Source organism: Centroberyx affinis, unplaced genomic scaffold (assembly GCF_046629955.1).
Source record: "Centroberyx affinis isolate AG114_WGS23_722 - 3 ecotype Tasmania unplaced genomic scaffold, CSIRO-AGI_Caff_v1 ptg000955l_1, whole genome shotgun sequence".
Lineage (NCBI taxonomy): Eukaryota > Metazoa > Chordata > Actinopteri > Beryciformes > Berycidae > Centroberyx > Centroberyx affinis.
The window spans coordinates 53079-117938 of record NW_027279529.1 but is presented as its reverse complement, the minus strand read 5'-3'; the positions used below and the strand labels follow the sequence as shown (position 1 = coordinate 117938).

Here is a 64860-nt window from a genome sequence, read left to right as displayed (position 1 = left end):
CCGCGTCTGGCTCCGTCCGCGTCTCTCCCCCCTCTCTCTCTCTCGCTTTCCCACCCTCCTTCACCCCTTCTTCTCCTCTCTCTCTCTCTCTAGGCGCACCCCTGGCTCGCTTTCGTCCTCGCTCCCTCTCTCTCTCTCCCCTTTATATTTCAGCCATTATATCATCCCCCCCCACCCCCCCCCACCCCCCGATCTCTCCCCTCTTTTTTTGGGTTTTTGAGCCGGCCAGCTTGCGTGTCGTGAGAAACTCTGTTCGCTTCCCCCCCCCCCCCACCGATAAGGCTGATTGGGTCCTGATAATAGACTGAATCACTCTCGGGGTTCTGTCTCTGTCTCGACTAATCCGGCCTCCCAACCTCGCATCACCCCGCCGACTTCCTACATTTGTGGACCCGAGAAAAAGGAAAAATGAGAATTGAAGAAAACATAGCTTCACGCTCGCTTCGACATCTATGCGAAATACATGAGAGAGAGAACAAGACTTTTCCAGGGAAGTGACGCCCTGTAGCCCTGTGTGCCCTTCTCAGACACTGATGGATGCTAGTTTAAATGGCAGTGTTTACCTGGACAGTGTTGGGTCTGCCCAGCATAGGGGACAGTAAGCAGAGGAGGAGGAGGAGGAGGAGGAGGAGGAGGAGGACATTAAAGCGCTGCTATCTGAGGCAGAGCAACGGCGACCGGCACTCAGGCTGATACGACCCAGCTGCTGCCGCTGCCCCCTCCACACACACACACACACACACACACACACCAGTGCCCTCCTTAGACCCCCCACCCATATCCTGTGCACTCCTGACCCGACAAACTCATCCCTTGTCGTCAAACAAACTCTTTTAGCCGCCCTCCGTCAACCCCCGCTCCTATCTCCCGTATCCTCCTCCTCCTCCTCCTCCTCTTCCACTGCACAACACACACACACACACACACACACCTCCCTACCAGCTCTCCAGTCTGTCCTTTCCTCCCTGTACTCTGCTGTCCTTATCCTCCCTCCTCCTCCTCCTTATCCTCCCTCTCTGAGCTCCTTCAGGGTGAGTGGGGAGGGAGAGATTGCTCGGTTTGCCCCTTTTTTGCGAGGACAATCTCTCTCTCCCCACGTAAAGGACTGGCAATCCAGACCGGGGACACAAAATGTGGTTTCAACAGGCCCGGAAACACAAACCTGAGACACTCGGGGATTTTTTTTTTTTTTCTCGTTGGGCAGGGGACACGCCAGTTGACAGGAGTCCATGCCCTCCACCCGCAGGATAGTTTCCCCCCTGGCACGCGGCACATGTTACATTCATGTCGCGTTAAGACGCCGCATGGGGGGGGGGGGCGGATTCCACAGATGGCACACGAGCGAGAGATATTTCAAACGCTTCCTGTCAGCGGGCTACATTCCAGCGGCCTTCGTTATTATTTAGAGAGACGGACGGGTCCCAAAAAGCCGATAATATAACCCGAATCTTAGAAATCGTGTTTTTTTTCGTGTCAAAAACTCCCCTCGATTTTTGCCGAGGTTTCGCCATCGGAGCCGCTCACATCTGCTGTATCTAAAACACCAGAAATCACGTAAACACTAACAGTCAGTCATGTCTTGATAGAGATGTCTGCGGGGTTGGCCAATAAACACACATGTTGTGAGTATGGAATGTGTGTCTTTAACATGGTCTGCAGGGCTGTGCTGCGTGTGATTTATTTCCTTAGGGTAGCATTGTTTTGAAATAGGCATTATAAAGCAGAGCCAAAACACACTGCACACAAATCACTATCCAGACATCATGGAGTCCACCTTATAGAAGGACGATGCACACATACTGTATATAATGCACAGATCACACACTCAAATCTTGTCTATTTGGCATATGAGCATGATTCCCTCCTCTCTGTCTCTCTTTGTCTCTTTCTCTCTCGATCTCACACCCACACACACACACACACACACACACAAACACACACATGTAAGGCTCCAGACAGTTCAGATGCGACTTGTCACGTCCGTTGACATAGGGCCCAATTAAAGGGGAGGATTAAGCCAGGACTGGGTGACCTCCCCAGGAATCTCTCTTGAGATGCTGTGTGTACACTGTCAAACCCTCTGACAGACCTTCCCTTTAAGCACTTTCACCTGCTAATTAAGGACTATTTTGTGTGTGTGTGTGTGTGTGTGTGTGCGTGTCTGAGTTTGTGTGCGCGCACGCATACACCTGTGTACCTCCGTGTGTGATTTGCGTGTGTGTGTGTGTGTGTGTGTGTGTGTGTGTTCACAGCGAGCACGTTCACAAGACGAATGCACCCGAGAAATGTCAGCGATAGATTTGCAGCCCGAGAAGCTCCTGTGTAAATATTTGACTTTAGCGTTGAACGGGTTTTGGCGTCCGAAAAGACACGGGCTGTCATTTATTACGTTAAATTATTAGATGTTTTGGTGTGTGTGTGTGTGTGTGTGTGTGTGTGTGTGTGTGTGTGCGCGTAGGCTCCCTCGGCAACGCAAAAGCCGAGCCGTGTTTATGGTCTGGAGAGATTAAAACGGATAGCGGCGAGGCAGGAGCGGTGAGCTGTTACCGGACAAAGTCTCTCAATGACTGATTAGTGCTCTGTCGCTCTGTCGTTTCCAGAACACGGAAAACGAAGCCAGCGGTAATTAGACGGTTCTCCCAGGTTTCCATTCTTATCTACGCTGAGCCGAAAGGGGCCGGCTAGGAGAAAGAGGAAGAGGAAGGAAATTTGTGGAAAAGATGTGGAACCGATGGACCAAAAGTCTCTCTCTTGGTTCTAAGTCAGGGAGGGGATCAAGGGGGGGGGGGGGGGGGATCAAAGGGACAAGGGAAGTGGATAGACAAAGGAGGAAGGAAAGAAGAGCGACATGAGGACAGGAGGAAGGGACGATGGGGACCGGAGGGCGGAGAGAGCGATAGGACAGTTTGGGACAGAGGAGACGAGGCCGTAACGGTTAGAGGGTCACGGGGACAGGAAGCCGGCCCGGTCCAGGGACGCATACTGTATTTCAACCGCTCAGGCCCCCCCCCCCCCCCCCCCTCAACATTCTCAGCTGTAGCCACTGAATCCTTTAATCTGGCTTTAGCGGGGCGGTAGCCTTCTGAAGCAACAGCCACCGCCGACTTTTGACACCTGCTGGACGCGTTACGAGGCAGGGACGATAGAGCCAAAAGGTTCTCGCGCTGTCCCATTCGAGATCCAAGACGACTTCCGCTTGTTTTATACATCTTATACGTCTTTATACATCATCGTGGCATTCTCTCTCTTCTTTCAAACGTGGTCAAAGCCGAGCCCCCCCGGGTGGAAAACAACTGCGGAGGAGGGCCCTCGGCGCGGTCCAGCTGACGCTTCGTGTTGACGGACGTTTAAGGGAATCTGCGATGTATAGGGGGGGGGGGGCCCGCAGTTGGCCGAATGCGAATGCCCCCCCCCCCCCCCGGAGGAGAGTGGGCCGCTCGGGGGGGGGGGGGGTTCAACCCTGACAAATGTCCGCGGCTGGTATGTGGGAGCCGGAGGAAGGGATGCCTTGTTGAACACAGGCCCGGAGAATCTGCTGTCAAGATAAGGCTTCTCAGTGTAGCGGGTGACAGACCGGGCTTAACTGGTCACTTCTCTGTACTGTATGTTGTCGAATGGAGCTGTTACAAGGCCTCAGCCGGCTGACAGAAGAATGTGTTCACTTTTCCCCAAACTGTCATTATCATAAGCCAGCCATCCTCTGACATAAACAAAACCTCAATTCGATTTTCAGAAAAACCTTTAATTTATGCCTTTTTCCCCCCTTAAAATGACCTATCCTCATATAATTTGCATCAATTTGATACGACTTGCTACGATGTGCACTATGAATTCACATCATAAAGATTAATATCAGCATAGAAAGGTGCTGCAAAGAGCAAGTTGGGCAAAATAAGTTACTACATCCATTTCCCCCAATTATTTCTGCCTAAAACACATCATAATATTGTTTTTTTCTCTCTCTTGTCTCTCTCTCGGTTGCCTTTGGTCATAAGCACAAAGCCTGCTTCAAAAATGGAGCCTTTCCACTAGTTGTTTGAAACTCATTTTGATGTCTTTAAAGGCACTTTGACAACAAAATCTTGCATTAGGCTACTGTTTTGCCCACACTATGCCGATGTGACTGGCTGCCCAAAGTTTGATCCAGAGCGTGTTGAAACAAAACAAACTCCACCTTTCACTAGATCCCTGCTTTTCCCACTTTCCACCCCCTGGCTGTACTGCTACTCCACTATCTCTCCCTGTCTCTGTATCTCGATCTCTCTCCCCTATCTCTCTCTCTCTCTCTCTCTCTCTCTCTCTCTCTCTCCCTCTCCTCTCTAATGACAGTCCATGGGGCAGATAGGCAGATATATTTACACTGGTGGGCAGGGGATGGAGGAAGGGAGTCATCAGCCAGCCAAGCCCCGTCCAGCCCTCCAGCTCCGGAGGGGCGGGGGTGGAGCCAGAGGAAAACCCTGGGTAGCTGGCCCCTCCCAGGAGCAGGGCATATCTCTCTGTGCTGTCCCCGGCCCCCGGCTCAGAGCTCTCAGCTTTTAGATGGGACCAAAAGCCTCGCCGGCCCCCTTCGCCGACTCACACACTCCCACATCAGCCCCTGGGGGGGAGAGAGAGAGAGAGAGAGCGCAGAAGAGGAAGGAAGGAAGAGAGAGAGCGGCAGACGGAGAGAGAGAGAGAGAGAGAGCGGGGGAGCCTGCTGCTAGCGCGCACACTGGCTGAAAGAGACACAGAAGAAGACAACCAGTGTGCTATTTATTTTTGTTTTTTTTCCCCCCCTCACACCAGTTTTTGATGAGGCGGGCTCGACCTCGTCTCAGCCTGGGGTCCAGAGAGGCGGCCGGGGGGGTCGGAGCGCGAGTGTGTGCCGCTTGTCAAGTGTGTGTGATTTTATTTTGCCCCGTTTGAACACTGGAACCGTACTGTAAGCATTATGACTCTTCTGGGCTCTGAACACTCCATACTGATACGAAGCAAGTTTAGATCAGGTAAGTCCTACAAAACTGTAATATGTATTCACTTGTCTTATATGTAGTGTCATGTTTATCATTGCATGTGAAGGCATTCTCGTGCACACTCCCTGCAGCCGTGCACTTTGAGTATACAGAGTTCTGCTGAATCCGAAGACGCATTCCTTGGTAACAGTTTGTCTGCCAACGCTTGACATTTATAGAGCGCTTCTTCTTCTTCTTCTTCCCGTTCCCCCCGAGGTCATCCCGTGCGCGCATTATGTCATTCATGTGTCCCCCGGGGGGGCGATGATTTGCGTTTGACGCCCCGCAATACGCTCCTCAGCAACACCGGTGCGGTGACAGGTGCGCGTAATTTACCGCGGGGGGGGCACGCCGGATGGTACGAGGAAGGCCTCTCGGCGTAAGAACCGAAAATCCTCCGTGTGCCAAGCCCCCCACCCCCCCCACCCCCGGACGACAGGGCGAGATGGATTCACTGACTGGGCGTGTTCTTTTGATGGTTCCTCTGCCCCCGCTCGTTAAAAAGAAAAAACAAGGGAGCAGAACATGTGAGGGCGATGTCCCGGGGCAGGTTGGATGCACTTGTTTTTTGCGTCCGGCTGCTGAGAGACCTCCTTCGCTCTGCGGTTCTGTAACGGGGCTGATAACGAGAGATTAGGCGGTGGATTGGGGGGGTGGGGGTGGGGGGGGTCAGGGGTTATCATAACGCGGCTGAGATCGAAGCTGAGGGTGTGTGTGTGTGTGTGTGTCTACCTGTGCATATCAAAAGAGGGGAGGAACGGTATGGACTACAGCACTGATTTAAACTCCCCTTAACACACAGCAGCTGTTGGGGCTTTGTGTGTCCATCTATCTTTCTCTCTCTCTCTCTCACTCTCTCTCTCTCTCACACACACAAACACCACACCACACACACACACTCCCATCTTTAATTCCATCACTCTATCTCTGTACGTCCACTTCTTACGCTGAAGTTTGCTGGGCACTTTTTAGGAGCCTGTGCATGTGTGCTACAGTAGTCTGACCAACACTGCCACCTCCCTGAGGAAAATGTAACTGATGGCGGCGATCAGAGCTCTCACATCCCACTCTCCTTGCTTTTAAAGCTCGATATACAACTCCAAAAGCAGTGTTTTCAACCTTTCAAACTGGGGCAAACAGGATCGACCGGGCCTCAACCCTTCCTCGCAATCTCCCTCCGAAGCTCTAATTGCTTTCCAGAAATGGGAGGGTAAATGATGCTTTTCCTTTGCGTTGTTTAGAGCAGACCGGCGGGGTGGGAAATGACCCCCGGTGCTCTGGGGAGGCAAAGGGGAAAGAGAGAGAGAGAGAGAGAGAGAGTGTAGTTCAAAAGTAGTGGGAGTCTTGGGCAAACGTTTGGCGGGGGCGGCTCAGGGTTCTGCTGCGTTCCCGTGTTGCTTTTGACCCACGTGCTTCAGCCCGGTTAATGTGGCGCAGATGTTGGAGATACGCCGCCTCTAATGCCGAAAAGGTCACCTCGCTCCGAGTCTGCTTGATGTTGCAGTCAAGCGGGATTAATGCCGGGGATGGAGGGGGGGGGGGGCGATGCGATGTGATGTTACAGCCCCGACAATGATTGGTCGGAGTGTATTTATGGGCGCATGAGTGAAATACAGTGCGTAAGCGAAGTAAAAACCGCCTCTAAATCTCCCCCTGATAACCGCCGATGACAGAGGGAGTCTTAGCCGATCTGCTCGCGCGAGATTTACGGTTTTCTTTAAGCTGCGGTCGGCCCGGGTTGCGTTCGGGCGGGCCTGTGAACATGTGAAGCTGTTGCTCCTCGCGCCGCGCCCGGGCCGCGTTATGAAAGCTATGGGAACTACTGCTGCACGGTTTTAGCTACAAGGGAAGATAGAGATCTCACTTAAGTGCTCCCAGCGGACCACATGGTGTGTGTGTGTGTGTGTGTGTGTGTGTGTTACTGACTGGTTCTCATGCCGATTTGATTAACAGCTCAAAGGGCTGTGGCCTGTTGCTCCGAAAGCTGGACTGCCATTACGTAATTGCATGACAGAGGCGTCAAATACGAGTTAAATCAATACAAGGAGGTGTCAACCACATGGTAAATGCTAAATCAGTACCACACACTGGCACTCTCTTCGCGAAAAGACCTGTTTTGTGTCAGTTACCTCACCCAATCTAGGGTTTCTTGAAAGATGTTTCATGTCATATACTACTAGTCTTTGTATGCAATGCTCTAATAATCAATTTGAGAATGAAAATTGATCCCAAGCCCATATTTTTTTATTTGGTGGCAGGTCTACCTTGGTGTGTTTGTCTTGGATTAGACCTTTAAAGAGAAAATACACCACAACACACATCTCACATATCTTGTTCCAGTGATCTTGGCTGGTTTAATCAGTATTTCTGGCCAAGATGCCATATCATCAAGAGAAAAAACCTTGATGTGCTCCATTGACAATGCATGGGGCACTGGCTTTAGCGGAATATAATGCTTTTTGAAGCTTTTACACTCAAATGAGCTTTTCTCATTGTAGTTCTGCAACCCAAAATGAGCCCACATCACCAGAAAATCACCCTGGAATCACACTGTCGACCATCATTCATTGTCAGTGGAGCAGCTCCAGAGAACTGTATCTTAATGGCAACACAGGTGGAGTGTTGGCTCTCCTGTGTCTGGCTCTGGTTCATGTTCACAAATCCAGCCTGAACTGTCCAAGACCATTGGAATAAAATATGTGAGTTCTGTTTTAAGGTGGATTTTCACTTTATGCAAGGGTATTAGACTAAAATAAACCTCATACGTCATTGAGGAATACCTGTTTATTAGAAGTTATACACTCACGCTCATTCATCTGTCCTGACTGCATTCCTGCTCGTGTTGAAGGAAAGTTCAGGAGGATTGATGTAATAAATGCAACCAGTCCCTTTAGCTCAGTAGTTAGAGTTTCAGTGTAAAAGTTGGTGAGGTGTTATTATTAGCCTGTTGCTCTGTTACTGGGTGACTGTGAGTGTGACTAGGACAATAAATCAGATTACCACCAGCCTGTGTTAGAATCGCCACCGCCACGGTGCCAACTGGGCCACACATTATTTGTACGGCATATTTCCGCTATAAATTTGAGATTTTGCAAATGCGGCGGTTCATATGAAATTCATATGCTCTTTGTTGTGCAGAAAGCCAAAGTCGGGGACGAATCTCTCCGATTTCAAAGCGAACGGCGAGAGAACCGGAGTATCATATGCTTCAATGATCTGTGATTACACCGTTTGGCGCAGGTCCTCTAATATAATGTGTATACTTTGCAACCAAGAGCGACAACCCTCCGTTTTTTAGCGAGGCTTTTTAGAAGAAAGCCCGGATTGTATGGCAGCTGCTGCGCTTTTGCCGACAGAATAATTGATAACCCTTTCAATAAGCATAACGCAGCGCAGCAACGATCCTTTCCTTGAGTTCATATCAGAGAGGCTGTGCAAGAATTAGCTAACACAATTACATTTCATTTGTCACCTCGGAGAGAGACGGATTAGGAGAGAGAGCGTGCATGTAAGCGTGCCTGTACGCACGGACGGGTGATCGTTATTGGGGGGGGGGTGGGGGAGGTGAGGCGATGTATTTTTATAAAAAATACTTTTCCTTTGACCGAGGCCGTATCAGTGACATGTTTTGGTCAGCTTTCAGTCACCGGCTAATGCCTGCGTTGGCTCTTGTGTGATGTTGCGAGCAGCAGGTCACGGCCCCTGCACTGTAAACTAAAGCAGATGTCAGATGAAGGGAAGGGCCCGGTGTTACATAATGGAGGTGCTCTCCCAAGAGAGACCTTTCCGCGCTCTAATGTGGCACCCGAGTCCACTGACATTTGGTCAAACTGTTAAAGAGCTCAGAAGTTGTTACATCAACAAGCTTAACAAGCTTAGACTCGCGGACTCGGGTTTTTATGGCGCCTGCAAAAAGTGCAGCGCGAATACGAACCACCTGAGAGAGATAATTAACAATATGAAGACAAGCACAGCCTGATTAGGCCACGCAGAGAGGAGGAACACTTCATACTTGTGTGTCAGATCCAGGATTTCACCGAGAGACCTTCAGATAACAGTGGGGAGGCAAACACACACACACACACACGCATGCACACACACCGAGACAGAAATAAAGAGAGCAAAGAGCCACAGACACAAGGAGACGAACAGACATGGGGGAGGCTCTATGTTTATGACCCCACACTCCCACCTAGACCACTTGCACACGCACACACACACACACACACACAGCACACAGAAACGTGCACACCACGCCGTGCACACACACGGCGGACCACACACTGCTGAGCAGATCTGTTTAAAAGCCAGGAGCTGTGTTTATCATTCCCTACATCCTGCTCACAGAAATATTTGTGAGCAAGCAGCTTTGGGTTTTTTTCTGTTTTCTGCATGTATATGTATATATGTATGTGCGTGTTTGTGTGTGTGCGTGTGTGTGTGTGTCTGAGCTGCATGCTGTCTGTTGAATGAGTTCTAGAGATTGGCATGGGATGCTTGTTTCATTGCAACATGAAGTGAAATTACACTTGGTGGCCACATCTGCTCTCCAACTAAATCCAGCAAGTAGTCCGAGTCAAAACTATGAAACACAATCAGCAGTATGTATTACTTATCTAAAGTGGGTTGAATTCTCAGTCTCTCCCTGCCTCTTCTCTTTCCCTTACCTGTCTTTCCCATCCTCCCCTCTTTCTGTCTCCTCTTTCTCTTTCTTTTCATCCTCATCCCTCCCTCTCTCTCTCTCTCTCTCTCTCTCTCTGTCTTACCCTCCTCCTGCCCCAACTTTAGTGCTACAGTTAAGACTTCAGCAGAGGAGGACACGAGAGCAACTGGCAGACCAGGGCATCATGCCTCGTGAGTAACACCTTCCGACCGTGCACATACATGCCGAACGTACATGCGCACGCACACACACACACTTCCTTCCACTCACATCAACACATAGGCATGCACAAGTGCTTTTAGCCTGCAGCGGGACAGAAAAGACAGAGATAGAAAGAGTGAGAGAGAGAGACACAATGAGCAGAGGCAACAGCAAACATGTCGTCCCTCCACGAATGATGCGGTCACCCTGTCAGCCAATCAGTAACAAGATATGTAAATGTGACAAAGATCAAAAATTCAAATCTGTTATAATATATTTTATAGAGACATTTACATTGTCTACATTGGCATTTGTGCTGCCCCATATTGGTTGATTGTACAAATGATGGAGTCACCCCATGGGCCAATCAGTAAATGAATGAAAAAGAAATTGTTTCTCACAATTGTAAAAATCCAACATGAGGTACACTGATGATCCTGGAGGCAAATTTGTAGAGCAAGCTGGATAGATTTCAAGATCAGAACTTGCGGTGTGGTAGATATGACTATTAAAATCGCTGTACTTTTGAAAATGCTGCAACGCAGTCGTGAGATGCGTCATTTCCCAAAGGTTTGTCCAAATGGAAACACTGATACTGAGATATTGCACAACACGTGGATGAATGAACAAACGAACGAACAGGCAGAGGCCGATCCTGTTGCCAACCGCCTGAAGAAGAACACAAGAGGAGCGAGAGAGAGAGAGAGAGAAAGACAGAGAAACAGAAGGATAGTCTAGGTCAGGTATGAGCGACTATGTGCCTTGGAGGGCCGAGAGTCTGCAGGTTTTCATTCCAACCAAAGACTACCCCAGGTGGTTTATCTGATTAACACACCTTCAACCAGGGAGGAGGAACTAATCTGTGAAATCAGCTGCTGTAGTCTTTAGTTAGAGTGGAAACCTGCATACACTCTGCCCTCCATTGCACATTGTTGCCTCTCCCTGATCTAGCTAGTGTGTACAATTGTGCCATCTGACTTCGGCCTCCGAAACATGACACACCACGAGGCACTTACCTCACCATAAAACCGTGTAACCAGAGTCCCTGCAATCACCGCTGCCCCCATCACACCATGTTAGTGCTGAGGCCGGACCTATAAATTGTCTCTCTCTCTTTGAGGGACGGACCTACACCCTAGATTAAAGCATGGAAACAGACAGACGCAGCGAGAGCCAGGTAGAAGGAAAGGAAAACAGTTAAAAAATGACAGACAGCTCTACAGACAAGCAGATCCCAAACTCTAGGCTCTAGACTCTAGAGACGGATGAATCCACTGGTACTGACAGATCCAGCGGTGGATCTAGAGGAAGCAGGTGGATACATGCGCATAGCAGGCAGGCAGGCAGGCAGGCAGAGAGACAGGCAGATGTTGTAGCCAGGCGAGCAGGCAGACAGGTCGGTGAGTGACCGCCGAGGAATGCTCTTGTGCTGCAAGGGCTTTTGGACTCACAGCGACTGCTCAGCCAGCGGGCCAGATTTACATAGACAGTACCTGTTTACAGCACAGCACATCAAAACACGAGGCACGCCCAAACACGACCATCTTGCAACATAGAGCCCGAGCTGCGATGTCGCACTAAGACAGAGGCTTTGTGCTTCTTAGACATCAAAATAGTGATGAGAACATTTAGACCCATCTGCAGCGAGGGAGCTCTTAAACCCCAACTGCCACTAGGATTAATGGGCTCTCGTGTTCTTTAGGCCAGAGCGTCCGCTGTCATGTTTTGCGGCATGACTTACATTGGCGATGCCGCTTAAGTTTCAATGCCAGCACACGCCACAAACGTGACACACTGTTGAATATTTCTTCGGCGTTGTGCATCGTTGGCATGCGTCATACGGCACTTCTGGAAATCTGCATTTCAGATATTCACCCAAAGGAAACAAACACTCAGATTGTTTAGCGTCTGTTTTCCTGCAGCAGAAGACATTTACAGCCGCAGATAGCCACCTATAAAGATCTTATCAATGTCTGTATTTTTGTAAAGCAACGATGTGTCATCTTGGCAAACGTGGGAGCAGCGAGAGAGGCCGGTGTGTAGCATTGGTCCCACGGCTGTAGGCTAGATGTTTGAGCTCTGGAGTGCCTGCAGGGATAGGAGGGGACCGGGGACCGGGGACTGCAGGCCAGGGATTTGTTGAATGATATCTCTGGCACCGTTTGCCATTTCACAGAGGCTCCAGCCTTCCAGATAAACGCTGGTAAGTGTGCGGGGGAACGGAATCCAGAGGCCCGGCGAGGCCCTATCAGTTTCTAGGAGTCTGTCAGAGATAAGGCAGCAAGGAGAACTGCAATTGGCCAGCGGGCTCCGAGCGCTTTTTAAAAAGATTCTTCGATTGGTTGTTTATCTCTGGATGGCGGACGGCGGCGCAGATGGAAAGGGGGGTCGTGAACAGATTTGTACACACTCTCGAGAACTAGCTTATCACCCACGTCTATCTCCAAACCAGCAGCTTCATCTCCCCCCTCTGGGTCTTTATGTCTCGGGGGCAGCGCAGAGCCGTGAGTCCCTCCCTCCGTCCTCCGTCCTCCGTCCTCCCCGCTAGACGTGATACTTCAGATGCTGGCCCGCTCTGCCTGGCTGTGTTATTCCTGCTGGGGAGATGGACACGGCGCAGGGTCTGTGTATATATTACCCAGGGAACATCTGGTGTTTATTAGGCTATCCGAGAATCCGCCCCAGCCTCTCGGGGCTGGCTGGCGTGTGGCCCTGCAGAGGAGCGCGCTGTCTGACTGCTCGCCACAGGTCCGGCTACACACACACACACAATCTAATATTTCCTCATAACAGTAGTAGGGCTACAACTGCAGGTATACCTTTGCACATGTGCTGAACCACACTCTTTCTACAAGGCCCCATTTCCATTTCCATGGCAGCGGTGCCTTTTCTGTAATCCTCAGTGGATGGAAACACAAAAGGAAATGATTCTTGCCTAATGCACCATACGTCTTACCTCTTAGCGCAATGTTTACATTTGGCAGAAATAGTCAGCAGGTACATGTATCGCGCTAGGTTTAAAGTGCATCGTCTGTTTTAATACCACCGTAGAATGTTTAAACGTCCTGTAAGCCGGCTTCAGACTTCACCGTATCACGTTACACCGTGCCCGCGCCCTGGGACGTCCGTGGCGGAGTCTAGTGACGGTCTCGCTCGCCGTCGCGCCCGTCGCCCCGTTTGGTTACACAAGTTTAAACACACTTAAAGCCCCCGTGTGTCCCCGCGATGTCAAATCAGGTCTTAAATCAGGCCCGCGTGCCGAGTCCGTGTCAGGTGTGGCGAGAGGGTTTGAGACGGCAGGGGGGGGGGGGGCGACTCGGTGACGGGGCCGGGACAGCTGAATTGTAAACAGATGGTGATGTCACCCTGCTGGCGCACGGCGGACGGGCTCGCCAACGTGACGAGCACATAGCGAGGCCAGGCGGGACGGGACAGGACGGGACGGCAGCTGATCCTTCCACACACACCAATGAGAGGAAGGACAGTCGATCCATGTTGGCATACAGAATCGTCTGTCCTTCCTGGCTTACTTTACCTCCTTCCTTCCTTCCATCCACCCTCCCTCCCTCACTCCCTTTCTGCCTTCCTTCCTTCCTTAATTCCTTAATTCATTGCTTTATCCCCTCCCTCCACCCTTACTTCCTTTGCTTGATTTCTACCTTCTTTTCTACCTTTTTCTACCTTCGTTCTTCCTCCTATTCTCCCTGCCTTCCTTTCTCCTTTCCTACATCCCATCCTAAAATTGTTCCTTCCTTACTTTCTTTTCTTTCATTCCTACCTCGCACCCTAACTTTCTATGTACCTTCATAATATCCTGCCATCCTTTCTTTCTGCCTCCCATCTTTCCATCAATTCCTTCCTTGTGTCCTTCCTCCCATCCCTTTCTTCCTTACTTAATTCCTTTATTCTATCCTTCCATTCTTACTTTCTCCACTCCTACCTCCCTCACTAACATTCCTCCCATTCTCCCTACCTTCCTCCCTTCTTTTCTCCCATTCTCCCCACCTTCCTCCCTGCCCTCCTTCCTTTCTTCCTTCCATACTCCCTAATTCTCCTCCTTACGCTTTATAAAGAAGGATAGATGTCTATATTTGAGTGAGACATTGAGCCAAATACTTGCTGTATTTGGAAATAAAAAAATAATTAATATCGGAGATGAATCTGGCTTGATTTTGAAGTTATTTTTTCATGTTTCTTATGAAGCATTACCTGTCACATCTCCAGTTTCAACCCATTTTTCACCAGACAATAATACTTTTACCTGAGGTGGCCAACGAAGTGCTTTATATAATTCATTTCATTCTGGCATTGTATCTCATTTCATCCTCCAGATTTGGCCTCCGAAATATGTGACTACAATGATATTTGACCAAATAAGTGCTGTTGCTATTTCTTTCCCTGAGGTAATCGAACTAGATTTGGTCTCTTATCGTCACTGCTAGGTAATCAGTCTAGGGAGGTCAGGTCTGGCCCTGATTATTTATACTGGAATTAATAGAGAGAGATTGTGGAAGGTAGACAACTCTCACCCACTGCAGACCGTTCCCTTTAATTAGAGCTACTCCATTTATTTTTCCAGCACTGAAAGTGTCTGGCCGCACCGGGAGTAGAGCAACAGAGCGGATGAGATATTTGAACTGCTCCAAAGCAGAGGAGCAAGGCAAATACCAGCCTTATTGAAGTCTGAAGGAAGCATTGGCAGTGTGTAGTGCAGAATGGAAAACAACAGCAGAATGCAACGGGTCCATATTGGATAGCGCCACTGTGGGTTATAACACCATTTTGTAGATTTGGTTTGTTGAATTATAAACCCACAAAATATTACAGTTGTATTTACATGCATACCCGATAGATTAGAATAGATAAACTTTATTGATCTCCATGGGGAAACTGGGTCGAGAATGGGATACAACAAAAAACAAAATAGGATATAAATAAGAATAGAGCAGATGACGGTAAAAACCACAATTACGAAAAACACTGCAACCTATTAAGGAAAAATATTTAAAATGAAAAGTACGAAAACACTCAAAAATTATTTCAATTGCAGCATGCATGCATAGTTCAATTTTCAGGATTATTGTCATGTACATTATAAAAGTTCAGTTTGTACATTTCAGCGGAATGAAAAAATAGTGCAAATACACATAAAAAGTAGTGCTGGGTGCAGTACACCTGCATTAATAGTGCTATGTGCAAAGTAGTAGTAGTAGTAAAACACACGGAGACAAAGAAAAATGAATGAAAACTACAAAACAAATATGAAAATATATGCAGTATTGACAGCTCTGCAAAAGGCAGATTTATATATGTGGTTTTTACCAAGTGTGTGTGTGTGTGTACAGTATGTTGCTTATGGTGTGGTCCTGCTGTGTGTTGTGTAGACCCAGCCTCAGACGGCTCCTCTCTGGAGGCCCAGACGAGGCTAAAGCGAGCCCGGCTCGCCGACGACCTGAATGAGAAGCTGGCTCTCAGGCCTGGCCCCCTGGAGCTGGTCCAAAAGAATATCATTCCCCTAGACTCTGCCGTCAGAATGGCCACCATGACAGGTATCCGTGTAGAGACGTCACGCGGTTTCCCTAACACACGTTTATCACCTGCACCTCAACGTGTGTGACTCTAAATTTAGATGTGTGTGGTTTGATACTCACTCGCGTTTTGAGTGGAAAAGAAAACAGCACGTCCCCCCTCCTGGTTGTGTGTGTATATTAACCAACTATTGTTGAAGTCATTTACTAAGCATTACAAAGCAGTCTATTTGAGATTGTGATCTACTACTACTACTATTGTGATCATGCACTTTAATGAATGCACTGCAGCCCTCTCTGTAATGATCTCACAGCACAGTCTAACAAAATTTTGTGAAATGCGCACAAACATTCCTCCGCCATGAAAGGATTATGTGGCAATAGCACAGATTGGGTGATGTGGCAGTAGCATAAGCTGGACTCGCCACTTTTTACTTGTACATCATGTGAAAAGGTAAGCTAACAGTTACATTTAGGCAAGTAAAACAAGTTTGGTTAAGGTTACGGTTAGGTTTAGGCGACTGAAACTTTGGTCATGGTTAAAGAGGAACTAAACCCCAAACCCAAATGTGTGTAAAGCCTATCTAAATCTAATGGTAAAAAGCATGCTACTGAAAAGGCCATCTGTTATTGGCTGATCTGTGGTGCCAGGTGATGTCACCACCTGTTGTACTCTATAGAAGGTGACATCACCTGGCACCAAGGATCAGCCAATAGCAGATGGCAATTTCAGTAGCATGCTTTTTACCTTTAGATGTCAGGCTTTACACACATTTGGGTTTGGAGTTTACTTACTCTTTAAATATGTGAATATATAAAAATGTGAATTGAACCTGGAAAACATTATATTCCACTGTGCTATAGCTATGTGAAACTAATCCCTGTTTCTAGTTGCATCGCTTCGAGCATTGTAAGACACCGTGCTCATGTCCCAAAAATGTCTCGAGACCATGCTGGATCTCCAAAAACTGTTATTGTGGCGTTGAAAAGGCAAATCGCCTTTTGAAAAGAGGTGCTTTCCCAACAGCGGTGCTTTAAATGTATATTGCGGACTCAAGTGTTTGGGGAACCCTCTTGAGCTATCCACCCACAGCCATGTGTTTGATTTAAGGAGATCCAAAGCTTAGACGTTCCATTGATTTAGGGACGTCCAAAGCGTCAGGGCTTAGCCGCCCCGCCGTGCCGCTCTGACCTTGCGATGTTTGTCTTTAAAACCCCTGACATGTTAGTCACTCTCGCTATATCATTCTTGGCGGAGCGGCCAGTGTTTTTGATACTCTCCTATGTTTTTGTACGTGCCGGTTTTATGTTTGCCCCCTTGAGCTTCCAGTAAACATGTTGCGTAAAGGCTGCAGTCAGCTGGTTTACACTACCTCTGTAGGAGGAGTGCACCATGGTTTATTGAGATGAACAGCAGCTGTATTTGGATCCACCCTTTCCTTTAGAAGTGTGTGTGTGTGTGTGTGCGGGCACGTGTAGCTGTGTGAATGCATGCATACTTGCGTGTGTGTTTGTGCGAGCACTTGCTGTGTGTTTGCGTGCATCCTTGTGTGTGTGTGTGTGTGTGTGTGTGTGTGTGTGTGTGTATCTACCTCCCCCGTGTCTTTGCTTTAACTGGCAGACTTCTATGGCTCCAGTGAGCCACCTACAGAGCTTTGTGACAGGACCAGGCTGTTGTTCAGCCGTCACCCGAGGATCCCCCCTCCTGCAGCATTAACCCCTCACCTTAAAGCTCCACAACCCGGTACAGAACACTGTGAGACGATTGGCTGGTAATTTTGGAAACTATTTGACCCGCCGTAACTAACCCAAAGCGACCACTTGAAAAACGGAAGCGAGCGTGCGCCTCGCAGATTTCCTGTAATTCTGCCATCTCAATCTCCTGGTGACATCAAATTGACTTAAAGACTTGTTCATGGAAACAGCATGTTCCGTACTGTATGTAAAAGATAGAAAATGCACCAAGCACACACTAACAGCTCCATAAGTGTAAGTGTGTGAGTGTGTGTGTATCCTCTCTGTGACCGACTGTGAGTGGAGAGAAACAGCGATCAAGTCGTTAAACATGAACAGGTGGGAGGAAATGGCATCTAGGACAATGCTGTGTACTAAGCTATGTGTTAAGCTGTGTGTGTGTGTGTGTGTGTGTGTGTGAGTGAGTGTGTTTGTGCAAGTGTATGTGTGTGTTGGGAGGTCAGAGAGTTACACAGAACGGGACTGGTGCCGTGATTGAAACCAGGGTCTGTTCCTGGCAGGTCACATGTTTGGATACTAAAAGAGAGACTTATACCTCTGCGCACACACAACACACACACACACACACACACACACACACACCAGCCTTTACCACCTCCCTCCCCTGGCTCTGTCCCTTCACTAACCCTGGCTCTCTCAGATAGCGTAGCCGCTCTTAGCTCCGCCAATCAAAGCCCTGTTCACTATCAGGCCGGCCAATCAGGGCTGCCCTCATTGTAAAGTAGCCGTGTCAGTCTCTCACCAGCGCAGCGTAACACCTCTGGCCTGAGTGCTGGACTAGGTGCAAGTGACAGACAGGCAGTGTGTGAATACCAGTGTTCGCAGCTGAAAGGAGAGAATGTGTGTTGTATACAACTTGCGATGCACGTACAAAATCCGCCCACAAACACACTCACACAAACACACTTTGGCAACGCTGAGACACACAAACATTCCCCCCTTTTTCCCCCCCCTCTCTCGTGTCAAACAACATTTAAAGCATGGTCTTCTTTCCCTCACTGCTATCTCTGTCTCCCTCCCTTCTCCCCTCAGTAAACCATGGTAAGTTCCCAAAGCAAGAGGACTCGTACGCCTTCGAGGAGGACAGCAGCAGCGACAGCCTGTCCCCGGAGCAGCACCACAGCGACGAGTCGCAGGGCTCGGCCTGCCCTTCGTCCGAGGCCGTGGGCAGCACGCCCTCCTCCTCCTCCTCGCCCGCCCTCACCAGCCCGAGACAGGTACACAAACCTCTGTTCTCCAGGTCCCTTCTCTTCTTCTAAATCTCCTCCTCTTGTTTTCCCTCTCTGTCTTTTACTCCTACTTTGTTGTACCTCAAGCAGTTGTTGCCAGTTCTCTTCTGCTGCATCGAGGCTCGGCTGTGGTTGCCCTGCCCTCCAGTGGCGGCAAAGTGAACTACACCTTCCTCCTCGTGTCCTCATGGTTGCCAATGACCGTTGAACTAAGTTCAACCGGGCAGGTGTCACATTCCCGCATGCCGCTCAGTCCTGCCGGCCAATTCATCCTTAGCTTTCCCCCACTGCTTACCTTTCACTGGTGATCTCATTCCAACGGTCACTTGATTGAAATTCATGCCAGAACAGTGTTGTTTATACCCTTGAAATTTTTTTACCTCTGACATGTTCCCATTTAATCATCAACTCTGTGTCTAATATCTGATTGAACTGCCTTTGGAAAAGCTTTTTGGAATACTTTTGAGGATGAAACATCACTAAGCCTGCATTTTATCAGAATTTTATGGTAATAATTATTCCATTTTGATTACAAGATGTCTTGCAAGCAGTCTCCACACCTCTTCAATTCATCTTTATAATCCCCAAGGGGAATTCTTTTTGCTGCCAGGTGAATGAAACAGATGCATTACAAACGACAACACAAGTCCACAGCATACATAAAACCAAAGGCAACAGCAGCAAAAAACAATGACACAAACAATAGTTGACATATATTTGATTGACAATAGGGAGTCAAATAATCAGATGAAAACAACAGTGAACTGCTGACATGAAATGCTTCCTTGTGTCTCTTCACAAACTGCTTCTGCGTTCTTGGCGAAGATGAATTTGTTGTCAGTAACTGTGCCCAGGTATTCATGACTTTGTTTTAGCACTGTGCCAGGACAAAAGTTTGGCACAAGCCATGTGTCAGAAGGAGGGGATAAAAAAAATCTTGGATAAACCCGTTTGATTGAAACTCCACTTCTAAACGGACCGGTTTATCAAATGAGCATACTGAGCAGAAAAATATATTCTCAGTCAGTATATTCAATATTCTACAATCAATATTGATTGTGCAAACATAATTCCCCTGCAGCTCAAACTGAACACATTTGAAATGACAGCATTTTAGAATGTGGGCATAAACATTTCACATTTTATTAGCTTTGGTCTGGAATTACAAAACTTTTCTTGAACATTTAATTTGCATGAATGATTCCTCATTCCTCCTCAGAGCCTCCATTCCCAAGAGGTTCTGAAGATTTTCTGTAGTTGCTTTGGAGTTTGTACTTGTCCAACCAGTCACAGTAATCCAGAATGACGCTGGACCATGGGACGTCTACAGCTAGACCATGGGATTTCAGCATTTGATGACAAACAGCACACAAAGCAGTTTATTGAACCAAAGCTTTTGCAAGGTCTAGTCCTTTTTCATAAGTCTCCATGGTCAATTTGTAGATCTGTTACCTTCGGTTTACTATTTTGTTTGGGAGTTGTTGACAATGTTACAGATGCCACATGGGGCACAAAGAATAGAGAGTGCAAGAGGCAGCGGTGAAATGGAAGTAGAAACCACTGTTGCAATGAGGAAATTCCTGGTAGTCAGACTGGATCAAAAAGCAGCTTCAGCATCAGAGTTTTCAAAGTCTTTTCTCTTTATCTGTGAACAGGGGGGTGCGACCAGAGACCCACCTGATCAAAGCCAGGATGAAGGGCTGTCTGGTGCCAACAACAGCCAGGCTACTCCACCTATACCTGTTCCTGCTATTGTCAAGGTCAGCAAATCCTTAAAGGTTTTACTTTCACCTCTCTTTTACTTTTTTAACTTAGCTACTCTCTTTAAGATATTTTATTCTCTCTATAGACATTGAAAAATGTTGCAGAAGCTTGGAATAGAACATTAGTTCAGTTTGGTTCCAGTCGGGTGGATTCCATGTTCTCACCGTCCCATCCTCCTTACCCCGAACAGTCCAAGACATCAGACAAGAACCGACACAAGAAGCCCAAAGATGTGAAGCCCAAGGTGAAGAAGCTCAAGTACCACCAGTACATTCCTCCCGACCAGAAGGCCGAGAAGTCCCCGCCGCCCATGGACTCGGCCTACGCCCGGCTCCTCCAGCAGCAGCAGCTCTTCCTGCAGCTCCAGATCCTCAGCCAGCAGAAGCACGCCCACACGCACACGCACTCGCAGCAGCATGCGCACGGCCAGCAGACGCAGGCCCAGGTCCAGGCTCAGCAGCGGCAGCCCACGTTCAGCTACCAGCCGCTGCACCCGCCGGCCCAAACCCAGAAGTAAGTCAAACTGAACTGATGACGACTTAGAGTTTATGTATATAAGCCAATGTGCCGCATGTGACTAGTATCTCACCCGCTTCATTTCTTCCCCCTTCTAGAGGAGCCAGCGATCCGCTGTCGGTCTGTAGCTCCAGCGGTCCTGCCAGCACAGTCAACAGTAGCTCCTCCTCTCCGGTCAAGACCACATATCCTAATCAAACCAGCATCTCGCCAGTCAAACCTGGGCCTCTGCCAGCCAATCTGGATGACCTAAAAGTAGGTGTCACCCCATGGAATTCAGATAACAAAAACCAACAATGTAAATGCCACAACTGCCTGTCATGACTTAGGTCAAAGTTATTTGATCTCAAGCTCTTCCTCTTCTCTCTCTCTCTTTCTCTCTCTCTCTCTCTCTCTCCCGCTGTGCCAGGTGTCGGAGCTCAGGCAGCAGCTGCGCATCCGCGGCATGCCCGTCTCAGGCACCAAGACCGCCCTCATCGAGCGCCTGCGGCCCTTCAAGGACTCCAACGCTAGCTCCTCCCCGTCGGGCTCCAGCGACATCACCACCGTGACCTTCCCCGTCACCCCCACGGGCTCCCTGTCCTCCTACCAGTCGCCCTCCTCCTCCAGCGCCCTCTCCCAGGGGGGCTACTACCCGTACCCCAGCACTTCCTCCACCCCTCCCATCTCCCCGGCCTCGTCGGAGCTGTCGCTCAGCGGCTCGCTCCCCGACAGCTTCAGCGACGTGCCCATGTCCTCGCCGCCGCAGTTCGCCCTGCAGCCGTCCCCGGCCCAGCTCAGCGCCGAGGAGGGAGGCCTCGGGGGCGGCGGCCTGGGCAGCGGGGGAGGCCCGCGGGGAGGGGAGGGCGGAGGGATGGAGGGCCTGGAGGCGGAGAAGGACAAGATGCTGGTGGAGAAGCAGAAGGTGATCGAGGAGCTGACGTGGAAGCTGCACCAGGAACAGAGGCAGGTGGGTGGATTATCTGCTCTGATGTTATGTTTAAACATCAGTGTCATTCTACAGTAACCCTTTTTATAGGGTTATAACAAATAACCCTAAAATATCAAAACTAGGACAAAAAAATCAAAAGCAGAGTAAGCTGCACAGGGCAACTTCACACTTTGGCGGCCCCAAGTGGCAGTGGGCGATAACTGTTCGAATTTTGGAAAGTTTGAAGGACTTCATTACCCAAAAATCATGTAATGTGGCATCAGTAAACTGCTGTGAACTCCTTGGACCTACATTTTTTCTCCTTAGTGGCTGGTAGGGGTGGAGGGGGTGACGAGGTTCAGCCATCAGGCCAATACCAGAATTTCATTTGGGCAAATAGGGCGAATCTATGCCGGCATCTCAATTATCTTCTGCTGCAGCCCCAATTTGTGATATAACCTGATAGCACAGGTGTATTTTACATAATAACCTTTCCTAGTGCAGCTTTAGTGTTACATTGTTATTTCATACAGTATATAATGTACGACATTTACATAAATACCTTTGTGACCATGCTTGTTAGGTTGAAGAGCTTAAGCTGCAGCTCCACAAGAGGAAGCGTTGCTACGGAGCGACGCAGGATAACATCCCTCCTCCATCTCAGCCCCACCACCCCTCCATGCACCACCAGCAGAATCCAGCCATGATGGGCCAGCACTTCTTCGGCGTGACTATCAAGCAGGAGCCCATGTCCCTCTCCTCCAGCTGCCCTCTCTCCTCTCCCAAGCAGCTGAAGACTCCTCCCGGGAGCTGCATGGAGGACATGGGACACTGCGGCGCCCCCCTCCCCGGTATGGGGGGTCCCGGCGGGCCGCGGTGCATGGACGCGGCCCCTTCCTCCGGCAGCCCCTCCACCATGTCTGCCTTCCTCAGTCCGCAGTGCTCACCACAAGACTCTCCCATCGGAAAGCCCTCTAGTAGCCCCCAGCCCTCGTCTCCTAATAACCCCTACCTGCTATCACCTCCGCTGGGAAGGGATGGCTGCAGTCACCCCCTGCCCCAGGGCAACACCAGGGCACGCAACATGCAGGTATGATGCATTTACTGCTATGTGAAACTAGTTAACTAACGGATGTACCCTGTCCAACTAAAATAAAATAATCAGATGTAGTGGTAAATGAATAGGTGGGTAAACCTCCAGTTGGTGTTCATCATCATGCAAACAAACTGTCTTATGTCTTTCTGCTGTATTATGTTTTCTAACCAGCATGGTAACACTGTACCAAAACATTTTACCTCCCTAACTACAGATCCAGCAGAAGACTGGAGGCCAGACAGTGAATTGCTCTTATCCTTCTGACCAAAGAGGCCTTCAGGGAGTCTTTCCCAACTCAGCTGATTGTGGCCTCAACCACAGGGGCACAACCAAGGCCAATAACCCTAATATGCAACCAAAGGTAAGACTAAGTCAAGAATAAGAGTATTGATAGGTGCAATGCAGTGGTGTCATGTACGTATCTGAATCACCTCACATTCACTTAACCATTTTTCTCTTTTCCATTAATGTGTTGCCTTTCTCTGACCTTATACAATCATCTTCCATTATGAGGTTCATTGTCACTCTCATCATATCTCCCACCCTTTGAAACAGAGTTCACCCTGTTTCATCACATATTCTTTCATATGTCAGTGACTTTTTTTTTTGCCAAGAACTCTACAGTTCACAACGCCAACCCATTTTTTAAATTGACTTTTTAACGTTAGGAAGCAGCTTATCTCATCATCAGGGCCTAATTCACAGTTCATTCTGTACAGTACTCTCACATTTAGTAAGCTCCCCTTCTCTAATTGGTAGGCTAATGTTACTTTTCGCCTATTTTTCATGTAGATGTCTATATTGCCCTCTCCTCGGCAAGTTGGCCAAAAGTGCCAGGTCTCTACCCCTGCCTTCAGTAGCTCAGAATCAGCTGCATCTGACTTAAGACAGCCCCCATGCTATGAGGATGCAGTCAAGCAGGTAAACTCAAGTCCATGCTAAAACTCATTAGATAGTGGCTGGCCAAAGTATTTTTTTAACCCATTGGCGTTGCTCTAACTGCACTTTTCCCTCTATCTCCCTTCTATCTCTGAGTCCATCATCTATATTGCACCCCTTTTTTCATCCATCGCTTTGTTCACTGCACTTACTTTCCACCCTTGACCAAGTTTGAAGCAGATTGGTGTTTCAGTTGTATAAACATTCCTTGGAGAGAAATAGAAGAAGAAGTAGCAGAACTAGCTGTATTGGTTGAGTTAAACCTTAATGGGCGGAGCCAAAGAACCACACTTCAGAGTGCAAGTTAACTGGCAAAGGTGGTCAAAATGTAAATAAAAAGTATGAATGGCATTCACTTATTTTTTCATCCATTCATGACCATGGCATTCATGGTCTTGGAAGGTTAGTAGGCTAGCTAACTAGCTACCTAATTAGCTACCCATACTGATAGCTAGTATGGTAGCTAGGCTAGTATGGGTAGTTAGAACTAACTAGCTAACCTACATAATTTAGTATGGCTAGATTTCATTAACTTTTTCAGTTAGTAGCAAGGACGCTAGGCTTCATAATAACTACCTCCCCACTCCTCACCTCTGTGTAAATAAGAATTTGCTCTTAAGTGACCTGCCTGGTAAAATAAAGGTTAAACGTCTTTCTTCTGGCTCCAGCCAGAAAAACTTCTTTGGCTCCGACCTCCGGTTTAACTCAACCAATAAGATTATTTCTGCCTTCAGAGCAGCTCAGTCTTTGACAGATGTTTAACTAAAACTCCATTCTGCAAGTTTGAATGAATCGCTTGATAGCTTGCATCTTTGTGTTACGTGAAATCCATTTCAAACAGAATTAGCTTGAAATTTCAGCCATTAAATAACTAGGTTTAAAGATTAAGCCACTTTTCCATTTATTAAAAGTATTAACCACTGTTTTATTACCATTACAGCAACTGACCAGAAGTCAGCAGATGGATGAACTTTTGGATGTGCTCATAGAGAGTGGAGGTAAGGGAACAGATTGAGGGTCAGCTCTAAAATTCCACATCTAATGTAATTTCTCAAATAATGCTAGCATCCATGACTGAAGGTGTAGCTGGCATTGCACATACATAGGCAAGTTGGTATTAAATGAAACCATCTTACCTGTGCGTCGGTATTAAATCCTCCCTCCCTCTCCCCTTTCTCTTCAAGAGATGCCAGCTAACGCCAGGGAAGAGAGAGAGAGGTCCTCTGTAACCAAAGTTGTGCCTCACATTACTGTGTCCCCAGGGAGCGCCGGCCTCGTTGTCCCGAGGTTCCACCGCCACTATGAGCACCTGTCCCCTCCCCAGCTCCCTTACGACCACTCGGCCAATCACATCGCCGACAGCCACCTGGAGACTCTGCTGGGCAGTCCCATCGGCCGCGGAGGGGAGGCAGCCCTTCTTAAAATGGCCGCCGAGGAGGGAGGCCAGGAAGACGAAGGGAACGGAGACAGGGAAGGATACGGCAGCCCCCATAACCACCACCACCACCACCACCACCACAAACTCCTGGCCAACAGAGACCTGATGGACACTCCGACCCCTCTGTCGCCCATCAGCACCAAGGTGTCCCCCGTCCCCGAGGTGCAGGGGATGGTGGGCATGACCTTCAGCGAGACGCCGTGGGAGACGATGGAGTGGCTGGACCTGACACCGCCCAGCTCGGCCACGGCCTTCAGCGTCGCTCCGCCCAACGGGCCCAGTATCTTCAACACAGAGTTCCTGGATGTCACAGACATTAACTTGAACTCTGCCATGGACCTTCACCTGGAGCACTGGTGAAAGCAGCAACACTATCCGAGTGTTGACCAGTGTCATCAGATAGCCATCAAACACAAGACACCAGCTAGCAGGTAGCTACTAGCTACAGACCACTGAGATCAGCTACAATACCGACCATACCAAAGAATTATTGAGTGCTGCCCATAACAGATTCAGTGTGCCAGCGTTTGTTCCCTGTTGCACTGCAGCGGGATGAAATGTCATTAAGCGTAGACCATTAGCCTAGATCTAAAGATCAACGACTAAGTCAGAAATTGAACTACAGAATTATATTTTGCCATAGACTGTTGTTTATTTTTTCCAGTTTGCCTGAAATACAGTTTTCATGTTATTGTCATACCCAAAAACCAAAGACCAGGTGCTTTTTGACATGATCTTTGTCCTTTTGGACAACGATGCGCACAACTACCAAATCAGTATGACAGTGGACACATGAAGGATTTTTCTAGAAGTCACCGCAATGGAAAGACATGACTACAGTGCTTTATACCAGAACTTCCTGCAACATCAGTGTTACGCCATCTAGACTTGAAGACACATTTTGACAATCATTGTATACTTTCTGAGTCTATGTTTGTATTACTGGAAACAAGAAAGAAATGACAAAGCGAATTGGATTGCTTAGTATGGCCAATTTTGTAAATATCATAACTATCTGTACCGACAGAGACAAGTTGACGTCTGCATATTTTGTCAGCGGTGTGGGAGAAGACACAAACCACAAAACAAGTGTATTATGTATTCAGTTCATCATTTGATGTAAATATGAAAAAAATCTCACTTTGCACCTCTAGCTTAGTACACATTTGTCACAGTTTGCTTGAGCATAGATTATGTGTGCAGAAACGGTTGTCATTCCTTTCAAGGACCTTTTTTTATACAAGTTTCTTTTCACTATTTGGCATATTTATTCACAGAATGACATTAGGGAGAGGAAAAAATAATAATGTCTATGAAAAACCTTTGGTCTTAACACAGTTTTAATCGGCAAAAAAACTGTGCCGAATTTACAACTATTTCCCCTCACCATCCATTACCAATGTATTATTCCCATCAAAAGACATGGACAAATATTCATATAAAAAAGAAAGCCCCATAATAAATCAGATGACAATTTTCCTTTATATACTACATTCTTTAACACTATAAAGTGATTTCACTTAACGGAAAGTCAGAGGAATGTTAATGAAAAATAGATACAATTTCATCTCTATTATTTTTTCTTACTTCATACTTAATTCTTGATTCGTCCCTACAAATTTCACCCTTTGTATTTCCAAGACCATCACAGTTATTTATTTTTTTCTTTTATATTTATACATTATCATGTATTTATACTGACATTCCTTTATGATAGATTGGGATTCTTGATTTACCGGAAAACTCCAGTGCTACCATTCTGACCATGCACATTTCTTAGTACAAATTTCTCTTAAAAATGTGATGCAAAGTGAACCGACCACTTCAGAGAGAGAACGCATTTTCTTAAATCACTTTTCCTCAGAGAAAAATATGAAGCGGAAATGTCCATTATTAGCACTTGTGAATAGGAAAATGTAATATATTCAGATCTTTACTGTGAATACTGCACATAACACAGCACAAACTTGCACCCGAGCCTATAAGTAGTTGTCATAATGTGAGATTTTTTTTTTTTAATACTCTGATTCAATTTCCGGAAACCTCTAAAGGTTTCAGCCAGAAGTCGATGATTTTCTGTTTTCAACACAAACAACATGAAAGAAATGAAGTACCAGGGCCGAGACGTTTCTGATGAAATGGGAGAACCTTATAAAAACATTCTGCATTTACGATTATGTGCCTTTAAATCTGTAAACCATGCATCGGGTCTCACTTAGTATTCTGTTTTGACCAAATATTCCTTTTTCCTGTTACTTATGAAGTAAACTGTTGCACTTGTTAAATGGGTTCTATGGTTACATGTACGAATGCCCATCCTTAAATATATGCCAAATTTCCTTTACCTTCTGTCTAACCCTTGTTTTGTTAGATTAAGAATATCTACTGGCCTTTTTTTTTTATTTTATACCTGGCGGAGGTTGATTTTGCCGTCATTTTCCCTAATCAAGAGAAAAAAAATCACATCTGACAGAAGCTTCCATGTTGCTTGGCCACTGACTTGCTTTACTATTGTAAAAAAAAAAAAAAACAGTATTTGCCTGCACCCCTGTATACTACAGAAAGAAGAGCAATAAACTTATCACAGCAAAATCATTTCTGCAATGACCTTTAATTCATGTTCAAATCACAAGAAGCACACGGTACAGGTTTCAAATCTTTTTCAATGTGAACTTTATTTTTTTAACCCTCGATAAAGATACAATATAATACTCATTGCCCTTAATATTATCTTATAATCTAATATGAACATTCTAGTAAATTGCAATTTATACAACATGTACTCTTCCTGGAGATTCATATTCACCAGTGGTAAGTTAGCTTCCTGGATCCATATCCCATGAGAAAAAAACAGACGGGAGACTACTTGTAGTGAAACAGCTCCTTCTGTCGTGTCGAAAAGAAAAAGACTGTGGGCTTTCTCAGGGGTTGCATCGTTTGATAGCAATACAGATAGAAATGGAAAGGAAAGAGCCGACAGAATTCCCCAATCGGACCGCGTGAGAGAATCATGTCTGGTCTGCAATGCATCTCTACCAGCTTGTTGTAATGTCCCACCCTCCTGTGTAAAAGCCACAGGTATTCAACAATTCGGTTTATAACGAGTGACCCTGAACGCCCCCTGACAGCCCCACACACTGGTGGCCATTTTCAAACATGGCTGACATATGTAGAGACCGATAACATAATAACCTATGACATAACAAATGCCAGTAATGTAATAAAACTACATGTAATATACCCTATGGTGGAACACAAAGCTAAAAATGCAATAAAATCTTGAAGTGATACTGTAATATATTTTTGCCAATAACGTAATATTACATTCTTGACTGGTTATTACATCTGTGACTATTTTTTGCCTGGATATTGTAATAACCTGAACCGATAATGGGGAAAAAAAATCTGAAAAAATATACATTCTTTTCTTTTTATCTGTCAAGTTAGAAGAGTAGCAATAGCAGTAATATTCAACTAGACTAAATGTTTATATTTTGATCAAATAACCTGATATTTAATATAGAATTCTAAAATGGGCTGGGGTGGGATGGACAAGGTTGCATATTAAGCCCTTTTCTCTTTGCTAGGTAAACGTTTCTTTTAACTGTGAACAGACCATCATCCAATTGATCTTGTCAAAAATCATAATGGTTGACTTAAGTTATAAAAATGATTGCCTTTTTATTTCCTTATATTATGCTTTATTATGTTGAATTTCATGACATTATTGGCATGTGTTACGTTATAGGCAGTTACAGGCCTCTACTGCGTCCCCATTTTGAACAACTACCATCCTCCCCCTTTACACAGACCATACAGACAATTTGGTTAACTAGCTAACTCCAAGTTGTGTGATGATTTTGTTTTCCACTAAATTACATATTGAGGGTGAGTGACCCCGACTGGTAGACGTGGCTTTCTGAGAGAGAGAAAGATGCAGAGGGTGCATCTCAATAGTCTCGAGTCGCGACCTCTCCTCCGTCAGCGCAGATATGAGAATAGTGTCTCTGCGCCGATGAAGGAAAACAGGTCAGGGGGTTGCGTTTCAGACTATTGGAGACACATCGTCACAGAGTGTAATACATGGTTCGGCGTGGGAAAACATTCCATCATCAGTGCAAGCGAGAGAAACATGCCGAGTCACTGAGGAACATGCTGAGTCCGCGTTGGCCCCCCGGAGCCAAAGAGCAGTAACTGTGCGGAGTCGAATTCGTGTTTTCCCTCCTGGCCCGACAATTGCATTGTTGGTACAGAAGTGGATAGCGTATCATTTAGCAGCATTTATGAGTATAATGTTTGTTGATGGGGAAATCGAAACCCTCGTCAGGTCGTTTGACTTTTAAAAAAACACACACACACAAAGTAGTTACTGCTGTTTGCCTCTGTAGGGCAGCGCGGTGGATCTATGTGATCAGCGTGGATGAGCAGTTCGACTGTACAGTGCTATGACAGGCTGCAGAGGAGCGTTAAGGCTCATTCTCAACCTGTAATCTCCTGACACATCATCTGTAAATACTAGGGGATAGTTAGAGCATCGCTTTACAGCATGTCACCACACAAGACCATCTCTCTGTTTGGGAATGAGCCTTAACCGTCGAGCAGAACCTGCCAGGAACAGCAGATTAAAGATGTACTCTATATACATACACATTTACATCAGCGGACCGAGTGTCCTAGAGCGACTTCACATCAGGCAAATGTAGCATCGGATGTGAGAAATGTGAGAAATGTGTGTTGTCGCGATTCATGGATCAAGACATAAACTCTCACAGATTGCATATTTAAAAAAAAAAATCAAAATAAAAAAAAATAAAGTAAAGCCACGCAACCCCGTCTTTCAGCGTTCCGGAGAAAAACACGTTTGCATTCATTTACCGTGAGTGAAGGTGCCCACATCAAACTGCGTGATAAGAGTGTGTGTGTGTTTAGACAGTAGGTCTATCGGCATACATCTGTACATTATGTCAACAATTCAGAGGTGAACACACAAATGCATACATACAGTCCACAATGTACAATCCAATAGGTGGCTATTTTTGTTCACTTTTTCAACATTTTTATTTGGTAGATTCTGTATTTGTGTACATCGAGTTCAAGTATATATACCATATATGTATACTCTATTCCGTTTTCCTCACATAAAAAAAGATGAGCGTTGCATTTTTACTAAGACAAGGTTATGTCTTCAAGTTTTTGCTGTCTGAAGATGGGTGATGCTTTACATTTCACTGACGTTGAATGAAGTGATGGGAAGCGTAACGGTGTGTTTTAATAATTATAATAATAATAATCTCATTGCACCGGGCAATTTTGGACTTTGTTCCTTTGTTCTTTGGAACGTGTGAAGAAACAGGTGAACCTACGTAACTCTGCTTCTTGAGGGCTAAGATGTCATGCGTCGCGTCACGAAGCTTAGTGTTCCCACCCACTGCGTGTTGCCGTGGTGGGTGACCCCCACCCGCGCACCCACCCCACCTAACTCCATCAGTCCACGTACATAGGGGAGATGGGAGAGGCAGGGATCTGATCCAGGATGCGACACACATAGCTGGCAACGTCCACGAACCGCTCTTCATACATCAGGATGAATGGGTGTTTCTGAAGGAGACATGGGTGGTCAATATATTGTATGTGTAGCAACATTTTAAACACAATTCCTTCATTAAAATAATCTTATCAGGGCAACATCTGAGTTTGAATCTAACAATGGACATTATTCCAATGGCAGCCATTTTTAACAGTGAGAAACTACCCTAAAGAGCAAGAATAGCCCAGCTACTGTATGTCCTACTGTTGTGTACCAAGATGCACAACAATGTGTTAGAAACAAATGGATTTCAAAAATCCTGAGGCATTTAGGTTCACATTTTAAGGTAATATCTTTGGCACATGATAGCTAGCTACCGCTACTGGCCTAGGTAGCTAGCTAGAAATATATCACTGGTAAAAATGATACACTTATTTCATTGGGGAAATATCACATACATACTTTTAAATGTATTTCAATACTATCTGAAAGAAATATATTATTTAGAATTTTTTAACCCACAATGTCTAATTGTTTGTATTATGCTGTTTGCTAATTAAAAAAAGGCAGCTAGCTATAGTAACTAACTAGCTAGTAAGCTAGCTAACGTCCCTGCTAAATTCAAGCAGGCATAGTTGTTGTTCCTGTGATTGCTGGCTAATTGGATAACTGTTAGGTCCTCTGGGTAGAATTTCCCCCAGAGTGTGAAGTAAGTTCAAACTGGCCACTGTGGAAATAAGGTCAGTAGTACTGCATGTATTCAACAGAAATAGAAATTCGAGGTTGCTAAAAAGTAGAACGACTTAAGAGCTGAGGGGTTTTGTTAGGCACCACGTCCAGTGAATTTCTACAAAACAGCAGTAACTGACCATTGTAATAAAAAAAGAATGGAGAGGTGCAATAATGATTTTTATAGCAGCAGTAGTGGACTAGTAGTACTAGTAGCAGTTATTCTTCTACCAAGCAAAATAGTAGTGGTATGAATGGTGATTTTGGGTTAGCGCATTAATTAAATTAATTGTTAAGCGGTCAAAGGTGTGTTTATCTGATATTTCCAAAGTGAGCCAATCCAAACTGAGAGCTCGACATTCAGCTTTTAATATAACTACTACAAGAACTTACCAGGAGCTCCTTGTACTTTGGCCTTTTTGATTCATCCTTTGTAAGGCTGGATAGAAAAAGAAAGAAACAATTAGCTGCACAACAACAAAACACAATCCACCAGCAGAGGGGAGGAAAATCAATCATTCAATGGCAGACTTACTCTCCACTTTCAGTTAGTAGTTATTGAGCAATGGCATGTTCCTTGGAAACATAATACATAATAAAATGATGTACCCCTACTGATGGTATGTATGACTGTATAATACAACAGTGAGTGATGCTTACCATAGGTTAACAAAGTTGATGAATTTGGGGGAGAACTGCCTCTCCTCTGAGTTGCTGAGCTGAGGAGGTTCTCCTTTCACCACTTGTGTCAGCTGATCAAAAACACTATTCCACTTCGGGTAGGGAAACCTTCCTGTGGCCAGCTCATACTGAAACCAAGTGCAAATCAAGGACTAAGCTCATTTCCCATTTGTACATCCACGCAAAATTCCTCAGACATAACAAATTCAAGGTTTCATGTTGAGGGTGACAACATGATTTGTCTTACCAGGGTGATTCCCAAGCTCCATACGTCAGATCGGACATCGTAGCCTTGTCTGGAAGCACTGGGGTCTATCCTCTCCGGCTGAAACCACACAGAAGAACAGACCCTGTGAGACTGAGATACTTTACCGACCCCCAGAGGGCAGATTCTCTTTTCTCTTGCCTCTGTCCTCAGGGAGGTCAGAGGTCAGCTACGGAACAGCACCCTTGAATCTGGTAGGGATTCAACTTGCTTGCTCCCAGGTGAAGGAGATGTCCCAAGTGGAGAGAACTTTTGAGGACATTAACACTTTCAAAATATGAAATCCACTGTTGCAGACAATAGATATTCTCTAATAGAAGCCCGTCTTAGTTCTTGATACTTTCAGAGTTCCTACCATGGCCCTGATGAAATATCCAATGTCTTTTCTGTGACTTTCCATAACTAACTTGGTGCACTTCCAGCACCTAAAAACTTTCGTCCTTCCTGGTTTATTAATGTTGTTTTTCAGCTCAGAAAAGTTGCAAAGCGGTAAACAGTCTGGCTTCCACTATAGCTGAGTTTGTTGTGGAACAGCTGAACACCATCAGCTGATGCAATGAATGTGTGAAGCAAGTTGTAAAAAGTGACATTCCTGACTTCCCCTGTCTGGAATTTACCTCTGAGAATCACATGATGTTCCAGAAAGTCCATGACCAGTGGGAGTGGGCGGCATGTGTTCAGTGGCATTTTGCATTTCCCACAGTGACATCAGTGTGTATCTGATAGGTTTCCCATATGTACAGTATGTTTCAGTTGCGACTGCTGGTTGCTTACCGCCATGTACGGCCTGCAGCCTGCATCTCTGGTCTTGGCTATGGAGTCCACCAGCTGGCCGCTGATGCCGAAGTCACACAGCTTGATGTTGCCCTTTCGGTCCATTAGAATGTTGGAAGGTTTGATGTCTAAAATCATACGAAAGGACAATTTCATATATAAAGTGAAGCATTGTTCTGAGTAGGGTTGGACCAATATGGGTTTTTGAAGGCCTATAACAGTAACAATACTGTTGGATTGAAGCTGCTGATAGCCGATATTCAGCATCTTTAGATTATATTTTAGATATGGATTTTAAAATTACAAGTACTTTATACACTTCAACAAAATAACAAAACAAATCCTTACCTCTGTGAATTATTTTCAAGTTTTCTTTTAAGTGGTTCAGTGCTTTAACGGTCTGTTGGAGACAAAACACATCAACTGATCACCTCTATTCATGCTTCGATGATATGCATATTATGAAAGCATAGTGTATAAGGAGAAGGTCAAGCATCTACTCACTGCTAATGTTATTTTGCCTAATATTTCCTCTGGAATGACGTCATCTAATGCACAATATACATATTTGTAGAATTTGTCGAATGAGGTAGACATAAGTTCCATACATATCCAACAGTCACCCTGAAAGAAAGAGTTAAATGTTAGTCCGGTTTATTGCATTTTAGGTGATTACAAGAGACATTATTATTATTATTCTGATTATTAATGGAATATTAGACTCCAGAGTGTGTGCCAGACCTCTCTGAAGAGAGCGCCGTAGAACTGAACGATGTAGGGACAGTCGCTACTCCTCATCACCACGTCTAGATCCATCAGCAGCTGCTTCTGCTCCTTCTCATCCACAGTGGAGCGGATCCTCTGAGAGACACACATCACAAAAAAAAAACACATTTAGATTTTAGGCTTATTCACACCACACATCTAGACCCTCTAGACCAGCTCTGGATCATTCAAAACCATCCTTATGTTTTGTAGGGATGGGACGATATATCAAAATTCAATATATCGCAATACAAAAACGTGACAATACAGAAAAATACGGAAAAATTAATTGCGATAATGTTTTGTGCAATATGGGAAAGGGCAAATTTCATTTATTACAGAGGAACGCAAGTGAGTTTTGGTTTTCATCCATATTTTTCTATGGTCAATTTGAATGTCCTTGAGTTCTAATTCAAATTGGAGGACATTAACTACTTTCACTTTTCAACAGCCAGAAGAAAAGATGGAAACAGTGACAGTGAGAGCCTCTTAGATGATTGTCTAGGGATACACTGGATACATCATCAGAGCTACGATAAACTCAAGTTCACTTAGGTGTAAGCTCAAACAAGCATCCTTTGATACTACAAAATCAGCCTCCCTTTCATTGCGGAGAATTCCAGATTTGAGAGAGAGCCGATCGTAAACACGGACTGAGCTGTTTCAGGCCTCAAGAATAACACAAAGCAAACATTACACCGTGTGACCACCGAGCACCTCTTTTTAAGCCTGCAGCGCTCAGCAGAAACTTGGACAAGCCACTAGTTATAGCTCCTGCTGTTCCTATGAGAACACTGAAAACCTGTTTGAGGCATTGCACCCTTTTTTTTTTTTTTTTATAAATAAATTAGACATATTTTTAACTTTCAATGCCTGGTGTGCTGAGTACAAGAAACATGCTCAGCTCGCTCTCTCTCAGTGCTGGAACATGCAATGAGTGTCCTTTTCATTAAAATCAATGAGCAAACAATAAAATTTGTAATCAAATCTACCACCTATGGGCTCGTTCATAACATTCCTACTTTTTTTGCGGAAAAAGTTCTGCTTCAACCAAATTTCGTGCCGATAACATGCACTTTGTTTGTGTTTGTCATTTCAAACACTATTTGGTTGGTGACGATGTGCGGTTTTGTTTCAATGGTAAAACAGATATAGTTTACAAGAACGAACAATAGATACATGCGTGCATGTTGCATGTAGTGCTGGTTGGTTTGGGTTTCTGTGGGTTTTGTTTGACTGGCAAAGAGAAGACTGCATGCACTGGCTTTGGTGATGAACACAGAGGAGCCACTCAGCTGCCTACATCGTGTGAAACTCCACCTCTTCTTCATTGCGATTGGTCGGCTCGCAAAAAAATGCAGTTCACGTTATGTACAATCCTCCAAAAAGTTGAATTTTTGTCAAATTTAGAAAGCTGGATACAGCGTCTTTTCCCAAAGTGGCTGTCTTCCACCTGCCTTGCGGCTGCTCCCCATTAGCTTGATCGCAAAATTGCGGTGGCAGTTTGAAAAAAGAAGAATAGTATAGTATACAAAATACTATATTAGTATATAGTATTTTGGACTAAGGAACCACAACTGAATGTATCTTGAACATGGCCTTAGAGGAAGAAATAACCACTAGATTCTGTATTCTGGGCTAAGGAATCTCATATTTTGGATGAAGGGAACTCAAGCGAGGTGTGTCTACGAACTGTCAGACTCTGTCTAGCGGGTCACCTTGACAGCCATGATCTGGCCCGTGGGCTTGTGGACCATCTTGTTGACGGAGCCGTAGGCCCCGCGCCCGATCTCCCCCAGGTCTCGCAGATCCTCTGCTGTAAAGTCGCAATGCTGCTCCGGAGAGATCTTCAGCTTCCCCGACGACTCGATGCTGTGCGTCCGCAAACGCTCTCTGGAAGACGGGGAGGGAGGACAGGATCGGATGGGACAGGACGGGACAGGATAGCATATAGAATAGGATGGGATAGGATAGGATAGGATAGGATAGAATACGATAGGACAGGAGAACGAGGCCACAGGGAGGGAGGAGAGCAAGAGAGGACAGTTTGGGGCCGAGAGAGGAACATGCATTATACATTAATGTGGATGTGGTGAATAATTAATCCGTAATCCCTGAGCTTCTCTGATTCAGAAACATATAAACAACGCCCTCACTCCTTTCTTTACTATTCAGTTCCTTCAAGGAACCAAACAATGCAGAGAGTACAAATGCTCAGTCATCGCAGGCAGCAATAATTGCATTACTCTAGGATACATTGGCCCAAAAACTGCCAACAGAGTAGTAGTGAGATCCCATCCTCGACCGTCTCTACTTACATGTGTGGGTTCTGGAAGGGGGGAGCCGGCGGATTGATGGGAAGCCTAGAGGCCGGTTTCACGGGAGGGTTCGCGAAATTCAGCTTCAGAGCTTTGCGTTTACCTGGCAGGACAAAGACATCAACATATCCAAATTCCCACAACATGCACACCGTACTGTGGCTATCAACCAACTAGTGCAAAGAGATGATACTGTGTGAGGATATGCAGCAGACACAGTGTGATAAAATGTCTCGTCTTACCTCAGTAACTACAGTCCCTACACACTTGAAATAATGTGTGCATATGCAGTGAGCTATTTATGCCGCAAAACTTCCGTATGACCTGACAGCCACAGTATTATTGTGCTGTTGTACAATGGTATAATAGGTCAATGAAGACTGGTCTGGAGAATTGCTTTCTGGCATCACGATTCCACCTACTCATGCTAGGAGACATCCAGTCTATGAGCAGCAGTTTGGTTGACCCAAGGTACATTTGGGTTTTCTCAAGCAATTTCTCAAGATCAAAAGGAAGCACAAAATGCATTTGGAACACAAACAAAGTGCCCAGAAGTGCAGGGGTTCCCAATGCTCAGACAAGTCTGTGGCACCAATTCATTTGCCGTACTAGTTTCTTCCAAACTAATATCGTATTTGAGCAGGTTACTTGAATTGTTGGCTGTTGCGGTAAGGTAAACCTATACAGAATGCATCGGCAGGAGGCTGATATTGGGAATCCCTGTACGAGACAATTCCATTGATAAGGTTCGGAAATGTGCAGCTCAAACTTGAACAGTTCCCTCAGGATATCAAAGGGACCCAACACTTGGCTAACACTTCATTCACATGTCAGATAACTGATTCAAATGGAACTATAATCAAATCATGTGATAGCGTAAGTTAATTGCCAGTGAATTCCTCCAAGGTGTCACTTGTTGGAGCATATTTCGATATATGTCCAAATCATAATTAACAATTAGGCTTAGCTATTATGAAAAGTGTTGAGTGAAAGTGTTGAGTCTTCTTTGCCATGCCCTAGTTGACCAAATCTTGAGTGCAAACCAATCCCTTAACCTTTAAGCCCCGGTGCAAATGAATCTTCCTCGCCCATATCTGAGTTTACACTAGTTAATAGCAGTGAACAGTGGACAGACTCCCAACTACCAGAGCACCACACAGGCTGTTACAGTAGTATACAGTGGCTTCCTTTCCCCCGTTTCATCCCATTTAAATCAACATGATGAACACATCAAGAATCTGGACCTCCATAACAACGGAGAACGATCACCAGGCAGCGATTTGCCTCACCCTTACCCAATCATTTGATATCAGTGTGGCTGGATACAGGATACTAAGGAAAGGAAGCGACGTTAGACTACTGAGATGTACCCACAAAGAGTAGAGGTCGGTGTGCTATGTGTGCGAGTTCTATTGCTTACTTTGGGGCACTCCAGACAGGCTTATCTGAAACCCTGAAGTAAAGAAAAAACATTTTACTACATGTCCTTTGGGCTTGTTTGAGTATCGGTGGGTGTTTTAAACAAATGCCGTCCCAGCTAGTGTCGCTGCTGAAAGGGGAATGCATAGATTACAGTGAGACTGCTTTGATTGGTGACTAAAGCACCGTATTTTGCTGGGTGTGTGTGAGTGCACCACCATACAACCATGTGTGTAACTTGGTTTGGGGTCATACTTTCCAAATACATCCCAAAATTAGGTCTAGTATGCACAAGTCAATGGTGTGTTGTAGTAACAGGAAATTAGACCCATCAGAAGGCCTTTGGGGCAATATTGAAATTTGCATCAGGCAGTGGTTCCCAAAGTGGGGTCCTGGGACCAGAAGGGGCTCTTGAGGGGGATCCAAGGTGTCCCGAGCCAAATGAGGAATACTTTAATTTGATTATTATTTTATTCCCTAAATGCTAGCCCAATGAGAGAATGTATAAGAATGGCTGTTTTGATCAGAGGTTTTACTGTCTCTACTGTTACCTACCCACCTACACACTAAATCATATCTAACAAACATATTCTCATATTGGGTTACACAATCTTATCAAATGGGGGTGATGTGGATCTATTTAGGGGTCCTTGATGTAGAAACTTTGGGAACCCCTGCATTAGAGGATCAAGTAGGGTAGAGTAACATGCAGATAAGTGGATATAAATGCATGATGTACCTAATTTCAGGAAAAATAAAATAAAATAAAAGATGAAGGTGGATGGGAAACATTTCAAGGATTGCTTGTTTTTTTGTTTTTTTTGCCAAGATGTAAACAAACAACCTATTGTAGGATAAAAACAAATAACCTACAGCAGTAGACTAAAACCTAGAGCAATAAGTGTTGAATACCTGTTTCACTTTGACATCTCCAGCAGGTGTTGGTTTCTGCAAGGTTTAGATAAAACATTTGATGCTAGACATCTGCCACAGTTAGGAAATGCAACTCAGATCTGTTGACTATCATTGAAGACATTCCACACATTGTTTATGAGGCTACGGCTGCTACAAGCCCGTGTCAATCAACATAACCGTAAACGCGTCCGTTGTCGGACAGCTACCGCCTAGACATCCATTATCGGACACGTCCCTGTCTGGCGTGTTTCTTTCCTTTTTCTGGCAAAATTTGGACGAGACCCCCCGACAAACACGCAGCCCACAGTATGTCAATAGGTTAACCACTGTACGTGCCAGTTTTTGCAAGTATATATACATATTTAGGAGTACAAATTCAATGTGATCTATGCGTAGCGAAATCGGACAGGCGTATCCGCCTAGCTAGCGTTGGATGGTTTCTTGTGTTTTTTTCCACGCTTATAATAAGCCTTGCATTAGCAGACAATGCTGTAGCTCCGATCCCCATCTTACCAAGAAAGAAAAGTGGTTGAAAGCCGACGAAGAAGCCAAAACAATAATATGCTATTTGCTTTAGCAGCGACCATGCTTGGGTCCGATAATGGATCTAGGGTAGGACTCGGAAGCTTCATACGCTGCATTGCTAACCATCCATATCACAAAATATAGACGTAGGTTATATAAACGAACGATAGATTCATGTTTTATAACTACTTTGACGTTGTTAATCAGTGGGCTGTTTGGTTATACTGACAAATTAACGTGCTTATTAAAAAGGCTGAAATCTCGCCAGAACTAGTAAAAATTGTGTCCGATAATGGATCTCCGTGTCATTTTGATGCAATCAAAAGGCTTAAAGCTAATGCATCCAAAGTGTAAAACACATAGACTGACACGGTGACGTTAGCCACTGTAATTATTGAATTATAACGTTTCTTTTCCACAGCAATGCATGCAAACAGTAGCCTGGCCGAGTAGAGAGGGAAACACTTTTCAGTGTAGGCCTTGGTGGTGCTTGTAGCAGCCTGGTGCTAATATCGATGCATGGAAATTCATTGAGAGCATCGTTATAATGTCACAGTTATGGGGGGATGGCTCTTGTTTCTAATGAGAATCATTAGAGTAGCAGGAAAGAAAACAGTAGCACACTGTGGCACGACAGGCCTGGCGATTTATCAGCTAAAAAGAGGCTACTGCATCACTGCTAACTTGGTAGCCATGTACTTAGCTACAGGGAGCTACGTCAAGTTAGCCAGAGAAAGCTAGAACAACACCGGAAATTAGGCGATGTAGCCTTCAAAATAAAAGACGAGAAAGTTTGACATGTTGCAACATTTTGAGTAAGTGCCAAAGAGTACAGTGCCAAATGGAAAATAATTGATTCATTTAACGGGGCATTTGCATAAAATCATAATTAAATTCTTACTGTTTCTAAAAGATTATTGTTGCTGCATTTGGCACTGCTCCTGGTCCATTTGGCATAGCACTGTATTACTCAAAATGTTGCAACATGATCTGTGTGCAGCTTCTCAGTTTAATATTGTATTTCAAAATCAAAATAGAATTTCAAGCCTAAAACTTCAATTGGTTGACCCTATGATAAAAAACAAATTTGAGGTTTTCAGATGTTTCTTCTTTTTTTTATGAAGTTGTTTGTGATTTTTACATGTCAGTAAAATTAAAAACATCTTTCAATTAAAAACACAGAAAAAAGTATAAAATCTGAATTGTGCATTTATGAGGCTAATGCACTCAGATTTTCGAATATTACATTCAACTTTACATTTTTCTATTTCCGCTTCTTAATTCATTAAACTGTTAAGCAATACACAGATCGCAATAAGGGTTTTATTTTGAAAGTTCTGACCGGAAGACGTATTTCGTTATTCTGGCTAGCTTGACTGTGGTGTTTCAGTTTCTGGGGGAGCTACAAGCTACCTTTCCCCAGTAACTCAAGTGTCTCAAGTTGAAGTAGAAAATGTGAAGTGAAAGCCGTCGTCGCCTACCTTGCATGCTGCTGCTGACCGTGGTCAGGCTCTGTGTCTGCTGGTGATGCTGGTGCGACGCGGATCCTGCGATGTTGCTGCTGTTGTTGCTGGAGGTTGTGGAGTTGCTGTCAGGACTGGGAGTCGCCATTGTTGTGTTGGATTCCAGCAGTAGCGCTCGGGCTGCAATGCAGAGAGTAAAACTTCGCCCTCTCTGCCTCCAGACGGGACACTGCGCCACTTGAACGCAGCAGCTGCACCACGGCCACGTCTGTGCTGATGCTGCGTTCAAGCACTGTCGGAAATAGCGCAATTGACGGCGGCTTGAACGCCCATGCGACTGGCACATTGTCATTTTGCTCATGTTACTCTCACATATCCAAATCGCCACATTATGCATATATGCTATCTACATCTGTAAAATCAATATATTTATGAGGTGTATACGTTTTTACGATGCACGTGTACACACCCAGACGCCTTGTGTACATATGTATGCATTCTGTAGGCTTGTTAATGTGAATACACCACACAGTTCACCCATCATTTATATTTGCTGTAAATTCATATATCTGTGTTCTTTGTGCTTTTCATATTCCTGTGTGTGTATATGCTGCAGCGACCCAATTTCCCCATTGGGATCATTAAAGTTTCATCTTATTTTATCTTAGCTTATGAGTGACCAAACAGAATGGTAAAGGTAAACACTTGGATGTATTAAGTCTAGACCATATATTTTGTGGTGTGTATAGAGAATCTGAATCTGTTTTCACAAATACATAAAAAACTTTCACAAATTTGGCAAAGGGTCTTAAATAATCTTTAGGCTGCCATTTCTAATTTAGTCTAGGTTGGACCAGTATGTACAGTAGTTTTTGTGGTGTGTAGAGAAAAAACAGCCTTTACTCAAGCTACGAAATGGACAGGTAAACCTATATTTGACAACATTCACAATCATGCTATGTCAAGTACTTTCATACATTTATGTCAAAGGGTTTAGTGGTTATAAGCCGTTGGATTTGAATATCAAACGAATATCAATCAAATATCATGCTATCTTTACTGCGGTTTGTTGGTTGGCATGGCAACTGACGTACACATTTGCAGGAGTAGCAGTGTTGGTGTGGAGCAGCACTCAGTGGCTGGAGAACAACTTTGCCTTTGTTTTGAACCATTTAAAAGTTTATTGTTTACGGAATTTGCGTGGAATAAGCAGGTGCAAATGCTTTAAATCGTTAAACCGTACGTTGAATAGGCTAATTTTTACAGAATGCCCGCGTCTAACAAAACCACAACTGCGAGAAAGCAGGTAGGTTGAACGTCAGTTTATTTTAGCTAGCTAGCTAACAGTGATACGTCTCACCATCTGAGTAACGGTAATAGTTAACCTTATGTAATGTAACAGTGTTGTTCATTGTGCTACTGCTACTATTTTGTATTTGTTTTCACACAGGGAAATGCTCAGTCTCAAAAGGCACCTGGCGCAAAGGCTACCAAAGCTGCAAGTAAGAAAAAGGTGGATTCACTACTAAAGGTGGGAGTCACACAACTGGGACAGAATAGCCACAATAATGATAAGCATTGACATCTAATAAGCAGATGCATAAGTGCAAAAAGGAGAACTGACCTATCAGAAACATAGTATGTCTTATCACAACATGATGTCATGCAACTTTCTGTGGAACCTGGGGTGAAACTCTTCTTTTTGTACAGGATGACGAGGATGGGGTGGAGCAGGGCGATGGATGGGACGAAGGGACACTTGTTAAGCCTGCAGACCAGCTGGAGCTCACTGAGGCGGTAAGACAAGGACAATCAGGACCCCTCGGTCCTGACTGCAGGAGTTCAAGACAGGCGCATGGGCCCGTGTTGAGGGAACCTGACTTCTGCTAAATGATTCAGGCTCGGCTAGTCCTTATTGATATGCTCTTGCCTTTTTTGACGTCACCAGGAGCTCAAAGAGGAAATCACAAGGATCCTGACTGCAAACAACCCACATGCCCCCCAGAATATTGTCCGCTACAGCTTCAAGGTGAGGAATTTACCAGGCCTGTAACTACATAACTTTAACTATGAATGATGGGGAGTAAGGATAGGGTCACTCTAATACTAACCTATGCCTAATAAAAAACTATTCCTATAATAGTTATTCTTAACAATGACCTATTCCAATTTTGTGTTTTTATGTGTATTATGTATTATGTGTATTATGTGTAAAATACTAAAACCAATAAAAAATATAGTTTAAAAAAAAAACAAAAACACAATAACCTATTCCAATCATGTCCTTGCTTCTTGTGTTTTGCAGGAGCGTTCCTACAAGCCCATCAGTGGTGTGGATCAGATGGCTGTTCACTTTGTCTTGGAGGGCAACCTGCTGCACCAAGACTCTGATGAGGCCCGTAGGCAGAGGGCCAAGCAGGGTCTCACTGAGGGTAGCTACTGCATAGAGATGAGTTACTGTAACATGCCACAATAATATACTCTGTCTATGCTAGATTTACAGTAGTTTTATAGTATAGTAATACTGTTTGTGACATCCAAGCCCAAAAATGTGTAATTTAATGACTTTAATGACTTAATGAATGCAGACATTGTTCCATGCATGTAGCAATCTGGTTTCACAATGGTTAATATGACTACATTACCTCTCCAATGGGTCTTCCTTATGGTGTAGTATATAACTGGTGCCACAAGGAGGCACTACCAGCATGCGTCATGAAGTACAAGAACTGTAGAGTGGTAAAGAAATCAGTAACATAACTGGCGACTGTGAAAAAATGATGTTAAATCTGCACTTTCCTCACAATGAAATTATGTTTTTGATATTGGTTCCAGAGAAAGTAGCAGCCGATGCTGGAGCAGAACCTGATGAGGAGAAACCAGAGACCCCGGTAATAAAGAACTTGATAAACCAGAACTTTGTTGCGCTAACATTAGAGCAATGTTATGCATAGGGTAGGGGTTTATTGGCTTAGGGTTTTTTTTTATAGTTGGTGTTCCACAGGCTACACCTGGAGAGGATGGAGGGGAGGTGGAGGAGGGCGGAGAAGAGGACAGGCCGGACAGCGCTGCCTCCAAGACTGACAAGAAGGAGCCGAAAGTCACAAACCAGTTCAACTTCAGCGAGAGGGCCTCCCAGACCCTCAACAACCCACTGAGGGTAGGAGGGGGACGGGCAGCCAACCTCGTATCGGAGGAGCATCACCTCTCATATGATAAAGCACACTTTTTACACATATGAAAGAGAACGGTTTGCATCGAAAAATGTAACTCTAAGATTTTCAGTGGGCAGATGTCTTTAATTTTCCTCTAGGAGAGAAGCTGCCAGACTGAACCTCCCCGACGCTGCACCTTCTCTGCCAATGCCAATCAGGTAGTAGGAACGTTTAGGCCGGGCCCATTCTCACCCTGCTGCCCGTCAGTGAACATTTGTGCTTGACCATGATCCCACTTCTCTCCGCGCAGTGGGAGATCTACGACGCGTACGTGGAGGAGCTGCAGAAGCAAGAGAAGAACAAGGAGAAGCAGAAAGCCGTCCCATCGAAAAAGGACGACGACAAAAGCAAGAAGAAGATCGTGATAACGGAGACTCAGGTAAATTGCATACTCCCTTACTTCCCTGGCCCCCTTTACATCTGGCATTAACACACATCTCATACTCAGATTTAGCTGGATTACATTTACATCTGTTATTAATTTGTCCCTGGTATCTTATGCATTGAATTTGGGAAGGATTTCTCTTTTTCCACTGATTGATGTGCAGTACTTATATGAGAGCAGTACTTATGTTTTGCAATATGTCCATTTGAAATAGTTTCACTCCTGTTTCCTCTATAGGGCGATGACATCACCAAAGTGGCCAAGGCGGCTAAGATCTTGGAACGGATGGTCAATCAGAATACATTCGATGACATAGCACAAGGTAAGGGTTTCTTGTAAACCTGTCAAGTGGCAGTATGATGAACTGCAATCCCATTTGTTACTCCTTCTCTTCTCTTCTCTTCTCTTCTCTTCTCTTCTCTTCTCTTCTCTTCTCTTCTCTTCTCTTCTCTTCTCTTCTCTTCTCTTCTCGTCTCTTCTCGTCTCCTTTCAGATTTCAAGTACTTTGAGGATGCCTCTGATGAGTTCAGGGAGCAGGAGGGCACCCTTCTCCCCCTGTGGAAGTTCCAGTATGACAAAGCCAAAAGACTGTCTGTCACTGCCCTCTGCTGGTCAGTTTGCCCACCAAAGCTGTTCTCATTTCCCTCACATTGATGTTTAACAGGATGCTGGGGTGAAAATGATAGCTGCAACTATATATAACAACGTCAGTGTTAATACAACTCAAACACATTGACTGGGAATGAATTTGCAACTGTGTTACCAGTAGAGAGCAAATGATTGATGGGGCACTTTTCATCAACAGGAGTAAGAAATACCCGGATATGTTTGCTATGGGAATGGGATCATGTAAGTACACAGGGTTGATTGCAGGATTGATAACTGAGCAGTTATGCGAACCCCAATCAAACCTGATTTCTGATGGTCACTGTCTAGATGACTTCAGTAAACAGGGGCGCGGCATGCTGGTCTTCTACACGCTGAAGAACTCCGCCTTCCCGGACTACATCTACCCCACAGACTCTGGCGTCATGTGCCTCGACATCCACCAGGAGATCTCCTGCCTGGTGGCGGTGGGCTTCTACGACGGCTGCGTGGCCGTCTACAACTTGATCGTGCAGGGAGTGCAGCCCGTCTTCAAGAGCACGGCCAAGACCGGCAAGCACACCGACCCCGTCTGGCAGGTGAGGGTAGAGGAGGTGGCGGAGTGGATAGGGTGATGGGGGTCCAGTGTGTGTGTGTGTGTGTGTGTTTTGTGTAGATCAACTCAGATCATCTCAAAAGACCCAATTCAGTTTAAAACTATCAAATATCACAGGGACAGACATCAATCCAGTCTTATCCGAAGCCATAATCTATCATTGTGAGTTTAACAGCGTCTGCTTTCTTCAGGAACATATTTTCCTTGTTCTTTTCAGGCAGCTTTGATAAGTGGCAGTGAGGTCCTGGCCAAGTTGTATATAAATCAAAGCATGCAGCAGGGACAATAAAGCCGGCAGTGCAAATTACAACTATAAACTTTTGTTTGATGTGCAGTATTTCCTATCACCACTCAATGACCAGTGTTCTGCTTAGTTTCTGACAGTCACATATTTTCTGCCTCTCTGTTTCTCCAGTTTCCTCTCAAATGACTTCTTCTCAATGTGTGCATCACATTGTTCTGCTATATTTCACATTGTTCTGTTCTATCTCAGGTGCGCTGGCAGAATGATGACATGGACAACAACCACAACTTCTATTCTGTGTCGTCTGATGGCCGAGTAGTGTCCTGGACCCTGGTCAAGGTTAGCCAAGGAACTATTTTCTTTACAATGGAGCATGTCGTTTTTTAGCAGAGTACAAATCAAACACAACTGTACAGACTGTTACTGACATGCTTTGTGTGTACACTGTGTGCATGCATGTGTCTATATCTACAACTGCATGACAATGTGTCTGTATGCCTACAGAATGAGCTGGTCTTCACTGACATCATCAAACTCTCAGTGGAGGGTGCTGCCTCTGAGGGGCCAGAGGGTGTGCAGCAGCTCAGCGTCGGTAGGGCTTCACTCACACTGTGTGTCTTCAACTGCATGTGTGTGCAAATCTGTTAAAGGATGCACTCATACCACTTCTTCATTGCCATTACTGATACTGAGTACTGAAATGTACACATTTACTAATTCTGAGTACCAAATTGTTTGACCATTACTTCTACTAAACAATCAATGTAGAACATTAGTTCATAGCAGAATCAGTAGAAAAAGATATTTTAAAAGAAACACAACTTTTTTGACACAAATCATTTGTGACTGTGGTCAAATAGTATACCAGGTATATAGAGTTTACCTGGTTGGTAGATTTATAACCTGGTTGGAGTACCTAAAAGTAAAAAAAAATCACATAAAACTATATTGATTTGGCTTTTAAATATATTTTCCTGTGATTGTCTTAATATTATGACACTCTTTGCATTGCCCTATGTGGGAAACACCAACCATTTGATACTCAAAGCAGGTTAAGACAAATATTAAGAATTATTTGCAAAAAACTGTTTGACTCCAGGTCTCATGTAACATCCTTTTACGTGGGAAAAATGTATAAAACCAAGATGGTTTGTTACATGTGGCCGTTAGTATTGGATTTTAGTATTTTGGAAATTCTCTGACATCAATACCCTGCTTTAGCCTGGTATTGGCCTAATACATAATACCAGTCTCTGTAACGGTGCATGGCTAATTTAAGTGTTTGATGTCTCTTGTTCACAGCTTGCGGTACATCATTTGACTTCCATAAACAGATCGACTACCTCTTCCTCGTTGGTACTGAGGAGGGGAAAATACACAAGGTACGTTACAAGGATTACAGTATCCTGGATTTGACTCGATGGCCAAAAGAAAAGCATATGCCTCTTCTTAAATGAGACAAAGCATGTTGTTGAAGTTACCTGCTTGATCAGTCAAAGCTCCAACCAGACAAGGTAGCTGTAGACGGACAAATACAAAAAATACATAATGTTCTAATACTCTCATAGCCATGCCCTCTATTCAGTTTTGACCATTAGGTAGGTAAAGCTACCAAAACTCTCTGTTATATATTTACCAAAAGAAAGAAGGCTTTCGTTAAAAGTTCACAGTTTGTTTGAATGACTTTTTGCAAGCTTCTATTCAAAAATGTTGCAGTTTCAGCAAAGCCTAAGCCCTAAAAACAAGTTGTCTCTCGGTGCCACCTCTAAATGAGATTAGGATCATCTCGGGGCTCCTCGCTGTGTCCCAGTATCCGCTTTGAAAAATGGAAGCTCATTTTGGTCGTGGTGCAGTTCCAGATATCCTGCTGGGCTTGCACTCCAGAGGCTTCACAAGCTGGAAAGTTCCCATTAGTAGTGCACAGTGCCTGTGTGCGTGTGTGTGTGTGTGTGTGCGTGTGTGTGTGTCCGTGTGGCCCCTTGGGAGCCCCTCACTCTTGGCCTTAACCGTTTAATGAGTCTCCTTAAGCAGAGCCTCTCTCTGTGTACATCAGACAGCTGGTAGTTTTTGGCTCCCCTCCCATCCTCTCTATGCTCTTCTCCCTCATGTGCTTGTTCTACAATACTGTGGACAGATAGCCACTCCTAAAAGTCGCTAATTAATGCACACATCATTAAAATGGAACCATCTTTATAGAATTAAACCTAGTGGTGCACATACTTATTACACTGGAAGTTCTAGTCAGATGTGGCGACTATTACTTAGCTCCATTTACCTTGATGACTCGACAAGCTCATTAATGTCTATTCACTTGTCTTTTGATGTTGTTAGTAATATCAATGTCACAGTCTCTCTGCACAACAGACAAAAATTATCATTACTATATTAGGATTCCTGAATTAAAGACACTAATGGGAACTCTTTCTTGTCTTCCCCCAGTGCTCCAAGGCCTACTCTAGCCAGTTCCTCGAGACCTATGATGCTCACAACATGGCGGTGGATGCTGTCAAGTGGAACCACTTCCACCCCAAGGTCTTCATCTCTTGCAGCTCCGACTGGACCGTCAAGATCTGGGACCACACCATCAAGTAAGACCGCTGAGTGAAAAGAGTCGAGGCTCCAACTGTTTATTCATGCCTAGTTAACGTCTTTGTTTTAGCTTTACGTGCTGTGTCTCACTATATCATGGCACATTTTCCATGGAAAACAATTGCTGTGGTTAGTTCCAGTATAGTCTTGATTCCTATATAAATTCCATAGTCCATACTATACTGAGTACATCAGGTAACTGCTGCTGTGATCACTATCAAGTAGACAGTCTCTCATGGACACTGTAAAAAACATGTCAATGTCAATGTACATTCAAAGAAGGGACAGGAAAACCATCATGCCTGCAGTCTTTCCATAATGATATAGTAAATCTATAACTTTGAATTTCTCTAGGACAAACTTGATGAACAAACTGAATGAACAAAATGGCTTGCAGTTTAAGAGTGTGTCTCACATCAGGTCTATTAGTCAGGCGAAAAGGTGGCTTAATAAATCTGCACCTCAGCCTCCTCTGTGATAAACTTGTCCCTTTATAAATCCCCATAGCTCTGACTCAAGTATTGCATAGGCTATATTTCTCTGGGTTTATCTACTGTGTCATTCTACTCAAAATGACCCTCGTGTCTACCCAAGTTACAACTAATTCAAATGGAAAGTTTTGCTTACACACACACACACACACACACACACACACACACACACACACATATACACACCCTCATTAGTATTCGAAGAAGCTCTGTAAACATTTTGTTTCTTCCTCTTGCTCACAGTGGTGCTTCAGAAGTTAATAACGTGAAGACAGTGTGCGCAGAGCCTTCCGTCTGATCTCCACTCCTTTTCTCTGCCAGGCTGCAATGAGGCATTGGTGTCTGGACATTTTGTAACTGATTCCAGTGTAAAGATGGCCTTACCCCCCCCTAGGGAGCCTGTAGGGAGAAGTGCCATATGCCCAGACACACATAGACAGAGTGATTTGAGAAAGAGCTTTTTTTCTTTTAGGAGAGAAAATCTCCACAGTGTGATAAAAGAGTGTACCAGGCTAGATTCACTTGCAACTCAAAGTCTCTGTAGCATGACCAGGAACTATTGATTTCATAGGCCAAAAGAGTGATGACAGTGGCTTTGGACCAGGGCACAGCTCATCTCATCTCATCCTATACTGCCTATCTATTCAGTTTTCTGTGTTTGTGAAGGATGTGATAGCATTTCCAAGGCACAAAAAGTGGCCGACTTCCTGCTGTTTGATCTTGTGCGTCCATGTTTGTTTGCAGCACTCCCATGTTCACATTTGACCTGTATGCAGCAGTGGGAGACGTGGCTTGGTCTCCATACTCCTCCACTGTATTTGCTGCTGTCACCACGGATGGCAAGGTAAGAGCGATTTCAAAACCTACACCTTTCAACCCAGAGCTTGGCTTCGGAGTTTTAGCAGTTTAAGTATTCTTGCTTGTTAGTAATCAGACGCTGGAGGGTCAGACTTGATCCAGTTTTCTCCCCATTTATCACTGCTATGAACCGAATGCAGCTAAACCCCTTTGATCCCTCATCGTTTTTTTAGGTTCACGTTTTTGACCTAAGCATCAACAAATACGAGGCCATCTGCCAGCAGCCAGTGGTGGCCAAGAGGACCAAGCTGACTCACATCGAGTTCAATCCCGTCCATCCTATCGTCATAGTGGGGGATGACCGGGGCTACGTCACCAGCCTCAAGCTCTCCCCTAACCTCCGCAAGAAGCCCAAGGTGAGAGTCTGATCCAGTGCCAAAATGTCCTCTATCAGCCTGTGTGTATAGTAAATGAAGTCTGAGGTTTGGAGAGGCAAGATTCTACTGGGGTGGATGATGTTTGTGGACTCATTACTTCATGGTGGAATCTGGTGTGAATATGTGTTCATCAAGTACTGTTTACAAAGACCTCACAGGGTTTCTCCATGGGTCCTCCCACTGTGCCAGTCCTGTCTAACTAGCTTGATAATTGAAGCTCCAAATTCTTACCACTAGCAGCAAATAAGGCTCACTGCATTTCATCAGAACTCAATGTGTTCATCTCATCGCTGAGTAGAACACAGATTGCAATCTCAGGAGATAATGACTTGAAGATAGAGTTTTATGGATTTGACCTGTGCTGGTTTGTGCCCAGTCAGCCTTTCCCTGTACTGTGGCGGGAGCCTTATTGAGCCATTCATCATAGCAGAGATATTATGTTGCGTCGAGATCTGATGTTGATTCACTTAGTGCATGCAGCCGTCTCTCTGGATCAGCTCCCTTACTGTGTTGTATCAGGCTTATTCAAGTCAAGTCAGATTCAGTCTGAGAAAGGCCTGTAACCATAGTGAAGACTTTGATAATATCCACCCTGAGAGAGAGGGAGAATGGACTAATGCAGCAACACAGGACAAATACTGAGCCATAATACTGCTCTTCAATGGCTGTGCTTTCCTACAAACAAAGAGTATTTCATGTGCCAATAACACCTCCATGCCACACACTTTGCAATGTTTATCACCTGCCTGCTGGGTTTGATCTGAGCATAAAGTCAAGTGATTTCTGATGTGTGTATGCGTGTGTTGTTTGTATGTGTGTGTGTGTAGGGGAAGAAGGGTGAGGAGCTGCCCAAGGGTCCGGAAGTGGAAGCAGCCAAGATGGAGAAGCTCCTGAGTCTGCTGAGGGAGCCAGAGCCAGGCTCAGTGTAATGTGAGCACCGTGGCTACTCTCACCAACACGGCGACATTTATTATATTATTAGTATTCTTATATTCTCACTCATAAAAGTCCCACTCTTTGTTCAGCGTGTGGAACAGTAAGCGACAGCACACTGTGAACAGTTGTCAGGACAATTTATGCAAACGATGGGTGACAAATGGGACAAAACGATGGATGAATTTTGGATGTATTTATTAAAAGTTTTTCATTCTCTTCTCTCTCTGCTGTGCATATATTATTCATATTCAATGAATTATGCATTTGTTCATAGTTTTTGATACATATCAGACAATCAACATTACAATTCCAAAGATTTGGTTGAGCTCTTATGCAGGGATTGAATACACCCCCCCTGTATGTATTGTCCAAGTTGTTTAAGATAAGAGTGAGGAGGGGAGAGTTACTGTAAGTGAACAGAGAGATAAATTGGCCTGATAGATTGAGCGTTTATGGACCAAACCCAGACGACTACATTTACACACTCAGCCCTATAGTCTGTGGTCGCTTCGTCAAATCAATAGTCGGCTTCTCATTTACCCCCACCGGCTTATCATTGGCAAGATCAGTAGCTGGCTTCGGCAAGGATATAGCCTCCACCGGCCTCTCAGTGGTCTAAATTTTGGCCTTTCCCCTGTGCCATAATGGTATGGCAAAATGCCCCTCCATTTGTTTCAACCTAACCTGCTCTCCCAGTGCAAAATCATTCTCTTCCTGGTTCCAGTTCTGTGTTAACAATGCAAAATATTGCATTGTTGCACAATTCATTGTAGAGTTAGGCTGTAATTCAAACAGTGCAAACGTTCATTTTTCCACAGAAATATGCAAATAACTTCCAGACTAAAACATAATCACCTTATTGACATGATTAAATATTTATTTCACACTCACTCAGGATGTCAACAAAATAAAATTTTAGGATACAGTGCCATAAATTATATGAGGTATGTGTTCTGATGTAGCAGCGTGCATTCACTCTCATTTGGGAATCACAGTACTAGACCAGACAGAATGTGCGTCAGTGTTTTTGTGGTAGTTCTCAGCACTTGGAGTGAAGGTGTTTTAATTTTGTTTTTCAGCTCAGAGAAGTTGTAACAAGGTAAACAGTCTGTTTTTTCCTACTACAGTTGGGCTTGCTGTGGACAAAAACAACTGAAAACCACCCTCTAATGCAATGACATGAATGTGTGAGAGAAGTTGGGAAATACATTCTGGCATATGTCTGTAAAGTGACTGAAAATTCCCGCCTTCCTCAGAGAATTTATCGAATTCCGGGACTTTCCCTGTGTGGAATACACCTGTCTAAATTCTGCGGTATTCCACAAATTCCATGACCAGTGGGAACCCTTCAGTAATCTATGAATCTTAATCACAGCTTTGTCATATATCAGTTTCATTTCAGTGTCAGTGCCGTTTCATTTGCTCTATAAGGCCTCTGCGCAACGTCCGATCATCTTTTGTCACTTTGGCCTCAGGGAAACAGCAGCTCTCTATCTGCCACCCTGCCGTTCCCTTTCAGAACCATCCTGTCCTCGTAGACGGAGACGGTGCCGAAAGCGTCCGTCTCCGGGGGAGTCTCGATGACGCCCTCTAGGGTGAGGTGGTGCACGCCCGAGTCTTTGTCCCGGTGGTATCCGCCGTCGTGGTCGTGTCCGGCCATGAAACACACCACGCTGCCGTGGGAGCGCAGTACGGCCAGGAGCTCGTCGAAGTTCCAGGCGAGGCAGACGGGATCGGTGGAGCTGGGGTGAACAGGGAGGTGACCTGTCCGAAATAAAACAGTTTGGATTGTCGGGATTGATTCGGTCGTCAGTATCATAACTACTGTAACTATTGTAACTACTACAACGAATTCTACTACTGCTACTAATTCTCGAAGTGTTCAAAGGTATCGCATCCCTACCTCTATCTCTTCACTGTGACTATCCAATAAAGCAGAAATGACATAAAAATAATCTTTAAAAAATGTTCAGAGAAAGGGCATGACTGGAAAAAGGCTGAGAACCACACATTCAGAGTAGTTCACATGCAATGTCTGAATCGGAAAGACTTCACTTACTGACAATGGTGACTCGTTCCCTTTTCTCATCAGCCTGGGACAGAACGGCATCCAGCCAATCCAGTTGCTCCTTACTGAACCCGCCGTTGAACTTCGCAAACCTCTGCTCTAGACCCTCAGACACTGAAAGGATGGATGGATGGAAATGTCGTTGAATTATTGGTCAGACAGTTGGCTGGGAAAAGTACAACAAAGTGTCCTATTGAAGTGTCCTTTAGCAAAACTCTGAACCCTCCACCTGCTCACTGATTGCAAGTCACCCTGAGTGTCAGCTAAATAACCAGAATGTAAATGAAAGAGTGAATGAAAAGTTTAGATTTAGAACCTCTAGGTCAGTGGTTCTCAACGTGGGGTCCGGGGACCACCAGGGGTCCTTGAGGGGGTTCCAGGGGGTCCCCAGCAAATTGATGAATTGTTAAACTTCCCTATTATTTCATTTACAAGAAGTTAACACAATTACAGAATGTTTTGATCATAGTTTCACTGTTATATCTCTACCTACAATAAAGATAGTCCTGGAGTTCTGGACAAAATCATATCTGACCATAAAAATATTCTCAGATTTGGGATTCAAGATTCAAAATCTCATCAAATGGGGGTCAGTGGCCCTAATGTGTGCTAAATTAGGTGTCCTTGATATGAAAAAGGTTGAGAATCACTGCTCTAGGTACTAGGTCACTAGTTTGAATCCTAGTGCTCTCCCCTTGCTCAACAACTAGTTGAGGTGTTCTTGAGCAAGGCATTTAACCCCCAACTGCTCCAGTAGAGCTGTTCAGTGGTCAACAGTATTAGACTGTGGTGGTACTGGGCAGCTCCCAGTGGTCAACAGTGGTGGTACTGGGAAGCTCCCAATGGTCAACAGTAGAAGGTTCTGGCTGTACTGGGCAGCTCCCAGTGTAAATGTGTTAACTGTGTGAATGTGAAGCAGGGCCATTCTGGAAAAGATCACGCATGCTTAGTCGACTCTCCCTGGACAAACAAAGCTTAAAAATTGAGACTAAGTAACAGGCCTGCATACCTGGAGGACAGTTGAGATCCTCGTTGCTGTTGTGCTCCCTTAACAGATTCAGAGCAGTGATGTATTTCTCACTCGACTCCTCTCTGCCCAGCATGCTCACATCATAGGCATCCAGCACGACAAATCTGAAGCCGGGGGCCGGGCTGAAGTGGTAGGCGTAGATATCATCACCGGCACTGGGCCCACCCCCCTTGTCAGAGTAGGATGAGCTGTTGAGTTTTGAATGCAACAGCGTGCTCCTGCTGAAATTATAAAACTCGTGGTTGCCCCACACATGGTGGACCTCCGCAGGGCCGGAGTTGAACTCTCTCAACACGGTGTCCAGTGCTCGGTTTGAGGCGTCGTGCCCTTTATTGAAGCCGTCGATAATGTCTCCCAGCTGGAGGATGAATGTAGGTTTGACAGGTGACTCGGACCAACTTTCCTGAGCGTTTCGCAGCAGCTGAAGACTGCTTCTGTAGTACCGTCTCCTCGTCCGACGAAAATTGAACCCGTCGTCGATGTCGGCGTACTGAATGTCAGCTATCACTCCGAACGTAAACAGTAAACAGTCGTCCATTCTCGATGGTTTCTTACAAATATTGTCTGATATCAGTGTGTATTTACCGAACAAATTGGCTACACAGGAAGAGCTAACCAAGTACCGGTGGCTTCTTAACCTCCTCACAATATGATGAAATCCAGCCAGACCGTTTACTGTAATTACTGAAGAAAAAGATACGGAAGACCACTTCCTCCTACTGGATACTTACTACATAGTCGTTACTGGTGTCAAGTGAAACAGAATAGAAACGACGCCTTCCGGCCATAACCTTCAAAATAATATAGTAATAAACCCTATAACAAACGTATGCAAGATCTAACCGCTAAGTGACAATATTACGTTTACGCGTTTATTTTGAAGGCAAATTTGCTGTACTTCCGGTCTTATGCTGGTTCTGTCTAGTTAGCTTGACATAACTGCAATCACGAGGGTATCATTTATGGATGGTTATCATCCTGCTTACTTCCGTCTTCACAGGTTACGTCTCCTCCTTTTGGCCGGGAGTCTCACATTCCATTATTTTTTCCCAGAAGAGGCTTGTTTGATTTAACAGTGTAATATTTAAGGTCTTAATAAGCTACATATGACATTGTGAGACCTAGACACATATCTGAATTAGTATTAAAAGAGCAACGTTATTTAGCAGGTACAAATATTTGCGCATGCGCAGTATGGCTGTGACGTTGACAATAATGAATATTAAAGTTAGAACATTCAGCTCTTACATAAATTAGCAGCTGCTATGCGTTAGTTAGCGATTCTGATGGGTGACTCGTTAACTGATTCGTTAACTTTATCAGGCAGTTGTACACATTTGCGAATTTCCCGCCCCTATTACGGACAAGGCTGGAACAGGATGGTAACTGTCTTGACATTGTAGACTCTTTGGATACTGTCATAAGTCATACTATTGTTACATTCACGAATGTCCTTTCAGCGTTGATAATGCGCATAACCGAAACCGCTGTAACTTTCTGGTTATGTGTTTGCCACTGGCAAATTTAGGCACACGAATATAGCTGTATTGCGAAAACACAATTATTGATAGGCTATGTGACATGACATAGCCTATGGCATGGTGTGAATATGAGAGAACCAGCCAAACTTAGACATCTGTCAATTTAACGTCGTTTTGCATTATTGACAAACGTACTGATCTGTTACCACAGACAGAAAACATTTAATGAATCAGTAAGGTGTGCTGGGAAATTCGGTTCACACCTGTGATGTATTTTGGTTGAACAAGATTGTCAGGCGAACCAATTCTAAAAGTGGAAATGCTATTGAAAAAAGTGCTGCTTGGTTACGGAGGACCATATTAGTCATAATTAAATAAATAAATATGTGTCATTAAAATAAATAATTACATAAATTAATAACTGTTTGATTGTTTTCCTTTCATTTAAAAAATATTAAATAATCTTATTTCATAATTATTATTTTTATAATAACATGACTATATTTAATAGTATTTTTATTTCATAAAAACTTTTATTTTCAATTACATGATGATATTATTCAGAATTACATTTTTCAAAGTGGTTCTTTTATTTCCCTTTTTCCTTTTTGCTCCTCTTTTTATTTCATAATAACTCTTCATTTCATAATGTCACTTGTCATAATGTCTCAGCCGTCTGTATATAATAAATAACAATGGTCCGAGGCAACTCCCTTGTGGGATGCCACAGGTAATCATACGTGGAGAAGAAAAGGAGCCATTAACATAGATAGATTGCTTTCTACCGTTTAAATAGGACTTCATCCAATTAATAGCATTCTTACTGAAGCCATAATGAATTAATTTTTTAAGTAGAATTGTGTGATCTATCAAATCGAACGCTGCAGTGAAATCAAGAAGAAGTAGGGACACAAGTTTACCTTGATCAAGGGCACTTAGCCACTCATCCATCATATGTAACAAAGCGGTTTCAGTAGAATGATTTTTACGATATGCATGTTGAGCATGGGTTAGAAGGTTATTAGTTTCCATATATTTCCAAATGTGATCACTTACTACTCTTTCCAAAATTTTGCTTAAGGAGGAGAGTAAGCTAATTGGGCGACTGTTGGGTGCAGTAAAAGCTATTTTAGCATCCTTAGGAATGGGGCAGATTTTTGCATGTTTCCATTCTGTGGGAAACTTTCCTTGTTGCAAAGAAAGATCAAATAGATACTTTACAGGTCTAGCAATATATGGGGCTGCAGATTTCAACAATTTGTTGTCAATAAGCTTGTACCCTGGGGATTTATTATCAGAAAGTGAAATCAAGATTTTTTCAATGTCATCTAATGATACTGTATATCTGGTAATACAAAACTGCAATTTTCCCCTTCATAATCTTTTTGTCTACACCTACCAGGAATTAATTTGAGGCATTGTTATTCATATTGGACCTGAGACCATTTATCTTTGATTCAAAATAGTCAGCAAAGTAATTGGCAATGTCTACTGGTTTTGTTCTAATCTTTCCATCAACCTCCACACTAACAGGGCTATTTGACCTACCAAGCAAACCATTCACCGTATGCCATATCTGTTTTGAATTGTTTCTGCATCCCCCAAAAGCTGTTTTATAACATAGGGTCTTTTTCTGACGATTCAATTTTACAACAAAATTTCTGCATTTTCTATATAGCATAATATCTGATTCTTATCTTGGCCTAGATGCTACAGCTTTTGCCTCATCCCTCTGAGATATTGCTTCTCTTAGTTGTTAGTCAATCCAGGGGGATGATTTGACTTTAATTGTGCTTTTCCTTATAGGAGCATGGTACTCAACAACATCAGTAAACAATTTCGTAAAACAATCAACAGCACAATCCAAATCATCCTCAAGATACACAAGGTCCCATGGAACAGCGGCCAAATCTGTCTGGTAGTCTTCTAAGTTAAAATTTTTAAAACTCCATCTTATAGTCACTCTAGGAGGTCTTTTTGGCACTTTGGTGTATTTAGTAATGCACACAATATTATGATCTGTCCATGATAACAGGACAGATTTAACATTTGAGCATTTGTTCAGAGCATTACAGAACAAGGCAACTGCAAGTCAGACTTGCAGCATAATACCATAGCATTAGAAGTTGCCATGTAGACAATGTGAGAGTGTTTATCCATCTACTTGGGCTGTGAAATCCTGCAATGTTGACCAAAATGTTACACAGTGTGCGTATCAAGGATATAAAAGTGCTGATACACCTGCAAAACGCAGTTTTTTAGGGCAATGTAGGCTACACTCCCAATACCAACCAACTGACCCAAGTCAAAACACAGGATTAACATCTATTCAAGTGGTGCCTTGCAAAAAGACATTCCTGTGTGATTAAATAAAAAATGTAAAGACAGCTTATTGATCGATCTTGATCATCATATTTGCCCAGACTTATTTTCCCTGGTCATCTCTGCCTGAACAGTTGAACCAAAACAGAGTCTGTCTGTCATTAAGAGCAGAATTCTGCTCCCTGTGACTCAACAATAAGTCCATTCCGTCTCCCACAGAAACTTTCTCCCTGAACACCCTCAGTTCATTTCAGCCACCAGTATCAACTGTGTTTGAGTGCTTTTACCTCTGTTCTATAGTTGTGCGTTTGGTAGTTGGTTTTATTGTGTCGTTGTTTCTGCACCGTTGGTTTGTCATCCAGTAACAAAACATCCATGGACTGGATTGAAGGAGAAAGGGTCATCTATAGACCCATCAAGGTATGTGTGCATTGTTTATTGCAGTTAAATTGTAAAGATTTTGAGCTGATGTATGTATGTAGCATAAGAGGCTTTTGAGTGACATTACCTAATTTCCTTCAAAGGTACTGTTCACTGTGCCGGTGTACACAGAGACTGTGAATCTCTGCTGGGAGTGGAAGTACTATGAAGTACAAGTAAGAACCACTTTTGTTTCAGGCCTGCGCAAAATACAACCCCTGACAAATTCTGGTAAAGTGTCTCCTATGATTATACATGAGAACATCTGATCTTTTCTATTTTCTTGTAGAAAAAAATGATGGTGCAGTTTTTGAGGCGTCAGCAACAAAAGCAGGTCCCATCTGAGCTGACAGCTGAGGACATGACTGACTGGCTGGTGGCGCAGGGCAGGAAATCTCTCAGAGAGCAGTGAGACTTACTGAGACACACAGACAGTCCACCACTCAATCTATCTAATGTTAAAGGAATAGTTCACCCAAAAATGAAAATTCAGTCATTATCTACTCACCCCCATGCCATGTTTAATGTTTGATGTCCACTTTAGTCTCTGTTCAGTATGTATTCTGCACAGTGTAGCCTAATACATGCAGCGTGTATAGTTAAAAATGGCACATTTTATGGCATTTTTCATTATTATTAGGCTATGACATAAAACATTAATATGGGTGCTCACTTATTGAATTTGACAATTAAATACAAAGTCATTGCTTTAAAACAGTATTTCTATTTTATCTTGCGCTTTTATTTGGAAGGCTAAACGGCCGGTTTCTGGTAATTCAAGCTAGTCTTACCTGTCGAGGCCGGGGTGCGGGCAAATGTGACATTTTTTTAAATCAACAGCTATATATATAGCTAAATAATGGTGTAAATATCAGTCTTTTCAAGTCACTTTGGGATCCTTTGGCTTCAAGAGACTTGGATTATGCTCTAAGAGCTGCATGGAGCCATTTTATGGTTATTTTCCATTATTTTTTTAACTCTGTCTGTCTGTCCATCTGTTGTATGGACCCGATTTTCTACTGGCATGGGGGTGAGTAGATAATGACTGAATTTTCATTTTTGGGTGAACTATTCCTTTAAGCTAGTCTGTTACTAATGAGAAGAAAATAGAGCAACAGTTGAGATGAACCTTCTGTTTTCTTTCCATTTGAAGATTGTGGAGGTTTGATCTCGAGAGTTTTGATGACAGTGTCCAGCCTCTCCTCAAGCTGGTAAGACCAAGATCATGACAAGAGTAAATTATCACATAACACTAGCTTGATCCTGTAAATATGTCAAATCTTAATTTAATTTCTTGTTTCAGATGTGGGAGGTGAACATCAGCATGAAAATGATGGTCATTGAGTTTTTAGCCCGAATCGTGCTCAACTCACCTGAAGCCAACAGTCCTTGTTTTCAGTAAGTCACATTTATGAGATAAGATGAAACTTGAATGATTCCCGTGGGGAAATTGTGTCTTTTCAGAAAATGTGTTTTTCAACTCATTTTGAGCATCTCTCATCGACAGAGATCCTGGGATCATCCGTCTGGCTGACAAAGCCATCAGGAGCCTGATGGAGAAGCAGCAGCCCAGCTCCAGCCTCCTCGGCCCCCAGGAAGTGGTGATGCTGGTTGTGCCCAAAGTGCTGCAGGGCTTCTGGATTAATCGGGCGATCCTCTTGTCTGTACCCCCGCTGCAGCTCAGCGACCTGGCCGTCGGACTCACGAAGGCCGTTGAGGATAAGCTCTCCGCCTCTCTGACCTCCACGGACCGTCAGGCCACCTTCTCCCGCTCCATCCGGGATGAAAAGGTCCTTTCTATCCTGAACAAGGTCAGAGAGAAGTACACTCCAGACGTCCTGCTGGAGGAGCTGAAGCGCTTTGGGCCAGAGCTGCTGACCAGGATCGTCGACATCACAGTGGGGGAAATCTGTGTGATGTTCGAGCCACAGAAACACACCAAAGAGGTAAGAAGACCTGCGCAGATGTATGTTTGAGTAGCTGGATAAGGCACTGTATAGTGAAAAAAAAAAAATCAAATGGCTTCTCTCCCTCTTTAGGTGGAACTAGATGATTCCACCCAACCAGCTGTAGTGGATGGAGCCTTGAACTCCACCCCCCTTGATGGTGATATGAGCGAAGAGCCTGGCCTGGAAAAGGACACAACACCAAGCCCAAAAATGGACTCTGCTGTTGGTTCAGCTGCTCTGGTTCCTCTGACTCTCCCCAGTGATGCTCCTGTGGTTCCTGTCAGCCTCCCTACTGAAGCTCCTCTGGTTCCTCTGAGCCTCCCTACTGAAGCTCCTCTGGTTCCTCTGAGCCTCCCTACTGAAGCTCCTGCGGTTCCTGTGAGCCTCCCTACTGAAGCTCCTCTGGTTCCTCTGAGCCTCCCTACTGAAGCTCCTGTGGTTCCTGTGAGCCTCCCTACTGAAGCTCCTCTGGTTCCTCTGAGCCTCCCTACTGAAGCTCCTGTGGTTCCTGTGAGCCTCCCTACTGAAGCTCCTCTGGTTCCTCTGAGCCTCCCTACTGAAGCTCCTCTGGTTCCTCTGAGCCTCCCTACTGAAGCTCCTCTGGTTCCTCTGAGCCTCGCTACTGAAGCTCCCCTGGTTCCTCTGAGCCTGCTTACTGAAGCTCCTGTTGTTCCTGTGAGCCTCCCTACCGAACCTCTGAGCCTCCCTACTGAAGTTCCTCTGGTTCCTGTGAGCCTCCCTACTGAAGCTCCTCTGGTTCCTCTGAGCCTCCCTACTGAAGCTCCTCTGGTTCCTGTGAGCCTCCCTACTGAAGCTCCTCTGGTTCCTCTGAGCCTCCCTACTGAAGCTCCTCTGGTTCCTCTGAGCCTCGCTACTGAAGCTCCCCTGGTTCCTCTGAGCCTGCTTACTGAAGCTCCTGTGGTTCCTGTGAGCCTCCCTACAGAACCTCTGAGCCTCCCTACTGAAGCTCCTGTGGTTCCTGTGAGCCTCCCTACCGAACCTCCTCTGGTTCCTCTGAGCCTCCCTACTGAAGTTCCTCTGGTTCCTCTGAGCCTCGCTACTGAAGCTCCTCTGGTTCCTCTGAGCCTCCCTATTGAAGCTCCTGTTGTTCCTGTGAGCCTCCCTACTGAAGCTCCTCTGGTTCCTGTGAGCCTCCCTACTGAAGCTCCTCTGGTTCCTCTGAGCCTCCCTACTGAAGCTCCTGTGGTTCCTGTGAGCCTCCCTACCGAACCTCTGAGCCTTCCTACTGAAGCTCCTGTGGTTCCTGTGAGCCTCCCTACTGAAGCTCCTCTGGTTCCTCTGACCCTCCCTGCTGAAGCTCCTCTGGTTCCTCTGAGCCTGCCTACTGAAGCTCCTGTGGTTCCTCTGAGCCTCCCTGCTGAAGCTCCTCTGGTTCCTCTGAGCCTCCCAACTAAAGCTCCTCTGGTTCCTCTGACCCTCCCTACTGAAGCTCCTCTGGTTCCTCTGAGCCTCCCTGCTGAAGCTCCTCTGGTTCCTCTGAGCCTGCCTACTGAAGCTCCTGTGGTTCCTCTGAGCCTCCCTGCTGAAGCTCCTCTGGTTCCTCTGACCCTCGCTACTGAAGCTCCTCTGGTTCCTCTGACCCTCCCTACTGAAGCTCCTCTGGTTCCTCTGAGCCTCCCTACTGAAGCTCCTGTGGTTCCTGTGAGCCTCCCAACTGAAGCTCCTGTGGTTCCTCTGAGCCTACCTACTGAAGCTCCTCTGGTTCCTCTGAGCCTCCCTACTGAAGCTCCTGTGGTTCCTGTGAGCCTCCCAACTGAAGCTCCTCTGGTTCCTGTGAGCCTCCCAACTGAAGCTCCTGTGGTTCCTCTGAGCCTTGCTACTGAAGCTCCTCTGGTTCCTCTGAGCCTCCCTACTGAAGCTCCTGTTGTTCCTCTGAGCCTCCCTAATGAAGCTCCTCTGGTTCCTCTGAGCCTACCTACTGAAGCTCCTCTGGTTCCTCTGAGCCTCCCTAATGAAGCTCCTCTGGTTCCTCTGAGCCTCCCTACTGAAGCTCCTGTGGTTCCTGTGAGCCTCCCAACTGAAGCTCCTCTGGTTCCTCTGAGCCTCCCTTCTGAAGCTCCTCTGGTTCCTCTGACCCTCGCTACTGAAGCTCCTCTGGTTCCTCTGACCCTCCCTACTGAGCCTCCTGCCATCACTTCAGTCCAGGAAGGCTTGACCAGCAGCCTGGTTGGCACTGAAGAGAAGGAGGAGGTGCAACAATCCTCTGACAACACATCAGGTAGGAGTTCTTCATCAGGTCTACTCACACTGTAGCTCATGTCTGCTTCCATCAAGATGAACTGAGGCATTGCTTGTCCTCTTTTATTTTTCAGAGATCAAAAAAACCAAGAAGAAGAAGAACAGAGTCCAGCGCTTCTTCCGTCGGCTGTTCCAAACAATGAGGAAAACAGTCAAGGAAACAGAGAGGGACTGAAATCCCACTGCAAAAAATAAATTCAATGTTGCATTGCAATCAGTCCATGTCAGTCAATTTTTTTTTTCATTTACTGTGGAATTGGTGCATTGTAAAATTCAGAAATTATCATACAGGAATTGCATGATACATATACATATACAGTCAACACAAAATTTATTGTATAAAATAAATACAATTCTATTTTTTTTATTGATCTCAGAATCCAGAAACTGTATCGCTTTCATCATTTCCTATTTCACTGGGGTCAAAATATGAGGTTGCACACAGAAGACAGATAGTAAAATACCACTAAGCACAGTCAGGGCAATAATCAATAAGTTTTAGAGATCTGGAACAGTTACAAATTCACCAGGAAGAGGATGCATTTGCATATTGTCCCCATGAACAGGGAGGAAGATGGTGAGCGAGGCAAAGAGGAACCCAAGGATCACATTTTCACAACTGCACAGTTGAGTGGAATGCTGAGGTTATCAAGTGTCAAAATCAACAGACACCTCCTCCATGTCAACAAGCTCTTTGGAAGGGTTGCAGGAAAGAAGCCCTTACTGAGTGCAGCCCATAAACTGAAGCGCCTGAACTTTGACAAGCATCACTGGAACTACAATTGTGTGTTGTGGTCAGATGAGACCAAAATGGAACTTTTTGGCCATGCACACCATCGGCATGTTTGGTGACAAAAGACAACTGCATACAAGGAAAAGCACCGGATGCCCACGGTGAAATATGGTAGAGGATCTTTGATGCTTTAGGAGTGTTTTACTGCTAATGGTCCAGATCTTAAGATCGATGGCATAATGAATTCCACTATCCTAAGTATCAGGATATTTTAGCCCAAAACCTGGTTGCCCCTGCCAGGAGGTTGAGACTTTGCCATGGAAGGACCTTTCAACCAGACAACGACCCCAAACATACATCAAAATCATCACAGAAATGGTTGTGGGAAAACAAAATCGATGTTTTGCAATGGAAGCCCAAAATATGACTCATTGCATGTGTTGCATGCGACCGACCGACCGACTGAAACTTAAATCCGATTGACTCCAGATTTAAGTTGTTATAGTTGTTGCGTTCTAGTGGTTAAAAGTTTTATTTTGGAGTGGAAGATGCAGAAATCGGACATGTAATGACCCGGAATCTGTATATTTGTTTACAAGTAGAAAAACGGTGGTAAGTCTGTCTCGTCTTAGGTCTTGCAGTGTTCCTGAACACTAATATGAAACTGTGAACAGAACTTCTTTAAAAATGTAAAAGTTTATAGCCTGATATTATCGTTCTGAAGCAATTTTGCAAAACGCGATTGGCAGCCTCTCGTTCAGTGATGGATTACCTTTACTGACTGAATTACAGGTTTTTCACAATTGCTTACACACTAAAACTGGAACTTGGGACACAATCACTAAAACCTGAAACTCATGTATCAAATTCCTAAACCAAGTCTGCAAATCTACAAGCACATTTTCTGCTTTTCACTTGCAATTCTCAGTTCAGTACAGCAATTCTCACACTTTTTGCAAAACACTACACACAGTAATGTGTGCACCGCGTTGCCTAATTACGGTACGTGCTCTTTACGTCCATAGACTGTTTACGCCGCAATATGGTGGCGTTCACATGTGCATTTGTACTACATAAAAATGACTAGTTATGAATGTACTTCGGTGAGACCTGTGCATTGCTGGATGGCATGGATTGATAGAGATCAGTGCGTGAAAATATCAGTCTGTTAAAAAAGTTGAAACTAGCTGGACTTTTGACAGAGGCCAGGTAAACAATCTAGCAATCAGGTAAACTGCTTCAAAATGTTTCGAGACTCAGCAACCCACAGCAACTAGCCTAAACCTAGGTGGTTTCAGCTGAATTTGACAGATGCCAAATGTCCCATGATTGAATTAAATATAGTCATGTTATTATGAAAACAATAATTATGAAATAATATTATTTAATAATTTTTAAATTAAAGGAAAACAGTATTTATTTATGTCATTATTTATTTCACTGACACATATTTATTTATTTATTTAATTATGACTATTTTGGTCCTCCATATGGTAGATTAGGCCTACATCTATTCCGAATTAAAGAGTGGACCCTCATATTTTTGAGAGGCCTTAAGTGAAGTTTTACCAGCTGTTTTTTGTTTGCTGATAAACAAGACAACATTAAATTGACACATTTTTTTAATGGAATTCGGCAGGGTGCCTCTCCATAGGACAATGGCTGAGCCTGTGTTTTCACAGTAATTTCACTGGAGGGCACTGTGCTGTACACTACCTTTCACTGACAATGACAGTAGCCCGAATAATTCCTATAGTATTCCTAGGGAATCATAGTGTGGTACTCTATAGTGAGTTTATAGTGACCTTATTGTTCCTTATAATGATTTTAGATATCCTATGGTTTTATTATAATAGTCCTGTAGGGACATAAATTTTGCTGTGATATTTAT

The 64860-nt window shown here is 44.6% G+C and overlaps 4 protein-coding genes across 8 annotated transcripts; 2 read left to right on the top strand and 2 right to left on the bottom strand.

The window, feature by feature from the left end:
• Nucleotides 1-4930: 4930 nt before the first annotated feature.
• Nucleotides 4931-27597, top strand: myocd (myocardin). The gene is made up of 13 exons (XM_071522145.1): nucleotides 4931-4985; nucleotides 9780-9845; nucleotides 15240-15404; nucleotides 18171-18355; nucleotides 20023-20127; nucleotides 20322-20644; nucleotides 20746-20902; nucleotides 21057-21596; nucleotides 22141-22647; nucleotides 22868-23014; nucleotides 23446-23574; nucleotides 24533-24590; nucleotides 24777-27597. The coding sequence occupies exons 1-13, from the start codon at nucleotides 4931-4933 to the stop codon at nucleotides 25388-25390; spliced, it is 3051 nt and encodes a 1016-aa protein (XP_071378246.1). The 3' UTR covers nucleotides 25391-27597.
• Nucleotides 27598-27652: 55 nt separating this feature from the next.
• Nucleotides 27653-40612, bottom strand: LOC139646200 (dual specificity mitogen-activated protein kinase kinase 4-like). 4 transcript variants are annotated; one of them, XM_071522139.1, is made up of 13 exons: nucleotides 40430-40612; nucleotides 38421-38456; nucleotides 37510-37542; nucleotides 36090-36192; nucleotides 35490-35664; nucleotides 33748-33867; nucleotides 33511-33630; nucleotides 33355-33406; nucleotides 33007-33134; nucleotides 32215-32292; nucleotides 31947-32095; nucleotides 31680-31725; nucleotides 27653-30628 (listed from the first exon to the last, which is right to left on the bottom strand). In XM_071522139.1, exons 1-13 carry the CDS (start codon nucleotides 40557-40559, stop codon nucleotides 30515-30517), a joined length of 1284 nt encoding a protein of 427 aa, XP_071378240.1. In that variant the 5' UTR covers nucleotides 40560-40612; the 3' UTR covers nucleotides 27653-30514. The 4 variants fall into 4 exon arrangements, with proteins under 4 accessions (XP_071378240.1, XP_071378241.1, XP_071378242.1 ...); XM_071522140.1 differs by lacking the exon at nucleotides 37510-37542; XM_071522141.1 differs by lacking the exon at nucleotides 38421-38456.
• Nucleotides 40613-41678: 1066 nt separating this feature from the next.
• dnai1.2 (dynein, axonemal, intermediate chain 1, paralog 2) lies at nucleotides 41679-50700 on the top strand. The gene is made up of 20 exons (XM_071522144.1): nucleotides 41679-41717; nucleotides 41862-41924; nucleotides 42122-42208; nucleotides 42360-42440; nucleotides 42717-42843; nucleotides 43247-43302; nucleotides 43416-43571; nucleotides 43725-43784; nucleotides 43877-44005; nucleotides 44249-44333; nucleotides 44505-44622; nucleotides 44817-44860; nucleotides 44948-45195; nucleotides 45706-45795; nucleotides 45961-46048; nucleotides 46759-46838; nucleotides 47896-48044; nucleotides 49281-49380; nucleotides 49568-49750; nucleotides 50599-50700. Exons 1-20 carry the CDS (start codon nucleotides 41679-41681, stop codon nucleotides 50698-50700), a joined length of 2085 nt encoding a protein of 694 aa, XP_071378245.1.
• A 198-nt stretch (nucleotides 50701-50898) lies between these two features.
• adprm (ADP-ribose/CDP-alcohol diphosphatase, manganese-dependent) lies at nucleotides 50899-54536 on the bottom strand. Of its 2 annotated transcripts, none has more exons than XM_071522146.1 (3): nucleotides 53785-54536; nucleotides 52767-52889; nucleotides 50899-52471 (listed from the first exon to the last, which is right to left on the bottom strand). In XM_071522146.1, exons 1-3 carry the CDS (start codon nucleotides 54341-54343, stop codon nucleotides 52179-52181), a joined length of 975 nt encoding a protein of 324 aa, XP_071378247.1. In that variant the 5' UTR covers nucleotides 54344-54536; the 3' UTR covers nucleotides 50899-52178. The 2 variants fall into 2 exon arrangements, with proteins under 2 accessions (XP_071378247.1, XP_071378248.1); XM_071522147.1 differs by having other exon boundaries at nucleotides 53794-54536.
• Between the last annotated feature and the right edge of the window lie 10324 nt (nucleotides 54537-64860).

What these genes read in the sequence shown, in the direction of transcription:
- myocd (XM_071522145.1), top strand. Translation starts at nt 4,931, where the DNA reads ATGACTCTTCTGGGCTCTGAACACTCCATACTGATACGAAGCAAGTTT. An exon ending in CCAATCTGGATGACCTAAAA is followed by an intron (nt 20,903 to 21,056) that starts GTAGGTGTCACC and finishes CCGCTGTGCCAG; the next exon opens with GTGTCGGAGCTCAGGCAGCA. An exon ending in TGCACCAGGAACAGAGGCAG is followed by an intron (nt 21,597 to 22,140) that starts GTGGGTGGATTA and finishes CATGCTTGTTAG; the next exon opens with GTTGAAGAGCTTAAGCTGCA.
- adprm (XM_071522146.1), bottom strand. Translation starts at nt 54,343, where the DNA reads ATGGACGACTGTTTACTGTTTACGTTCGGAGTGATAGCTGACATTCAG. An exon ending in GGATCTCAACTGTCCTCCAG is followed by an intron (nt 52,890 to 53,784) that starts GTATGCAGGCCT and finishes CCATCCTTTCAG; the next exon opens with TGTCTGAGGGTCTAGAGCAG. An exon ending in GGAACGAGTCACCATTGTCA is followed by an intron (nt 52,472 to 52,766) that starts GTAAGTGAAGTC and finishes TATTTCGGACAG; the next exon opens with GTCACCTCCCTGTTCACCCC.
- dnai1.2 (XM_071522144.1), top strand. Translation starts at nt 41,679, where the DNA reads ATGCCCGCGTCTAACAAAACCACAACTGCGAGAAAGCAG. An exon ending in AGCTGGAGCTCACTGAGGCG is followed by an intron (nt 42,209 to 42,359) that starts GTAAGACAAGGA and finishes TGACGTCACCAG; the next exon opens with GAGCTCAAAGAGGAAATCAC. An exon ending in TGCTATGGGAATGGGATCAT is followed by an intron (nt 44,861 to 44,947) that starts GTAAGTACACAG and finishes GTCACTGTCTAG; the next exon opens with ATGACTTCAGTAAACAGGGG.
- LOC139646200 (XM_071522139.1), bottom strand. Translation starts at nt 40,559, where the DNA reads ATGGCGACTCCCAGTCCTGACAGCAACTCCACAACCTCCAGCAACAAC. An exon ending in CTTGAAAATAATTCACAGAG is followed by an intron (nt 33,135 to 33,354) that starts GTAAGGATTTGT and finishes GTATGATTTTAG; the next exon opens with ACATCAAACCTTCCAACATT. An exon ending in CAAAGTACAAGGAGCTCCTG is followed by an intron (nt 30,629 to 31,679) that starts GTAAGTTCTTGT and finishes TGTCTCCTTCAG; the next exon opens with AAACACCCATTCATCCTGAT.